The 72089-nt window shown below is 42.1% G+C and overlaps 1 long non-coding RNA gene across 1 annotated transcript; it reads left to right on the top strand.

Moving 5' to 3' along the window:
- Nucleotides 1–28278: 28278 nt before the first annotated feature.
- Nucleotides 28279–70610, top strand: LOC141579398 (uncharacterized). Its single transcript, XR_012510625.1, has 3 exons — nt 28279–34035; nt 65987–67648; nt 68211–70610. It is a non-coding gene; the product is annotated as an uncharacterized LOC141579398 (long non-coding RNA).
- Nucleotides 70611–72089: the final 1479 nt, after the last annotated feature.

The raw sequence follows: 72089 nt of genomic DNA, 5'->3' as shown, positions 1-72089 counted from the left end.
TGACCTACTGCTCTCTTCCTTTTGGGGGCGTGGGAGAGACTGGGCAGGGTTGGGTGTGATCACAATTTTTGCTTTCAATGTTTTCCTGAGGAAATCTGTACAACTGTCTATTTCCGTGGCACATGAGGATGCGGGTGCCCTGGGCCTACACCAGTATTCAGGATTGCCAAGGGAGGACCCGATTTCCCCTTTGCACTCCTTTGTATCCCACCCCTTCAACTGGTCAGACCAGTCTCACCTAAACAATGCTCTGTCTTGCTTTAGTGTCCAACTTCCCTTCCCCATCACTCAAGGCTTGGTCACTGAGCCTCAGGAAAGCCTCCCTCCGCCTTAATCCCTCCCTCCATACCCCTCTTTTTGCAGAAACTGTTTTCTAAGGAGTGTGGTGCAGGACTTTTTAAAACCTGTACTAAAAATCGTTCAAGTTTGTAGTCTTGCCCTACCAGGGAGGCTGAGAGCTCCCTAAGGCAAGTTTGGCACTTGATACACAATTGGGGCAGAAAAAAACCACTTTTTTTTCCTTTTCTTCCACATACATTCCTTAACAACACCAATCAACTCTTCTTTCTTGTATGGAGAGCAACCTCAGTGGTGGGTTAGAGAGGACTTCCTGGAAGTTCCTTTTCATCAGGTTTCAACTGATGAAAATCAAAAGGACAAGTCACTTCTTCATCCAGGTTAGTCCCCTGCATGATCAGAGGTGTACTTACGGTTGTCAAGTCCTACTCTCACAACTAGTTCTTTCCTGTTTGATTTTTTGGTGGTTTGTATTGCAATGCATGCTTAAAAAAATCTGCAAAATTGAGGGTGTGTGTGTGTTTGTGTGTGTTGGGGGACAGGGCTGTAATCTTGTTCTGAATTCTGTAATGACAAGAACGTGAACAAAAAACAAAGAGGGTGAAGTATTGAAACACTGATTTTTCTACTGCCAGTCTGATTCCTGTTTTCAAAGGCCAGTCTGAGGCATATCTGCTAACTATGGTGGCTTCCAACCGAGGCCTGAAGTGCTTGGGTCTTTGCCCTTGGGCTAGAATGCATGGGACACACACAGTACCCTGAGTCAATTTCTGAGAAATTGTACCACCAAGTGCTTGTTGCTCAGAAGTGCTACGATTTTGCTTTATTTCTAAGCTGATGTTTTAGAAGAACAGTGTTTTTCAAACTGTAGAATGGATAGTGGAATGGACCCAGTAATGGATAGTGATGAATTCAGTGGATTACTCCAAGCTTTTTTTTCCCTGCAATTCACCCAGAACAAAATAGAATTTAAAATATCAGTATGCCACATACAGTAAGGCTAAGTACTATTCTGTGAAACTTTAGTTTTGATTACATATAAATGTGTATGTATTCTGAGTTACGATGTAAAATCTATTTCTTACTGTGCGTTGAGATCAAAGAATTTTGAAAGCTACTGAGAATAAATGTAAGATAGAAAAATAACCACGAACATTAGTTGTCAACTCTGGATTTTCAGAAAAGCATTGTCAAGGTAGGTCGGTAGAAGTTTTTAGTGAGGGTTGATAGCTATCTTCTGTAGAATTATTTGACCATCATCACCTGAAATTATCTGTATCTGGGGGCTAGAGTGAGTTAACTTTTCCAACTCGTTGAAAAAGATCATCTTTTGGATGATCCTCCAAATTCTGTTTCTCCAGCATTTCAATTTGCCTGAAGTGGGCTCAAACATTAAATGTGCTTTTCTCTGCCCTTCATCTCCAACAGAGTAGTCTCATTCTTAGGTTGGCTTTCTCTGATCTGGCACTAGCCTACATTTCCACCCTAATCCCCCTTTATTCCCTATGGTAGGCAGCTCCTGAGAGGGTGTCCAGTGAATCTCACCTGATACCCACGCCCATTTGTATAATCCTCTTTCCTTGCACGTGGGTTGGATCTAGTGATGTACTTCTATTCAGCAAAAGTGATGGCATGTTACTTCTAAGACTAGGTTACAGAAGGTCTCTGGCTTCCATCTTGGTCTCTCTTCGTCTCTTTCTCATTTGTTTTGAGGGAAACCAGCTGCCATCTTGTGAACTGTCCTACAGAGAAGCCCCCAGGGCAAGGAACTAATGTCTTTGGCAACAGCCCAGGGAGGACCTGAGGCCTGCCAATAGTCACATGGGTAAATGTGGCAGGTGACCCTGTCCAGTTAACCCTGAGATGTCGGCAGCCCCAGGCAATACATCAGCGAGAGGACCCAGCTAAGACCACACTACAGTCCTGACTCACAGAATGAAGTGACAGTAAATGTTTGTTGTTTTAAACCACAAAGCTTTGGCGTAGTTTATTACTCGGCTGTAGATAAATAATACATTCCTCTTCACATACCCTATGCTTTTGCCAAAATGTATTGTTTACTATTCTCAACACAAACCGTTCTCTGTTCAAACTGTTCCCAGTGCCTGGAATAGTCTTCGTACCTCCTCTTCCCTGCTACTACTGTGTATCTAAACTCTATCTTTCCTTTGAGGCCCAGCTTAAATACCAGAGCTTTTGTTAATTTTTCTCGATTTGATGCTTCCATTTGAAACTGATCTCATTCTACTTTGAACATAATGCTTTTTTAAAAAAAAAAATTTTTTAATGGAGGTACTGGGAATTGAAACCAGGACCTCAAGCATGTTAAACACATGCTTTACCACTGAGCTGTACCCCAGTCATGCTCCTTAAGTATCTTTCTGTGGCACTTCTTTTTGTGTTGTCTGTTTGCTAGATTGTTAGTGTCTTTTTAGGGTAGAACCTGTCTAATCACACCCAGCCACTTAGAAAAAGAAGGCACTTGTTGAGTATATGGTTGAATTAGCTACATTTAAGTACCTACCACTACCTAAATTATATTTATTTGTTTATTATTTGTCTCCCTCTCTAGGATGTAAGCTCCATGAAGGCAAAGGTTTAATCTGCTTTAATCACTATTAGCTCCAGCAGCTAGAACAGTGCCTGGTAATACATTTTTGTTGAATGAATACATGCAGGAGTAAATAGTTCTGAGTTTCTCTAGGACCAGGAGAAAACAGTGTCTAATATGTCTAAATGGCATCTATCTCATTCCTTACTGGCCAAAGCAGAAGTCTTGACTTCCCTAGCAAAACTGTTCCTTTCCTAATTCTTTACAATTTAGAAGAATAATACCATGGTTCATGAGGAAGCTCAGGCCTCAGACCAGGCGGTCATTTTCAGCCTTCTTTTTGCTCAAATAGCCAGTCCATCAGCAAGGCTTGAGGGCTCTGCCTCCAAGTATACTCAGAATCCTGCCCCCTCTCACCATCTCCACTGTTTTGGTACTAGTCCAAGTGACTGTTACCTCTCTCCCAGATGCCTGCAAAGCCATAGCTTAACTCTTTTCTGGGCTCCCATGCTTAGTGCTCACTGTCCAGTTTCCACCCAGCAGCAAGAAGGATCTTCTCAGAACATAAATTAAATCCTTTGCTTAAAGGGATACATTACCAAACCCCTCCAGTGGCTTCTCTTTGCAACCAGAATAAAATCCATATTCCTCACTCACCATGGCCTTACCTGGTTGTGCCCTTGCCTGCCCTCCTCAACCTCATCTCCCACCACTCTTTTCAATGCATACTAGCCACAGGGATTTTCTGTCTGTCCCCAAAGTACTCTAAGTTATCCCCTTTCCACGGCACTGTACTTGTCGTTTCCTCCTCCTGGAAATCTCCTTGCCTGTATGTTTGGGTGGCATCACTTAGGCACTTAGGTCTGTTTAAATGTCACCTCCAAAAAAACAAAAAAGTCATCCTTGATCCTCCCAGCAAAAGTTGTCTCTTGCATGCAATCTCCATTTCTCCATTGTTGTATTTTATTCTTTGCATTTTTTTCATGGTATGAAAACATTATTTGCCTATGATCATTTCCCTATGATCTCTTCCTCCTTCCTGTATCTTCCTTCGCAAACCCCTTCCTGGGATGTGAACTCTACAAGGACAAGACTTTTGGTTTGCGCATCATTGAATTTTCAGTGCCCGGAACAGTGCCTGATAAATACGAGTTCAATACGTGTTCACTGAATGAGCACATTTAACTTTACCCTTCAGTGCCTAGCACATAATGAACGTCTGCTGCAATGACTTGATGGTGGAAAAGGACGGGTTTTTCTTGAGCTCAGTCTTCTGTAAGCCATAAGCATGAGAACTGATTCCAAGACTTACTTTCTAATGGCCTCCTTTTACCTAATTAATCTGATCTTTTGTGATGGACACAGTCTGACATTCTTGTCTAGATAGTGTTATTCAAAATTCAAGTATGGTTACTGGCATTATGAAGAAATAGTGAACCCCCCATCCCCATTTCCCTTCAAACCATACCCTTCCCTTTATTCCAGTGGCTTCCATATTTTCTTAGCATTAATCTTTCCCAGGTTCCTCAACAAATTCCTCTCTCTATTCTTCTTTTTCTCTTGATCATTTTTTATATTTTATTCTTGGGATTATGTTTAGTAGGGGCTCAACAAATGAAGAAGGGTTGTATTTTATTTTTGTTAAGACAGCTCCTAAGCCCAAAGCAATAGTATTAACTCTGAGCACCCTGGTGACTTTGGCATTTTTTTTTTTTTTTTTTTTTTTTGGTGTTGAAGGATATTCTATTAGGTAGCAATTGCTGTGTAACAAATTATTCCAAAAATGTAGTGGCTGAAACTCTCCAGGTTTGTGTGAATGAGAGATTCGAGAGCAATTCAATTGTGTGTTTTGGCTTAGAGTCTCTTCTGAGGTTGTGGTCATCTGACAACTTTGTAGTTATCTCATGGCCTGACTAGGGTTGGAAGATCTGTTTCTAAGGTCACTCACTCACATGCTGGCAAGGTGGTACTGACCAGTTGGTTCTTCTCCAAGAAGGTTTCTGCACAGGCCTGATTGAGTGACCTCATGACATGGCAGCTGCTTATCTCAGAGCAAGTGATCTAAGAGTGATCAAGGCTTATGCTGCAATGCCTTTATACACTAGACTTGGAAGTCACTCTTTATATTTCTCCCATATTCTATTAGTCACAAAAGCAAGCCCAGATTCAGCATAGGAGGGGATTATACAAAGAGGTGAATACCAGGAAGTGAGGACCACTCAGGCCTTCATGGAGGCTGGCTACCAGAGAGAGGTGGTCAGCAGCAGAAAGCCTTTTCTTGCAAGACACACAATATGCAATCAAGAATGACTTACGTAATAAGGACACTTACTATCTTGTAGAGTAGGAAGTCTACAGATAGGGCAGTCCTAGGGTTAATTCTTGGCCTTTTAATCTCCTCAAAGACTGAGAGCTCACCACCTTTTCACTCTATCTTCAGCATGCTGAAGATCTCTCCTCTCCCAGTCACATGTTGGCTGCTATGGTTTCAGGGGTCATATGCATACAGGGTCACATTCACTGAAAAAGAAAGAAGTGTCAATTCTGTGAGTCAATTTTATTATGAGAGATAATATTTCCTGGAAGTACTGCTCTGGATGTCTTAGATCCTGTTGGCTAGAATTAGGTAACAGTCATGCATAAAAAAACACTTTATGAGTCCATATGTTTGCAAGCGGCATTAATGTTTTGTAAGTGCATACCTCATGTCTCATCCAGAAAAAGAAAATTATGGTGCTTGCAGAAATTCAACCTCAAGAACAATTTAGAAATATTTAGATAGTTTTACAGACATTTTGGTATAAACTTATTTAATTATATCAACACTGTAGAATTTCCCAGAGTATCAGTATGCTGTTTATCTCATCTCCTTCCCCAAAAGGAGGAAGGAATAGCTTGCCTAAAGACCTTTTTGTGGTACTTACCCACTGGCCTTTTCATGTGACCCTGGAACAGTCCATTTTGGTAGGTGTGGTGTAATGAATATGAATGCAAACAGTGTCAGAAAGATGAAGGGTTTTTAAATTGTCCATGGTTCTTTCATTGGGTAAAATGACACATGCTAATTAGCAGTAAGTGGCTTGGAAAGTGAAATGTGGGAGCAAAATCACAGATGTGAGTTCTCACATACATGCTTACAAGTGGTTCAGAACATGCCAAGGTTACACTAAGGATCAAGAATTAAGCTAGGAAACAAGACGTGTCCATACTTAGTAGGGAAAAGATTTATAAGCTTTGTGGAAAGTATACTATGCTCCATTCTTTTGAAAAATTAAAAATTTCAGACTCATAATATTTTTCCAGAATAGGGCAGTTTAAAAATACTTTTATTTTTGCGCTTGTTAGCTGTCTGTTTTCTTGTCCAAAGAGAAATGACAGCGACTGAATGATGTGTTTTACTCAAAACATTCTCAGGCCACAGTGGACTTACATTCCTGGCCTTCAGTCAGTTCCCGGATCTTCCCGTGCCCAAGGCTAAGATACTGAATTAGGGATTTGTTAACGTTAACATACCTGCAATTCTGGTTCTTAGATGGAAAACATTTTAATATCTGGGCTTGGTTCTGGGATCTTTACTCAGGTAAAACTCCCACTGTTTGGCCAAAATCTTTGGCACCTTGTGTCTGGTTCAGACGCCTGCCTCCATGTCAAGTAACCTCACTGCGGGACACGTGGCGCTGACGCCACTTCTCAGCCCCCCAACCCATTCGGTGACACCCACCCTACAGGACGGGCGATACCGCCCTCTCGCCCCCACCCCCCCATGTCGAAGAAACTGTTGTATGTTTGCTTTCTTGAGGTGAACCAAGCGCGTAACACACCCACAAGTGAAATAATGTCACCGTGTAGCCATTTGTCACCCCTGGGAGGATGAGGTCAACAAGCTCCCCCAAGTTGCTGTCTCGGGAACACCTTTTATTTCTGGTTGGAAAAACGAAGTGGGTAATGTCATGGGGCAGGGAAAACAACTTAATTTCCTGAGGGGCGGGGGGGAGTGGGGGGAAGTAAAACACAGCAGGCGCGTGCACACGCGGTGTTTGAACGACCACGCAGTGCGGCGTGTTCAGGGACTAGAAGGCAAGACGCCCGGCGGAACCGTCTCCTCCCTTTGTCCTCCATCCCCCCGAGAGGTGTGAAGGGACCCGGGTCACGCGGATCTGAGGTGGCGGGGCCGAGGGGGTGCGGCGCCCCAGAGGCGAAGGCAGAGGCGCCAGGACGCCGCTCCTCGCCTCTCAGGATGCCAGCCGGCCCCAGGCAAGGTCGGGGGCAAGGCCGTTCGGCGGCTCGGAGCTCCAAGGAGGGGCGCGAAGGAAGCGACGGCCGCCGGCCGGAGGGCAAGCGGCGCGCGCGGCGCCAGCCTGGGGGGCGGCGGCGGGCGGGGCGTGCGCAGCGCGGTCTCCGGGGAGAGAGGAACCTCTGCAGGGGCGGGGCAGGCCGCGGCCGGAAGGCGCGGGGGGGGAGGGGGCCGCGCAGAGCCTGGGGGCGGGGCGGGGCCTGGGGCGCGCAGCCCCAGTAGGTCTCCGGAAATTTTCCACTAGGCTCGGAGCGCCCGGGCCGCCCGGGAGCGGCCCATCCCTGAGCCCCCGGGGCCACGTGACGGTGACTCACCAGGCGCCGCCTCCCCGGCCCCGGGCTGGGTAGCGGAGAGGAGGGGAGAGGAAGGCGGGGGGAGGAGGGGAGAGGAAGGCGGGGGGAGGAGGGGAGAGGAAGGCGGGGGGAGGAGGGGAGAGGAAGGCGGGGGGAGGAGGGGAGAGGAAGGCGGGGGGAGGAGGGGAGAGGAAGGCGGGGGGAGGAGGGGAGAGGAAGGCGGGGGGAGGAGGGGAGAGGAAGGCGGGGGGAGGAGGGGAGGCAAGGGAGGCAGGGAGGCAAGGGAGGCAGGGGAGCGAACGAGAGTGCTGAGACTGGAAGTGCCGAGGCGCAGGCCTTTATCTGGGCCCTGCGGCGCGGGCGAGGGAGGCGGGGCCCCCCGATGCCCCCTCGGTCCAGCTCGGCCAGCTGGGAGGCTGCCAAGTGCGCGCCAGCCGGGCTCGCCCCGGGCGCGCCCAGCACTTGCCCATGACGTGGAAACCTAGAGAGTCCTAAGCATCAGGGCTGATCTCGGGGTGCTTTAAGGAAAGCCGCAGGGGCCCTCGAGGCCCCGCGGAGTTTTCGCGGACGCGGCAGGCAGCGTGGGGAGGCACTGCTTAGGAAGACTGCAGTGTGGGAAGCGGTCACACCCTGTTGGCATCGGTCGGTGCTTGTGTACGTGGCTCCTGACGTGGTGAACTGTGGCTGCGACAGCGTGCCCCGGAGGGAGGGACGAAAGGGTGAGGTCCTGACCCATCCTCTGTGGCCGGGGAGTCCCAAAGACCCAGTGGTATTTGCCAGATTAAACCCCCTCGACCCCCGAGGAAATCCTTGAGGTTTCGGTCAATGTGGGATTTGTGCAGCGGGTTCCAGGTGGTTCCCCGTTAAGACTTTTGGAATTCGAGCTCGGCATATCAAAGACTCCTGCAGCTGCACTGAGCAGACATTACACAGACACCCGCCCATATGTCTGCTCTTGTAAGGAAACATTTATTACAGAAGTACTTCAACCGTTTCATCTCTCCTGTCCTTTTAGGTTCTTTCTAGTAATTGTGACCATTTCCTTTTCCTCAAATCATTCCATCAAAGTCTTGGAAACAAATGAAAAAAAAAAAAAAAACTAGCCTTTATTAGAAAGTTAAGACCTTTGTTCCCCACCGCTTTGCCTGGGAAGACAGTTACGGGTTCACTCTTGTTAGGTAACAAGTCCCTTCCAGCTTGTAAGTGAAGGAACTGAAATTTGAACCAGTCTTTAAATCCTATGCTGTGGTGGCTATGCTATAGAAATTCCCTATTAACAAAAGTAATTGTATTGAAATACTAACTTATGGTTTGGTGGGATCCCCCCCCCCTTTTGTTTAGACTTCTGAAACTTATTTTGGAGAAATGTGTAAATTTAGTTTGAATAGAGAACCCATGAAAAATTAAAAAAAAACAACTCATGTATTGCAAGGCAGTATTACATTTTTTATATGGAAGATTATTGAAATATTTGACCTGGAAACTTACTTTCTTTAGAAGAAATGTTTGTCTTCATATACCTTGGGACCCTAATGCATGGTGAACCCTCCAGGAAAGTGACAGTGAAGCTCTTAAGTCATCAGTGTCTGAAAAATACATACTGATTGAAATGTACTCAAGAAGGGAGCACTCTTGAAATGCACGATGACATAATGCCAAATGAAAAGGAAATTTCCGAAAAGAAACATCAATATTAGGTGGATTCAATAGGAAAATACACTGGGTTTTGGTTTTTGTTTTTCTTTCTGGAAACTTTACTGCCCTTGAAATCTTCCCTGACCCTCCAGGACTGGGTTAGAACCCGCTTCTGTGTGCTCCTGTGGTACCCAGAATCTGCCCTTGTGGTGGCAGACTGTATTCTCATAGCTCTTTTCCCCTGACTCTGCTTCCCCGGAGATTCTTAAGTTTCCTGAAGGGCAGAGAGTCTGTCCTTTTAAACAGTGTGTCCCCAGAGGTCAGCACAGTTGTTTGTCCTAGTAGGAGCTCAGCAATATTGGTTAAAAGGATGAATTTATTGTCCGTCCTTGTCTTGTTAGGATGTGCTGAGGTGAGATTTAACAGAAACTGTGAGACCATGAGGAATAGTCTCTGGCCAAACTCCTCCCACTTCCCTTTTTTCTTACATTTCCTTGTATACTCCCTCCCTCCCTCCCTCCCTCCCTCCCTCCCTCCCTTCCTTCCTTCCTTCCTTCCTTCCTTCCTACCTATCTACCTATCTACCTACCTATCTATCTTTACCACTAGATATAAACTTCCTGGTCAGGGATATATGTTTTGTTTGGGTGTGAATGTATATCCCACTGTCCCACTTTTTATTTTGCACATAGTTTTTTTTTTTTGATATTTCTTAAATAGGAACAAAAACAACTTCTGAAAAATTTCGTGTCAGGGTGGCTAACTTTATTTCAGCACCCAATGAGTAAATAACCACAGCTTTAATCCTGACCTCACAATTTGGGATCTTTAGAATGGTAAGAATCATAGGATTTTTTTTTTTAATTGCTGAAGGACACCTGGAAACTGCTCTAAGACAGCCACTAGCTACAAGAGGCTATTTAAATTTAAATTGATTAAAATAAAAATTTAAAATTAATTTACTCAATAGTATTAGCTACATTTAAGGTGCTCAGTAGTCACATGGGACTGGTGGCAGCTCTATTGGAAAACACTGAAATAGACATTTCCATTATTGCAAAAAAGTTCTTTTGGACAGAGCTGATAAGTTACAAAAAGTAGATGAAAAAGCATAGTTTATTAGCTTAAAGGTATCATTATTACTAAAAAATATTTCAGGTTGCACAGGAGTTCTTTTACTTATAAAGCACATCACATTCATATTTCAGATGTCTTATTTCACATTAACATTTTTTCCCTTAACAGTTGTGTCTCAATTAATGCACATTTAAACATAGTCAGAAGAACTGAGAGTTCAAAAGGATTCCTCTTTGTATTCCCTAAACGTGAATATTCATCCCAATTGATCATTTGTGAGGCTTACTGTTTTTTTTTTTTTTCTGTTTAAAAATGCTCTATTCAACTTGAGTCACTGCACAAGTTTGACATTCATTAGATCCGGCTGTGCGCTTTAAGCTCGCATGATTGAGAAAACTAAAATACTCAGTAATGTTGGTAAAGGACAAGTGCCAGATACTTTTGGACTGACCAAATTTATATTTAATGACATCACACATGCCATACAGACAGTTCTTCACTTACAGTCTATTGAGAAGCAGCCCAAATATAAAACGACCTGTTGTACCTTCTTTAAGCGCCCCCTTAGAACAGAATCGCCAAAGTAGCCATTGTACAAAAAATTAGTCAATGAAAACAAATCTTGGAATCCTTAGCAAACGGATCACTTGAGTTGTGGAGGCCATAAAGAAGCTGTGAAAAACCCTGGGGAATTAGGAGAGGTTATTTCCACTGTAGAGCAGATTTGCTTAAGTGGTAACCCCCTGACAAAAATAGTCCGTTTCCACCTTTCTCCAGCACGCCCCGCCCCTCCCCGCCGCCCAGTTTCTCTCCCGCTCCCCCCAGTCTTGTACAATTCTCCAATTTCAGTTGTACCCTAGTTTTGGTTCTGTCAGTCCGAAGTTTTGTGGCTTAGCTTCTCGGAGGCTCAGTTTTCTAAACTGTAAAATCGGAATAATGAGGCTGATTGTCAAGAATGAAAGGAAAATGTATGTGAAAATACTTTCTAGATTAGAAAAGCTAATAAAAACAAGGGACTATGATTATGTATCTTAATAACTCCCCCCTCCCCGGCCCCTCCAGCCAAGGTTAAAGGGCCTTCAGTCACTCCACATGATGGGAATCTGGTTCCTTAGACTAATTCAGCCAGCTGATGGCTTGAAGGTTCCGGAGTGGGTGGGGGGTGTTCTGGGAGGTGGAAGTGAGATTCAAAACAGGAGATGGAAGGCTGTGAAAGAAAATGGTTCAACATTTGTTAAGGGTTTCGGTAAGACCACGTTTTCCTTTAAGGAATGAATGTAATTGCTTGAAATTTTCTCTCTACTTCCTTCTTCTGTTTCATTGATTAGTCCTAAGGCTAAAGTTTCTACTTTACATTCTAATTCATCTGACATAGCATGTTTTAAAAAACTTAGCGCTGCTTACTTTGATTTTCCAGTTGTCTTTTGCTGATGGAGCTTCTGTGAAGGGCAAATTCAAAGTACAGCTGGCTGCCACAGCACAGGGGGAGGAACGTGGTTGTTGCGGGTATGGGGTGGAGGGTCCGGGGCAGCTCGGCCTTTGGCTCTCGGGGAAGCAGTGCCAGTCACAGCTACTTGCTGGCCTAAGGCAGAGGCAGCCGTGGTTAGACCAGAGCAAATCAAACTAAACCAAGCCAAACCAAACAAAAATGGCGAGGGGTGGGAGGAGAAGGTGAGAGAGAGAGAGAGAGAGAGAGAGAGAGAGAAAAGAAGAGAGAGAGGGAGAGAGAAGACGAGAAAGAATGAACAGGGGAGTGGAGGTGGGTGAAGCGGGAGGGAAGGACACCAAAGAGAATGCTGGGTAACATCAACAGTTCTAAGCACAGTACATGTATCAACTCATTTAAGCCTCATGACAGTACAAGGAGGTGAGCACTATTATTATTATCCCCATTTGACAGATGAAGAAGTTGAGGCACGGAGATGTTGAACAACTGTTCCCAATGTCACACAAATCCTAAGTGGGAGAAGTGGGACTTGAACTCAGTCTGGCTCTGAAGTTGGGGATCTTAACAACTACACGCGCACGCACGCACACACACACATATACACTCTTTTAAAAACTATTGAGGACCACAAAGAGTTTTGTTCAGGTGGTTTATTCTGTTGATATTTACCATATTAGAAATGGAAACATTTAATTCATTAAAAAAATAATAAACCCATTAAGTGCTAATATAGATAACATTTTAAAAAGCAAAAATAGCTCTATTTCTCAGAATAAAAAATATTCAGGGAGAAGAGCAGCGTTGTTTCAGAGTTTTGCAAATTTCTGCCCTCTACTATTACATCTTTTGGAATGACGGTGGTTAAGAAGAGGGAAGGAAACAAGAGAGACTGAAGGGTGTAAGTGGTAAGATCGCAAGGCCTGTCTTGGTGAACACCCATGTGGCCCGCATGAGGAGGGAATGATAACCAAAGACTTGGCCCCAAGCTGTATAGAGCAGCACCTGGATTTTAATGCCTACTTTAGTTCTCAATAGGTCGTTTGGATTCTTCCCTGGCTCCGTCACCACTCTCTCTCTATCTACACACACACACACACACACACACACACACACACACACACACACACACACACGCATACACATATATGCATATATACAAACATACATTTGTATACATAGATATTTACACAATATACACCCATGTATTTGAGGTTCAGTAGAAGACTTTGAGTCTAGGATATATTCTAAATTGGAAAGAATTTTAGAGATTATCTGATTCATTTTATTTTGTGGAGGGAAGCACCCGAGGCCGGGCAGGACTTACTGCTGGTTGAACTGCTGGTTGGTGGCAAGACTGGTGGCAGAACCCAGGTCTCCTGTGTCCTCATTCTACTTCAGAGTGTCAGGTCATGGGAATTAATAAATCTTACTATTCAGCCATTAGATAAATCTACTTCTACCAGAAGACTTGTGAATTGACAACTATAAAATCTCTGGTAAATTCACAGGCTTCATCATTGCCGTTGTGAAAAAGCACCCTTCTTCTCCCAAAATTGCCTCTCCCAAATATCTGGGTCTGGCTGATATTTTGTTAGGACTCGTTACAACTTCCTGCTTATTGTCTTTTGTTTCACAAGTAGTGCTGAAGAGAACACGGGCTTGATCTTAGAAAGAGGGTAAGACTGTGAGAACCAGCAGTTCTGGGACATCTGAGAACACTGACTTGTATCTGCCGGATCTGCTTTTCTTGAGGATGAGCATATTTTGGTCTACAGGTTTCCAAGACAAGCACATTCCTGCCAACATGATCCCTGGACAAGCTGTTCTGGAATTTGAACTTGCTACTGAAAAGGGGTTAAGTCCAGGACACACACACTGGTTTCTGTGGGGGGTGAGCGTGGTTGGCTATGTTAACACCTCATTATACAAGAGTTCTGGACCAAGTCATTCCAGATGTGCTCTCAGCGAGTACCTAGCAGTTACATTTCTTAACCCATTAGGCTAAAATCCACTTTCTGAAATTTGGAGAACCAGAAGTTGGCTAATTAACTAGTCATTTGTAGTTTGTAAAGTTGATTCTAAATTGGCTTCGTTTTGCAGGATGCTTCAAGTTAGCTGATTATAACTGTATAAGACATACATATATTTACACATATATACATGTATTCGTGCATGGAATGTCTTTGACCATGATTGGAAGTTCCTTTTGAGGACTGGTTTATGATCACAAAGTTCCTTTGTCCCAGAAATTCATTTAGAAAAGTTAAGAGAAAACAAAGTTATGGCTGCCAAGGGGGAAAGGGGGGTGGGGAAGGATAATTAGGAGTTTGGGATTAACAGATACAAACTACTATATATAAACTAGATAAACAACAAGGTCCTACTGTGTAGCACAGGGAATTACATTCAATATCTTGTAATAAACCATAATAAAAAGAATATATATGTACAACTGAATCACTATGCTGTACACCAGGAACACAATGTTGTAAATCATCTATACTCCAATTAAAAAAAAAAATCTGAGAAGTATTATTCCAGTTTCCTGAGCTGCTTTTGATTCTGAAAGAATAAACTTCATGAGAAGCCTGGGTTAAAGAACCCCCCCGCCCCCACCACACACACCTCTTACTTTTTTTTTAACAATTTGAAATTTTTCTCTTCATAAACTTTGTAACCTGAATTTACAAAGAGTTGAAGAGAAAAGGTGCTGAATACCTTCTCTGACAAGTCAGGTGATTTTTAAGAATATGGGTTTTTTGCATCCCTGGGTGCTGGAAAGAGGGGAGCTGAGGGTGAACATTTCATCTTACTTGAAAATATTTCAGATTTGTCTGCAGAAATTATGTTTTCTGTTAAATACAGAGAAAATCTTCTTAGCTGGTCTTTGCTTACTTTAGTTGAGAACATTGCATCCTAATATGCACTTTTGATAGGATGTTTAAAATATTTTTTAACAAGTGAGGTACTATATCTGTCTTCAAGGAACCACAGCATCTATTTGCCAAAGACTTTAACCTAGGGCATGGCTCATGGCATGGGAGGAGTGGAGAATATATTCTTCAGAGGCATCTGTTGTGCTGCAATTGGAGTACCAGCTACAGCAAGGCGATCGGGTTAGCACACACTCTGGGTCCAGATGGCCTCGCTGGAGTCCTAGTTCTGCTTTTTACTAGCTGTGTGCTTCAGTTCTCACGGACATCAAGGACGAATAATAACCGGTGAGGATTTAACGTATAGTGAGTCCATGTTTGTAAAATAAATCACTTAGAACCATGCCTAGCCCATATGAAGCATTATGCAAGCATTACACAAATAAAAAAATCTCGAATGTTGCCTTTGCCATGTCAGAGATGCTAGTATCAAGTGGCAGTTTAAGCAACACATTATGAGTTAAAGGAAAATTGATCCTTGGTATTTATCCCCTCTCGTGAAACACCTTCTAGGTGCTTCCATCCAACTGGGGCTGAAGTTGGAGGACGAGAAGGTGAGGGAAGTACAGCAGAGTGTGAACGCTGTTGCTTAAAGCCTCAGGCAGGGGACTTGCTGGATGATGATTTGTTTATATTATTTCCAATTGGAGATAAATACCCTGGGTGTTATCCTTCAGGGGGAGGTGGGCTATAGCCAGCGCGTGATGGTCCGGCATTTGTAGTTGGATAATGTGAAAGGTGGTAGGAACTCTGGAGGAAATGGAAAAGTCGTGGTTTGTCCTAAGCCATGCAGGGACTCGCTACTGAGTCAGCCATGTAGGGTCCACTAGTCTATGTGACAGTTTTGTGAGAACCAGCCTTGCAGCCCTTCAGACTCATGGGATTTTTTCTTTGGTGAAGGCTCCTCGTCTTCCTAGCTGATGCAGCCCTGTCCCAGCCTTCAGGGCTGGGATTTCAGTCCCCCCTCCCCCCACCTCCTCCACCCAGGATGTGGTGCAGTACACAGACTGCACGTTGGATGTGGTGGCCCGGGAGGCAGGCGTTTGAATATCACTTCCTACACTTCAGCTCAGGAGATGTGCTGTTCATTTTGTTCAGTCTCTGTCTACTTAAACAGTTGGAGTTGGGGAAGAGAGGGTTTAGTGGTTTTTGTCGTCGAATCCAATGGGCCGTTGTTAATTGCTACTTAAGATAATCCACCAGCATCTTGCTGACAGTTCAAGATGGTTTTCTATCAGAGGTTTTATTAAAGCACTTAATTTAGGGTTAAGGTCTTGCTAAACCTTTTGTGAGTCTAAAAATGAGGAGAAAGGCACTAGAATATTGGACCCTTCCAGCCATCAGTCGTATTTCTGCAATGCCATTGGTCCTTTTTACATACATGCCCTTCCAGTTTGAGACGATGCATTTAATTCTTTTTCCAGTGATTTACAAGCTGAAAGACAGTGCTTGGAAAAGGCCCTGGCTAAAAACCAGGCAGTCTATTGACATAAAATCATGTCAGGATGGGCCTCACAAGATTTGTGGGTTTTGGCTTCTCTTGTCTCTCATCCAAGATTTCTTTTCAGTTTTATCCTCAGTTAAATTCCTCATTGGACATGCAATAGATTAAAAACACATTAAAGTTTGGACTTCAACCAGACACAGCAGCAAGCCTTGACTCTTTGACCTTACCTCCACAGATTCTTCTGTGACAGTTTCAGTGGTCCTGAACTTTGGAAGTTGTGGATCAGGTAAAATCTTCACCGTCTTCCACAGAGAGACCGCCACCTGTAAAAAGGCACTTCAAAGTTTTATTGTTTCGAATATATGTATTCTCATTCTTAAGGAAACTTGAAATAACTTTTATTGGTTCTATTTGTATCCTCTTTTCATTTAGAAACCTTTCATTTCCATTCCCATCTCCAGCCCTAGGTTTTTTCCATTCTGAAATGAGTAGGAACTCTGCTTTTTAGCTCACTTGTGGTGTAAGCAGAGCTCTAGAAGCAGTTGTTTCTATTATCAAAGTTCTAATAATAAGTAACATGTGCTCAACACATAACAGTTTCTAAAGTACTTTTCAATGCGTTATCGCATTTAATCAACCCGAGCTTTCGAGGTGGTAATTATGATTTTCTCCATTTTTACAACCTGGAAAACGGAAGCACTGTGTTCTGTGCTACCCAAAGAATATAGGAAGGGAACCAGGTTCTTTTACCTTTTAATGATTAAAAAAGAGAGATTTGTCCCCATATTTTCCATGGGATTAACCAGTCCTACAATTTAAATGCATCTTTGGCTTGCTTAATTACATGTAGCATAGTTCATGTGGGAGGAAATATCTACCTTGGTAGCTAGCCTGTGGATTTATCCCAATTTATTTAGAGAATCTTTTGGAATGATTAAAAATTCTTGGGGTTTTCAACTCAGACTAGACAAAAGGACAATAAACAACTCTTGGGCAAAATTTACAGCCGTTAGCATATCTGTAGCTTTTCAAAGAAATCAGTCAGAGAACCTTGAATTTCTGTTTTGTTTGGCTTGTCCCAGCTTATTTGACATCTGCACTTTTTCTAACTTTTTTCAGGGTGTGTTGACACTTAGGTTAATTCTGAGCTGCTTTTAAGGATATCCAGTGCCTAGCATACTACAGGCATATAATTCATTTCAAGTAAGTGATTGAATTGTTCATCGTATGTATGGGCAAGTGACAATTTGTAAGTAAGTAGCCCTAAATGCAAATAGTCACGTTATGTTTGTTGTTTTAAACTTGACATAGTATGAACTGGTGGAGGAAGGAGCAAGGAGCAAGGGCTTTGGAATCTGAGAAGATCTGGATTTGAATCTTCTCCCTGGCACTGACTGCTAGTTACTACACTTTCCTTAGGCAGTAACTTTTCTTATCTTCAGCCTCCTCACCTCCAAGTTTGGGTTCATATTCCCTCCTTTGCAAGATTGCTGCAAGGATCATCTGAAACAATGTATTCAGAGTATCCAGAGCTGCATGATGCATAATAGGTGATCAAAGTTCACGGCCAGCATCTGATGAAGACAGAGGTAGCTACTACGGCTCTAAGCTATTGCAATTAAAAAAAGGTATTTCTGACAGCCATTAGGTATTGAACAAGTGAGAGGAAGATGCATATAGCATTATCCTAGCCCTGCAAGATTCTTACATTTGCTATTGAAGCGGTGATAAGCCTGAAGTTTCTGAAGATGTACAAAAGCTAATTTAAACCCTATCCTAGAAGTGTGATTAATGTTGAGGACCCTGAAGGGGCACGCAGCTTGGTGGTGCTGGGGAGCAGTGTAGATGAGGTGGGACATTTTTCAACCTCACCTCATGCACCGGCCAGTGAGCTAGTGGTGGGATGTCCTCCTGTGTCATCAGGAGCTGTGAAAGCTGCCACCAGCCACTGACGCTGATCAGGAGGAGAAAGAGTAATTAGCCACGGATGGTGGCATTATACCAAGCAGAGTGAGATGGCCAAATCTTTTACCCATGAAAGACCCAACATCTGTCAATATTCATAATCAACCGAAGTTGCAGAGCAATCATTTTTTGAAATGATCTGGGGATATGGCACGTTTAGAATTTGTGTATATGACTTACTTCGTAGTCAAGCTCCCAGTAATCAGATTGTATATATCTGATTAACCTTTCTATGTAAAAATCAGCCACATAAAATACTCACAATGAGAGTAGCAGTTCAACAGAGTATTCTAAATTTTACACAGGAAAGCAAAGCACCCGAAATAGTTAAGATAATTTTGGAGCAGAACAGAATTTTGCTTTAAAAGAAGTACAGAGTTTTACTTTATTAGATGTGGAGACTTATCAAGGCAGAATAGTAATGGCAAAAGCTTAGATATACACGCTGACGGCACAGAATGGAAGTTTAGAGAATGATCTACACATACATGACAACTTGATACACGTGAGAGGTTTCATGGCTCAGTAGTGGATTTTGCTACAACAGGAAAAAAAAAGTAATACTAGATTCCTAGATCATAAAAATCAATTATAGATAGACTAAAGGCATAAATGGGAGAATCACAATTTTTAAACACCTAAAAGAATATTTTATGAACTTGGGATAAGTAGGGATTTTTCAGTGTACACAAAACAGAAAGCAAAACATGGATAAATAAATTTGACTATTAAAATTAGAAAGTTCTGTAATTAAAAGAGAAACAGATGAAAGACGAGTGAGCAGGTAAGAAAGAGATTTAAACGTATAAACAATTCATGCACAGAATTTATAAATAATCCCTCTAAATCTGTAAGGAAAAGACAACTCAATAGAAAAATGGGGAAATGATACAACCAGGCAGGGCACAGAAAAGAAACCTCACAGGCCCAGGAGAACACAGTGACCGGAGCGATGCCAGGTGAAAACTGGCAGGAGGCAGGATTTTACATCCACCAAGGGTTGGCGAGGATGTAGAACGAAGAGGAACCTTTTGCGTTGCTCATGGGAGAATTTTACTGTCAGTCCTACTTCGGAAAATGGTTTGACAAAATCTAGTACAGTTGAAGATGAGGCTATTGTACTACCTGTACCTCCATTTCTGAGTTTACGCCCTAAAGAAAGTCTCATGGCACCTGCCACAGTCCTAGTGTGAGGTAGGAGCTCCGGAAATAGAACTTAGGAAGGAAGGAAGGAAAGAAGGAAGGAAGGATGGACTGAGGATATTTGTATTATTGGCTTTTTTTTTTTTTTTTTTTTTTTTTTTTTTTTTACTTTGTTCTGGGTGTTGTGGAACTTGCCAGGGTGGTCCCAAACCACCCTACAAGTCTGTAAACTCCAGTGCAACTTTGGGGAATCTCAGAAGATTAGCCTCTACGTCTCCAAGATTCTACTGGGAATAAAAATAATGATTTCATGACTGACAATGTGAATACATTCTGTAAATGTATTTTCTTATAGAATCCACAGTGGTATAAATATTAAGCTCTAATTGCATATTTAAAATGAATCTATCTAATGTATAAAATAAGATGTACCAGTACCTATGGGTAACATAAAATGTGAGTTATTACTGGATCCTTACAATTCTATTGGTAAGGCAAGATGATACCTAATACCCTGAAAAGATAAAATGTTTTTTTCAAGCATATGAATAACCAAAAAAGATTCCGCTGATTTATAAAGAAATGGGTGTTCTTTTAAAATACTAAATGTTCATCTACAGTAAGCCAATCCTTTTATAACGTATATTCCTAAGAGCATAGAAAACATGGCAGCTCTTCCCATAGCTGGAAGAATATGTGGTTACCCTGGCAACGGCATCTTAGTTTCTGCTTCCAGGTACCACCTGGTGATTTCAAGTCTAACAGCTGTGCAGCATCTACATTTCCACTGAGGAAATAAAAGGCATTCATGCATCATCTCATGGAGCATTGAAGAAGAAACGAGCTTGCAAATTTGGGGAATGGGTCGGGTGGGGAGGAAATAGCACTACATACTAGCAGAGCCAGTTGAGGTTTTAAAGCCCTCACTGCAGTCTTGGAAGCATGCCCAGAGCAGTCAAGGCCACCACGTCGGGGCTGTCGGATAACAAGGCAGATTTTCCATCAGAACTCTAACATTCACATGGGCCCAGCAGCCCAAGCACATTTTTTTGTCCCTTGCCCAAAATGTGTACTTTTAAGTGGAATTGGCACTCTTTATCCTAACAGGCGTTTAGACAGAATGGTTGTGTGTACCCATCACTGTGACGGGTAGAGGAATATTAAATAAACAGTGTTCTCGGTTTCTTGCTTATTTCTCAGTGCTCCTAATCTTACCCAAAATATTGGGAGCTTCCTGAGATCTAGTCATACTAAAAAAGCCAAATCCTACAGTAACTACCAATGGCATGAATTTCATGGGCACGTTCTCGCCTTTGAGATGCATTTCAGCAGAGCTACTCGAGTCATCCACCCGCGCTACAGTTGATGTTCTGCAGGACCAATTATAATCATTATTGCTCCAAAGGAATACTTTAATTCTGCTGTGGCATTTTGAATTTCCTTATTCCAGTGGCTTCATTCTCTTTTCTTCTTTCATCTTAGCCTATTCACTCTTGGATTCCCTTCCTCTTATCTCGTGGAGATGGTGTTCTCATGCACCCCTGTTTAGGACACCAAACAGGACATCAGTGTTTTCCCTGGAACCATAGAATCTTTTCAAAGGGGCAGGTTGCTTTTGTCCTGCCTCGCCCTTGGACAAGGAGAGCTCTGTCCAGCCCAATGTAAATAGGGTGTGCGGAACGTCCCTAGCACTTGTGTTCTGACACCTTTCCCTCTCTGACTAAACACTCAAGGCTGGCTACGTGCACAGCCTCTGTCCGGTTTCCAGGGCTGAGAATTCCTTTACTCAAATCATTTTATAAATACCTGAATTCCTATTATGGGCAGTGCAAGGTAGGACAGTGGACAAAACCAGCTTTTATTAAATAGGTAAACCTGTACTTGTGTAATTTACATGACAAATATTACAAAGGTAATTGTAAGATTAGTCTTCTGGTCAGGGAATCGGGAGTCAGGGAGGCAGTTATTCTACCAAGGTGCCAGAAAAGACGCCCAGACTGATGAGGTAGGAACGGATGGAACTGAGGGAAGGAGTTCTAGATGAAGAAAGGTCAGAGAAGAGGAATCCAAGAGGGCCTTTTAAGCCATTCGAAGACTGTTGGCTTTTATTCTGAGTGGACTGGAATCCCATTCTAGGGTTCTGAGCAGAAGGATGTCCCAGAAGCTGAATGAATCAGTGTTTTGGGAAAGTAGGAGTGACAGGTGTGTCAGGAGGTAATGATGGGGTGAGTGAGAGGAGGGCTGGGGACAGCATGGAGGTCCTCGGTGACTTCGGCAGGAACTATTTTGATGAAGTCATGAGGCTGAGAGCTGCTTGGAATGGATTCCAGAAGGACTGGGAGGAGCTGGACAGGAGGCAGTCTCCTGACTACTCTCTAGAGGAGTTTTACTCTTAAAAGAAAGAGAAATGGGGTGGTATCTGGAGAAGGATGTGGGATCAGGAAAGTTTTGAAATTTTCTTGGAATGGGAGAAATTAGTGCAGCACATTTGGGTGCTGGGAGTGGCCCGGTAGCAGATAACGACTCAGAGAGGCACGAGCGAGCGGACAGTTGCTGGAGCCACATCCTGGAGTCAGAGAGAGGGGCTGGGCTCCAGCGCACCAGGGGCAGGAGTGGGACCGTGCTGTCATGGCTGCAGGAGGGCGGCTGGGGTGTGGGCACAGCGGTGCCCTTCCCAGGTGGCGGCACCGACAACCATGTGTGGCCCAGCTAGACCCTGGCCAGCAGCTGACCCAGGTGACAGACTGAAGTGCCGTTTGCTGTTCTTTGTCCCGTGTGCACTAGCGCCATCCCCTCACAGGCACAGGAGGGCAGGAGCTGTTCCCAGGCCTGAGCTCGTCCTTACCAGTTTGTTTTGGTAAAGTAAATACTACACTCATGTCCGTTTCGCAGTTAAAAAAACGGGCTCAGACCAGTTTGGTCACTGACATCAGGTCATATGCCAATAAATGACAGAGCCAAGAACTGGCCCAGACATTTGGACTGTCTGGCTTCTTCCACACCATTCTCAGCTTGGATGGAGGAGACAGGAAATGAAGGTTTTACTTCCGAAGACTCAGATTCCATGTGTTTCTCCTGCTTTTGTCTACATCGAAGGCTGCCCCAGGGATGACTGTATGAAGGCACAGTCCATTCGGGTACGAGGGGGTGCTGACAGCAGGTGGAGGGAGCCCCGGGTGTGCACAGGGTATGGATGGCCCCCCTGCCCCATCCACTGGGTCAAGGCTCAGAGTACCCGGGAGCGCCCACTCTCCCCACAGCCTTGAGGGACTGCGCCTCCCTGCCTGTTCCTCCTCCCACCACATTTCAGTTGACACCCCCCTCCCCTTTTTCCTTTTGCTCCTTAGATGGGGGAAGAAGTAGGTTTTTGTGCTCATTCAGTCAGCCCTAATCAGAGGAGAGGAGAGTTTTGAACTTGGGAGGAGCCATTCCAGGACCTCTGGTTTAACCCTCTCCTGATGTATCCTGCTTTCTTTATTCAGCTGCTACTTTGGCATCTCAGACACCACCTCACACCTACTTCTAGAACTTTCTACCTCCCCTCAGGAAAACACACACACACCCACAGGTCTGCTTTGTTCCATTTTAGAAGAAGCTCTAAGAGGAAAGGTGTGAGGGTGTAGCCTGGAACAACTCTCCTGCTGTTCCAAGGGCCATCGCTGGAATCAGGCGGGCCCCCCCAAGCTAGGGCCCTAGCAGGTTGCTGGCAGTTACCCTGTTTGTGCTGGGTTCTCCTCGAAATCTGCTTCGTTGTACTGGGTGAACCGTACATTCCAGGAGGCGGGTGTTTCTGTGACACGTATTAATACGCCCATGTGTTAAGTCGCCATAAACTACTGTGTCAGGTCATGGCTCATCCGTTCAAACTCCTAATTAGCACGAGGTGTTATTAGAGAGGTTCAGAGGCCCAGAGGAAGGAAAAGGGTGTTTCCAGTACTAGACTAGGACACAGGTAACTAAGGGGTATATCTAGCTGATACTTGAACATTCCTTAAAAATTAAAGTTTAGGTTAAAAAGTACTTAGGAAAAAATGGTAAAGTTCAGAGTGCTTGTATAAATGTGTGTAAATACATACGCATATATATATACATATACGGATGTATACTTATGTATGTAAAGAAAATATTTTCAGAGCCACACAGCAGTGCTCCCATGACTCAGAAGTTCTGGAAACTGTCTTGGAATGAACGATGTTTAATCCTCCCTTCACGGAAGGGTTTTGGGGTGCTCGCTGCAATCTGCAGCCCTTTGCAGGCTCTTGGCCCGCAGGCGCCCTTCCTTTGTGGAAAAGCTCAGGCCTGGGTTTGAGGAGAACCAGTCAAATTCCGAGGGAGGGGAGATGGTGGCTTTGCTAAGATATCCATAATGTTAATCGGGCGGGGGTGGTGGTGGGGGATTAGGCCAAAGCTAGAATTAGTCATATGAATTATGCTCTTGTTTGGATACTCGGCCGCTCCTGCCCCCATCAGCGCCAGCAAACCGCGCAGACAGCTCCCACACCGCCACTCTGCTTCTGTCCCGCTCGTATAAAATTCCATGCCAAGGTACAAACCACAATCCTCCCTTTCTTGGTTTTTTCATGCAAAAACTATTTTAGAATAAATTTAAATGTCAGACCTTCAAGAACTTTGAACAGAGGGGACTTCAGCTCACTCACTTCACAACATGGCTAAAAAAAAAATTTTTTTTTAAAAATTCTGATGAAAGAACTAACATTTTAGAGGCATATATATATATGTGTGTGTGTATATATATAATATATATATGTGTATGTGTATATGTGTGTGTGTGTGTGTGTGTGTATATATATTTTTTACTGAATTTAAGTTCCAGAGAGAAACAACATTGCTATGTTGGAGGAACAGGATAAAAGAAGAAATAGCGAGGAAAGTATAAATGTCAAGAACAGCACTTTCTGGCCCAGGAGAGGCCCCGAGGCCCCGGGAGGGAATGACACCGCCGTCCACGCTGCTTCGCGCAGTGTGTCGATAAACATGGTCCCCACACCATTTAAAATATTCACCATTGATCTAAGCAGGCACAGACGGAAAATGCCCATCCAGGCAGACGTTGCTGAACAGACACACAGAACACACTGCAGGAAGAACTCGATGCTTTTTTCCCCCAAACGTTTTATTACGCACACATTTCAGATGAAATACACATTCAGTGTTCATCGTCTAAGCAACAGAAAACACGTTTTTAAATCAGTCTGAGGCAGCAGGGCAGACTTCCCGCGGGAGTCTGGGAAGGTTTGTTCTTCATTTAACAGATGTTTATTGATCACGGAAGGCGGGAAGTTATATGACCCGTCTCTAGCTTCAAAGAGCTTACATTGTGGGAGAGATCTTGCGGGGAGCCTGGCCCTCAGAGAATTTAAGAGAACTTTTGTAGAACTATGTGAGAAAGGTATAAAACCATGGGGAGGAAGGAGAGGGTCCGGGTTTTGATTTCAGAATACAGACTTAAAATGAGCGTTCAGGCGATCTGAAAAAGTCTTGAGGTAGAAACCATTGAACCAAGCCCATGACTGTGTGTTATCTAATCCAGTGTTTCCTAAATTATGGCAAGTGTTCCACTGGGCTCCTTTGAGAAGCTGTTGAAAGTCACGGGCCTGAAAATAGCCCTCCACCCTCCAACCTTTACACCAAACGTCAGGGATTTGGAGTTTACGTCCAGGGGCTTTCCAGTTTAAATCGAATCCAGTTACACTGACCACAGTTAACGTGTTGTAACTGTTTATTTATGTACCTGTCTTCTCTGCTAGAATATAAGCATTTCTAGGACAGGATTGCTTTAGGTTTTATGTTTTATTCAAATCCCTCTCTGCTTAGCAATGTGTTGTTGTGTAGAAGGTGTTAAAAATGTGGACTGTCTGCTGCCTAGCTCAGTGTTTAAGTTTTAGGTTAATACTGTGTCTTCCAAATGTCAGTCATTGGAGTAACTTCCTCACAAAATAAACGTACTGTAGATGTTTCCTACCTGCATTATTATTTCTCATCTATAGCAGCGTCATAATGGTTTTTGGTGACCGAGCATTAAATATGATCATATTTCAGAATGAGCATGTTATTTGCACTATATTTTCTTTCACTCTAGCTTACACCAAGGAGAGAGTCCCAGTCCACCTCTCATGTATCTTTAATACCCCTCTGACACTTGGAGATCTTCCTTTGGAACTAATATAGAGGCTCTGTAGGCAGCAGTATCTGGATAGAAGTGAATAAGATTGCTTTGGTCTTCTTCCATTGTGTTTAGTCTTACAGAAAGTGAAACTAATTTCCTGTTTATAGGAGTGACAAAATTTTCCTTTGAGTGTATATTTAAGTTAAAACAAAAAAGGACTGATTTAAAGAAAAGCAGTGTATCAGTTATCCATTGCTGCGTTAACAAGCTGCGTCCACACATAGTGGCTTCACAAAATAACAACTTATTAGGATTCGAAGAGTTGGCTGAGCTCAGCTGGGCAATTCTCCTTTTCCACATGACGTTTGCTGGGATCATTCCTGTGACTGGAGAGCGTGGCCGGGGCTGGAAGGTCCAAGATGGCCTCACTCGGATGTCTGGTAGCCTGGCTGAGCTGCTCTCTTTCTGTGTGGCCTCTCATCATTCAGTCGTCTGCTCTGGGCTTTTCTTTATTGGGCACGGATCCCAGGAAAGTGAAAAAGAAAGCTGCAAAGTCTTTTAAGACCTAGACCTGGAAGTCCCAAAGCACCCCTCCTGCCCCATTTTATTGGTCAAAGCAAGAGACAGGAGAAGTCTAGATTCAAGAGGAGGAGAAACAGACTTTGCATCTTTTGGGGGAGGGTAGTGGCACTTGTGTTCAGAGGTGGAAGGAACCTTTGGCAATAATTTTGCAAACAATCTACTGCAAATGGTAAGTAAGTAAACAATAGGACAAGATTGTGGCAAAATTTGTGAGGGTGTTAACTCACATGACGGCTATTTGGAAGACGTATTAACCTAACACCTAAATACCACACTAGACAGTCAGTGTGGTAACATTCTTAATACCTAGTATATACTGAGCACAGTGCCACACACAAGGGAATGAAAGGAAAAAGATAAAACATACAACTTGCCCTAGAACTGCTTACGTTCTAGTGAGGGAGACAGCTGTGTCCCCTGCAAATAAATAGTGATAAAATAATCACGAGGCATGTTGCAGTACGAGGTTTAAAAATATAGAGTCCTGGTGTTTTATGTCAAGGTTTGAGTGCATACGGGTTTTCTTGGGCCCATGCCTTTGATCAGATTCTTGAGAAAGAGTGTGACCTTAAAAGGACCTAAAAAGCCCTGAGTGAATCAAGGGACACCACGGCATGATGCCCAGAGATGGCTGTAGTGGTGAGGAAGAGGCTCACGGCAGTGGTCCCACTCCCCCGTGGGAAGGAGGGGTGGTGGGAGAGGGAGAACCGGCTCAAGTTGGGAGCCAGTTGGATGTAGTGATGGGGGTGGAGGGACGAGATGGGTGTAAGGGAAGAAGGAGGAAGATGGTGCAGGAGGCTAGGAATGTGGCAGGTGGAGAAAGGAGGAGAAGGAGCAGTTGATTCCGGGATAACTGAACTCTCCAGGCGGGGAGAGTGGGAGAAAGGAGCAAGGGGATGTTTTCTGGGAAGATCTTTCCCAAATGCAGTTTTTCCCAAGTTGTCCATTGAGATGTCCATGTGATAAAACTAATCAACAATGGGAAATGCAGATCTGGAACTTACTACCTCGTGCCAGGTACCTGGGTAGGAATTGAGTATAAAACAGGGAGGATCCTGAGAGAGGTGATACCCACAGTCCTATGCAGCTGACATTCCAGTGGGGTTGGGAGCAGGGAACAATGGGGAGAGAGACAATTCAGATGTAAAAAAATTCCCAATAAGTTGTACCTAATATTAAGTGTCAAAAATAAAATAAATCTAATTAGTGGGATAGAGAGGGTTGGGGGAGATGCTTTATCTGGGGTAGTGTGTTGGTGGAAGGCAGCTTTATGAAATATAACTCAAAGCGAGGAAGGAGGACTATGCTCTTGTAGCTTAATCAGGTAGGAAAATTATGCTAGCAGGAGACTGATTAACTTTTGCGATGTGAAGTAGTCTCACCCAGAGACCAGATCATTGTTAGGGACTCTTCCCCCACCGTCTCCTTCCACAGACATCTGAATCTCCCCTGTCTCACAGCTGAACCATGGAGATAATGAGCGTAACTGAAAACTCACTGTGATGGCCAGGACTCCAGAGGAGTGGAACCTCCAGAGAGAAGGGAATTACAGGAGAAAGGGGGAGCATGTATGGAAGACTGGCCAGGGGGAGTTACTCACCAGCCACTGATGGGGACCATATGGGGCCCCCCAAACAAGAGATTGAGGCTGGCTGCCGTGTTAGTACCTAGGAAGGAATTGGCTAGTCCATGGATGCCACTCTTAATGCCTCACCACACTTTGAATCTTTTGTGGGATGGATTACAGGACTGTGTGAGATGCATTACATTACCGGGACTTGAGTGAAGACCTGATTGCATAGTCCTGTGGGTTTGGGGAGTGCTGATCTGAGGCAGTGTGGGACACCATCCTCCCTCACCATCCACAGCAAGTGGTCTGGACCACTCCAGAGGGGATGATGGGTTGTGAGCAGAGTTGCCTCTGGATCAATCCACCACCAGGGAGACTGTCTTCTGACCATTGTACTCCATCCACACCAACGTCAGGATATATTTAATTTTGGAGAAAATTATGTTTTAGTCACTCATTTCTGAACGCATCTTCCTGGGTCCCATCAAGAATGCGTGCAATGTTAAGTAAACCAGTCTATGTCAGTGATTGTGACCACATCTACTTTTGGCTAGTGCCAGGATGTCCCCGTAGATTTAAGATGAACGAGGATAAATTAGTTCATGACATGTGTTGAAATGATAGGATCCCATAAAATAAAACCTTTGGTGATTGGAAATATCATTTTAGAGATTTCAGATATTGGATTGGCAAAAAAATAATTTAAATGATTTGATCTATTATATATACTATATATATTTTTATATATTAAATTTATATATTTATATATTTTAAATATAACATAATATATAATATAAATATAAATTATATATAAGTATATTTAATATTTTTATATGTTTATATATTAAATATATTTTCTATATTATATATATATATATTTTCAAATCTTTGTTAAAATATAATGTAAAACTCATAGTCTTTGAGTGTTACCAGATACCATGGGCAGAAGAAACAGCAATGAGCCAGTCTACTGGCCACAGCTCTAGACCTCATTCAGAGAGAACAGGTTTGCGTTTGGGAATAATTTTAGACTGTTATTTTTCTGCCATTTGCTGTTATCACCCTGATTCAATCCATCAACTGGGGTGTTACTCAAAATACCAGATCTCCTTAGGGAAGAATTACTCCATCAAACACAGGCACTATGGAGGACTTGAAAATGCTGAAAAGCACACATTACAGAAAAGTGGGAGAAAATGTGGGCTTGGTGTCCTGGAGCTGCGTCTTCCTTTATCCCATTGTTTGTGACCTTGACTCTTTGAAGCATGACGTCAACCCATGGATTCAAGTCACTGACATGTTTATGATTCTCTAGTCCCATTTGGTAGTTATTAATACTGTGGAGGTGGCAAGGACACTTTCAATATGCAGTGTCTCCTGTCAAGAGAAAGAGAAAACCTTCCGGTCGGGTCCCCAGGCACTGGCAGTAGGCTTTGTCCTAAGTCTACAGGCTCTTTAAGGGGGATCTGAGCTATTCACCCTCAACTTAGTAGGCGTGAGGGGAAGATGACAGTGCTGCAATCCCCTGTGGTGGGGACAGAGGACACTCCTCTTAATTAGTAGTCTTACCACCACTCCTCCCCCTATTACCAGTAATAATAGTACAAACCAGAGCAATTACCTCGCACTTACTATGTTCTGGAGGCTCTTCTAAGCACCTTCCCTACGTTAACCAGTTTAATCCTCACAATAGCAATAGGTACCACTACACCCTCCTTTTATAGATGAGGAAACCGAGGCTCAGAGAGGCCCACACCTGAGCAGTGGAGGAGCTGGGCCAGGTGTGGGCGCTGGCAGGTGGATGAGACTGATAATAAACATGAAGAGGGTACGGTTTCTCTATGAGGTGAAGACAGTCGCTTGGGAGAAAGCTCCTTCATCTTTGAAGCCACTGCTCACCCAGAGGGGAGGGGGTGGTGCTCACCTCCCAGCCCCAGGCCTGTGCAGCTGCCCACGCCCCACCCCACCTGACGGGAGGGGCCCAGGACCGGGAGAGAGGCTGCTGGGCTGCTGCCAGTGCTCTTCTCAGGCACAGCCATGCCTCCCAGAGCCACACAGTGTCGGAGCCAGAAGGAGGGCTGGGGATACAGTAAACTCCTCCGCTTTACAGACAGGGCCCCGAGGTGCCGCACAGACTTAATGCTGGGTTACAGAGACATCTGTTCTATGGTCCTAGGAAAGTCAGCTTTTCCAGGGAACAGTTAACTGAGCAGGTGTCTGGAGCCCAGGTGATTTGCGTCTGTCTTTACCTCCTGTTCCTGACAGATGGGAATGACAAGGAGAAAGGTTAGGAGAAAGGGGAGGCGATCCTATCAGATTTTATGGAGAAGCATGCGAACAAGAAGGAGAGCTTCAGACGGGACTCATTTATAGCTCTGTAGGGGATATGGATTTGTGTTTATGGGGATGAGCGTTCAGGAACTGTGAAGCTTAAATTCCTTTGATGTTCTTAGTAGGCGCCCTGGAGGATTCATTACTTTAGCTTCCATATTGATGCTATTAGGAAAAGCCACACTTCCTCCCAGGAACTCCTGCAGGCATCTCTTCAGGAGTGCTACTACCTGGGCACTCTTTGGTGCTCTACATTTTGGACCGAAGTCCAAAGACATCCCTGTTACCTGGACCCTTTGATGTGGACTGACGGATGCCAGTCAGGCACAATGGAGAGAAGACACTTCGCACTGCTGCCGCGTTTTACCCCAGCTTCTCACTGCCGTGCCTACAACACCATTCCCTTTTCTGCCTCCTAATTGTGCCTCTGGGTCCTTTATGGGAAGGGTGACTTTTTCCTCTTGACAGACAGTATTATAGCATAGACCTGTCCTTGTCACTCTTTATTGCTTTTAATAACTCCAAAATCTCTTACAAGATGTCTAGAGCGTCATAAACATATGTTGATGGCCCTATGTTATCAGCCTGGAAATGGACAAGATCACAGACAATGTGCCAGAGGAAGGAAGACAGAGAACATGCTGTTATAAATAGATGTGTAGCTTGAAGATGACCCTTTCAGACGTGGGGACGTTACTTGGCAATAGGAAGGAAGTGAGGAAAAGCAATAATAATTTTCTTGTACTTAGGGAGTTCTCCAGGGGGATGCTAAACGCTTGCGGTGTTCAATCCAATGGGCATCTTGGCTTATCAGAGGTTTAAACATTTATCATAGTTATTTCATGACAATGGAGAGTGAATTAAAAGTTTAGAATGGAGCAAAAGTAGTTTGGATAGTTGAAAGTCGGCAAATACGATCCATAATTTTAACTTAGGAAATCAAAATGAAAGACGTGAGAACAACAGACCTTACATTTCGTCATCCTGAACTTATTAAAAATGCAAGCCTTGGGGGACCCTTTCAGGTAGTAAGTTGAAATGCTAGTACTGAACCTCATTTCCTGGCCTCTTGATCTAGCATTCATACTCAGCAGGTAAATTTTAATCAGGAAGCACCTAAAAGGTATATTGGTTTTGTTATTTGGTGCTCAAAGATGTTCCCAAGGCCTTGGTTTAGATTTGTGCCTAATAGACCTCAGAACTCCCAGCATCTGGGGGGAGAGACAAGCTACAAAAACAGCATCGCCGCCAACAGCCTCAAAGTCATGACAGTGGCCGTCCTCGGCGTGCGGACACCTTGGTGTTAACCCTTTCAGTACCCTGTTTAGACAGGTACTATAACCACAGGATAAGGGGAAGTGTGCAGGAATGGAGGTGAGGCCTTGGGTAAGTTCATTAACTCCTCTCAGAACTGTAATTTCTTCATCTGTAAAGGAGGAATTTATCATCACTTATAATAATAATTAATATTGCTCTGACATTGTTTTCTAAAGATTAAATGAATAACATCTGCAAAGCACGTAGCCCGGGGCCTATTTTAAGGTTGCTAGTTACGATCATCATCATCATCCCATTTTTCAGATGAAGAAACAAGGCTCAGAGATTCGAGAAGCAGGGAAGTGGAAGGCAGGAACTGAGTCGGGGGCTCCCGTCTCCTGAACCCCTGCTGGTCGTCGGCCCACAAACCTGTCGCGCGTTAGGAGATGTCGCTTTGGGGGAACAGAGGGCGTGGAACGGAGGTTTCGCCTTTGGCCAGGAATCTAACTCTCACTTTGGGGAGAGGTGGCAGGGATGTGGGAAAAAGCAGTTATTTGTGGTTGAGGCCTCAGGGACCGCAGGTCGCTGCCTCTAATTAGCACTCTTTTCTCTGTTGCGTGTCTGCCTTCTCTCAATGCTGTTGCCCTTTCCGTGCATCGTGGTTGCCTGGCTCTAGAAAAATGTTTCCTTAGGTCACCCACCCAGGTCTGCCTTCTCTGAACTCACTGAATGCCATGGGTACTAAAAGAAGGGAAAGAGGATAATCTGCCAGTTAGAGATTTCCCCCCTTTTGTGTTGGACAGATTTGGCTGCACAACCCTAGACAATTTACACAGCTTTATCTGTAGCATCTTGTGGGTGAGGCAAAGTAAGTGCTCTTCTTGAATAAGAGTCACCGCAGGTGGGAACATGACGTTGTAAACATTCACTCTGGCCTTCTATCTATTTAGTTCCTTTTCTGTTAAAGAATAAAAACCTGTACTGTGCAATAGCCCACCCTTTGCAAAAATCTGGGAGGAGAGATGGTTTTTTAATTTTTTTTTGAGCCTTTGAGTTTTTTTTAAAAATTTTTTATTGAAATGTAGTTGACTTACAATGTTAGTTTCAGGTGTACAGCAAAGTGATTCAGTTATAGATATACATACATATATTTTCTTTTCAGATTCTTTTCTAATATATGTTATTACAAGAAATTTAATATAGTTCCCTGTGCTATATTGTGTTGTAGGTCCTTGTTGTTTATGTATTTTATATATAGTAACGTGTGTCTGTTAATCCCCAGCCCCTAATTTATCCCTCCCTGCCCTTTAAAACAAACTATGATTACCAAAGGGTAAAGGGCTTCTGTTCTGTAGTATAATCTCCTGGTAGGGATTGGTGAACTCACCATTCATTGGTCTTTAGTGGCTTCTCCCTCTGTGAGTCTCCCCTGCGTTAGATGCTGTTGTTTGCATTTCTTGGTTGGAGCGGAGGCCTCCTGCAGGCAAGGACCAGGCTTCCTGCTCTTCCCTTGCACCTGGGACAGAGCCCCGCCCAGCCAGCATCAGAACACGCAGAGCTAGGGGATCTCTTTGGACCAATCTGGGCTCAGCCTTCTTGCTGGCCACTAACCTGAAAAATGAGTGAAAAGAAGGAAACTCAGTCTTGATTCCAGAAGACAGAAATGCTTTTAGCAAGTTGGATGCCTTTGAAGTCAGTCATTATGGACACCAGCTGAGGATGTGGAAGGTGTGGAAAGGGAGAGAAAAAAAGGGGGAGGGCAGAAAGATGCAGAAGGATCTGAAGATAGAAAAGAGGCTAGGAGAGGGGACATGTTTTACACACCCAATTATTTTTCCCAGTTCCCAACCCCTGGCTTGGGCCAGTGTGCTCTGCCATGACCCCAGCTCCAAATCTCTTCATTTATTCATTTATTTTTAAAGCTTAATCAAGAGAATGGATTTCAAGTCAGAGAGAGGTGGGGGCTGAAACAACTGAGGCAGTAAAATGTGTGTCACTCTTTTCTTCCTTCGGCCAAGTCAGGGGTTCCGTCATTAGCAGGGAGCTGGAGATGGTAAATCTGACTCTGATCTCGAAGGTCCCTGGTGGAGGGCCGTGTGTTTTCTTTCTAGAGATATCCCTGAAGAGAGAGCAAAGAGGAAAGATAAAGGGAACCGAGTCAAGTGAAGAGGAAACATTTTTTAAAAAGTGTAACACTGATTGGAGTGGATAGATTTGATTTTTGTTGTAAAGGCAATTACGAGAGCTTCTTCTTCTTCGCAAGGATGAGAACGATTCAGCAGGCTTGTTCGTGTACACACAGTGATCGTCAGCTGGGGTCCACTGCCAGCTTTTCAGAGTCGACTCCGTACCGGACCCTGGGGACGCTGAGCAATGCAGCCTTCGCATCCTGTTCCCGGTGTCTTCCATCTGTGGCACTTTCTGTCACTTAGTTTCCAATTTGCTTGAAATAGTTTTATTTACTCTAAAGCAGGATGTGGCTTATGGTGCCAGTGATGGGCTCTGCAGCTCCCACATCACAGAAAATGCTGTCGGCACAGTATCAGAGACTACAAAGCTAACAGGTGGAAGTTGGGAAAGCCAGCAGCAGGCACAGATGGCGGTGCAAAAACCTTAACTTCATTCCCCCGCAGCCATGCTTTGTAGTTCCATACTCCTGCTAATGTGGCACACAGCGACCATCAGCAAGGCTCTTTTGATCTATCCTCCTGGGAGAGGCAACCCTAGAATTTCATTTTAGTGATTTGGTGTCAGCATTTTTCCCGTCCTCCCATGAAATCTGTTCCCGACCCTGCTGAGGAGTAACACAATAGGTACTAAAGATCAGTGAACTGGTCCAAAGGCGCAGTTCAGTTCATGTTTATTGCCTCCCCCATTGAGTTTCGACACTGGGGCTATAAAGATGATAACAGCCTATTTCCTCATATGGGAGCCAAGAGAGACAAAGGCAAAGGAAGTCTGGGCGCAGGTTGAGACACTGTCTACGCTTCATGGTATTTTTGGAAGAAATGAGCCAAGTGCTAGATTTCTTGAACAATACCAACAATCCTCTTTGGCAAGAAAGGTGGAGATGGAAAACCGAACAGGTAAGTAGGGAGAAGGAGGGAATTTGGTGGTGGTGTTGCGTTACAATTATAATTGATTGAAGGGAACTTTTTTTGTTTTAAATTGAAGTACAGTCAGTTACAATGTGTCAATTTCTGGTGTACAGCACAGTGTCCCAGTCATGCATAGACATACATGTATTCCTTGTCATATTTTTTTTTCATTAAAGGTTATTACAAGATATTGAACATAGTTCCCTGTGCTATACAGAAGGAAACTTTTTATATTGAAAAATTTCAGTTTTGTAGAAAAGTGAGAAAAACAGTATGACGCGTTCCCATATACCCTTTACATGGATTTACAAGTGGTTAACTTTTGGCCTCATTCATGTGCGCCGTATGCAATTTTTTTGAACTATAAAGTAAGTTGTTTAATTGGCATGATCACACCCTTAAAAGAAGTAATAATTCCATATTGTCATCTAATAAAGAATCCATATTCAAATTTCCCTGGTTGTCCCAAATATGTCTTTTATAGATTTTTTTCCTTCCCAGTTCATGATTCGACCAAGGTTCACACATTGCGTTTAGTTGTTGTATCTCTTAGTCTCTTTGGATTTATATTCCTGTTTTGCTTTGTTCCATGACATTGAAATTTTGAAGAGCTTAGACTGGTTCTATTGAAGAATATTTCCTATGTTGGATTTCTCTGATTGTATCTTCGTGAATAGATTCAGGTGAAATGTTTTTGGCAAGAGTCTCACGGATAGGTGTTGATGTGGTGTGCCAGCTTTAAGCTGAGGATTCAAGTCCTTCATGGCCTTGTGTGTATGTACCTATCGGTACTCCACTGCGGGGAGGGTTTTAGTTTTATTAAACTTTTAAATGTCCTATTAGCCCCCAGGAGTTAAGAATTGGGGTAGAGAAGGAGTAAGTCATTATTAGCAGGTTAATAGGTATTCAGTTTACAATTACATCTTCTTAAACCATTAGACATTTTGAGCATTTTTATACAGTACTTTCCTTATATTTTCTCAAAGTAATGCTATACATGGTAAAACATTCAAATAATAAGGACGTATTACAAAGTGAAAAGCATCCTGACTCCAGTTCTCCAAGTCCTTTGTCCTTCTTGGCAGAGGTAACCTGCCTTGCCTGTTTCTTCAGTGTCCCTCCATGTTATCTAAGTGTAGGTGGATATGTGTACTTTTACTTTATTATTTTACACGAGTGGAAGAATTTTGCAGAGGAGGTGTGTCATCAGTGAATTTGGCTTAAATCTACTGCTTATATCTGAAGTGAAAAAAAGAGGGGAGGATATAGCATAGTGGCAGAGCCTGTGCTTAGCATGCATGAAGGTTCTGGGTTCAATCCCCAGTCCCTCCATGAAAAATAAATAAATAAATAAGCCTAAGTTTCCTGCCCCCCCCCAAAATAATTAAAAAAAGAAAAAAAGTCAATTACATATATTCACAAAATAATAATAATAATATAAAAAACCCAAAGCAGGAGGAATCAGTTCTGGTGAGCTCACCTGCCACCCCACTCAATAAGTGAGCAAGAGAGGGACACATCAAGCCCCTGTTCCTTCAACTGAACTCATTCTCACCATGCGCAGAGCCCTGTGCCCAGGGTGAGGCTAGTTTTTTATTTTTATTTTACTGTGATAAGAACACTTAACATGAGATCGACCGTCTTAACAGATGTTAAAGAGGGCAATACAATATTGTTAACTACAGGTACAATGTTGTCCAGCAGGTATCTAGAACTTAGTCACGGTGCATTACTGGAACTTTATATCCAGTGATTAGCACCTCCTCCTTTCCCCTTCCCCCAGGCCCCGGAACTTCCATTCTGTTCTATGAATTTGACTATTTTAGATACCTCACATCAACAGAATCATGTTGTTATATGTCCTTCTGTGATTGGCTTATTTCACTTAGTGTAATGCCCTTAGGTTTCATCCATGTGGTCACATGTTGCAAGATTTCCTTCTCTCTTCTGGGTGAAGAGAGGTTGGCTTTTAATAAAGACTGTATCTATCACACAACATGGCCCCTATGTGGAAGCCACCTTCAACCGATGTGCAACTGAAGAACCAGACATGCCTTTCAATATGAAAGGGAACACCGGCCCCACGCGGGATTTACCAAGAGAGGGTTTGTGAGCCTCCAAACCGGCATTGCTCCAAGGAGTCTTCGAGGGACCTTTGGACTGTGAAATTCCAGCCTTTCTCACTGACTGAGACTTCAGCTCTGTGCTTTTTAAAAAATTAATAGGGTATCTTGGTTGTTCTACACCAGCATGCAGAGACCTACTTTATTATTTTTTTTAAATAGCTACATGGTGTTCCATTACATAAATGTATCAGGATTTGTTCAAACTCAGTCCTCTATTGATGGATACTTAAATTGTTCTCAGACTTTTGCTATTACTATTATAATGCGGCAAGGAATGTTGTATCTTTTTATAATAATACATTTCGGGGAGCTCGCATGACCAAGTGACCATAGGAGAACAATTAGAATACTTTTGCTATATTTATTGAAAATAAGGACTTTGTTTTCATTTCTGGTTACTTTTGTATTGAAACTGTTCTGGTCCTAATTCCTATGATGTTGACTTTTCAAAACTGAGTTTAAAAGATATCAATTACCCTTTAAAAAAACCCCATTTACCATAGTTTTAAAGTCCACTTAATGGCATTAGGATTCCAAAAGACAGTTTATATTTTTGGTGATTAGTGTTTATTCAACAAATATTTCTTGAGTCCCTGTATGTACCAAGGGTAATATTAAGGGTTTGAAACTTTATCCTCCCAGTATCTTTAAAATTCTGCTGAAATTGAAGACTAAGAACTATTTATTTGATAATTGCTCATTTATGCCATAAAATTTATAAGACATTTGTGTACCAAGGAAGTGGAAAGGAGGGGAAAGGTAATTTATTGATATTAAAAATTATATTTTAATCTATTTTCAAGGTAGCAGTTATAGAAACTGGTTCCTTTCTTTCTTTTAATTTCTTTATTTCCTTTAAAAAAATGGCTATACTGAATATTATGGCTTAATAGTAAATGGTTTTGGAAGCTCTGAGCGTCCTAGATTCTAGGATAAAGTTTTCAAAATATACCACATTAGAAACTGGTTTCTGTTACAGGGGTATAACTAATCCCTGATTAAGGTTGTAAATCTAATACACATAAAGGATACAAGATATTTAAATGCAGTTGATATATGCTTCCCTTAACTTTATACAGCAGATTGTTACAATCTTCATTTGTTCAATTGATATCTATATATTAAAGTTAGTTTATTTTAAGATTTTTGAATGAGGTATATATGCATGTGATATAAAATTTAAATCTGATACAAAAGGCATCTAATTCTGTTCTACAGAGCCAACTAAATATAGCCAAATTCTTCTGAGATGTTCGAGGCAGACACAGGCAATGATACAGGTTTACATATCTCCCTCCCTTCATCGCTTCCTTCCTCCCACCAGTTTTAATAACTGTTATGGTCAGTCCTTCCTCATTCTCCTTTTTGTTTTTCCCTAGATGCTTTTTCCTGGCTCTTATTGCTTATTTAGTTTTATATAGGAACTTTAAAATCAACTTGCTTTGTTTGAAAAAAAATTCCTACTAACAGTTTTGGGAGTGGAATGTCCAGTGTTAATAAATTAACTTTTAAAGAACTGACATCATAAGATGCTGAGTCTTTAAACCAAAAACATGCTATGCCTTTCCATTTGTTTCAGTCTTTTTTAAAAAAAAATAACTATTAGGTTTATCTTGAAGAATTTTAATCTTTCTTTCTTTCTTTCTTTTTTTTTTTTTTGTGGGAAATAGAGTGATCCCTTCTGTTATATCTTCTGGTTGTTGTTTGTATGTTTGAAGACTATTGATTTTTCCAAATTATGATACATATATATTTTTACCATACTGGAGTCTTTCATTGTTGGTAATAGTTTGCCGGCTGACTCTCTTGAGTTCTCCAGCTAAACAATCATTTTATCTACACATACCCTCAGAACAATATTAAATTATGGTGATGTTACATTGTATGGCCAGGGTAACTTATTTCTGTGCACATTTTTGAACAAAGTCTCTCTGGCTAACTGCTTAACTGAAAAGCAATATAAGCTGTTAAATATGAACACAAAACAAAACATCCAGACCTACAGTTACCACAAAAAAACAAAACTAAACAACCAGCCAACAAAACCTGTTCTCATTTGCAACTGCTTGTGAACCAGACTTAATACAAAACAAAAATGAAATGTTTGGATACTGAGGTGAAGATTTGTATCACTATCATGCACAGCCTCCAATGTCAAATTTTTTTGTGTGTTCCTTAAAACTCACTATTCTCATTTATTAATCTTATAATAAACACATTTCACAAATTTGAACTAAGAACATTGTAGTATAATATTGCTTTTATTTTATTTTTTTATGTTGTAGATTCACGTGGGAGTCCATTTGAAAACTGAGTTTAGTTGACAAAAAAAATGGAAAATGCTGGAATTAGTCCTCTCGCCTCTCCCTTTACTGGCACAGAACTTGACATTGTGGACCCAGTGTCAGTGGCTCAGTGACCCTACATTTCCCGTCTTTTGTGCTGGACATAGCTGCAGAGAGGGAATCTTAAGACTCTAGTGAGTGAAATTCTCAGTACTGTTGATTGTTTGCTTACCTGTGATGTATGGATTGTGAAGATAAAGCAGGGTGGGACCCCGACCTACCCAGGCATATCTTTCATCTGAATATGAAGGAAATGATTCATTGACGCTCAACCAGAAAGCCCTTGCCTGGAAACCACAGTTCAGTATTGCGTAATCAAGCCTTTGAAAACAAAATATCCGAGAAAATAATTTGGAGGTCAATTCCCATCACTTTCTCTTATTAGTTTAACTCTTTGTTTGTGTTCATCATAGTAACCGCCAATGTGTTCTGTTTTGCACTTCCCTGAGTGTATTCGCGGTAAACGTGTGAGGTGGTGAGGTCTGTGTCAACACTCTCACTTTACAAGCGAGGAAAGTAAAGCTCACACTAGGCTCAGGTTTGCGGAGGCAGAAAGTGGTAGAACCAGGAATGACTAAATTCAGGTCTGCCTAGGCAGTGGGAGGGAGGGCATGGATTATATAACTTCATCTTCTAGAAACTCAGTTTTCTGGTCTGTGGAATGAACGTAATAGTCATTTTGCAGTGTTGCTATAAAAATGAAATTCGATAATGTAAGTTAAACATCTAGGTTTGTATGTAACAGATGCCTGGACTTCAATACACATTTATTTCATTCACTTTTTAGCTCTTTAATCTCCATGCTGTGTTTATAGTTCTATAGCTGTGGCCTTAATCAGTATATTAAAATTTCCACTCCACTACCTAATTCCTCTATACGGCAGTAGTAAATTATATTGTCTCCTGAATATAATACTTTTTCTAGAACTAACTTACAGCAAGTTTCTCAGGGTATTTTAGTTACTAACCCCTTCCCCCACTTTTGGGCAAAGGGCCAAGAGTATTTTGAGGGGATTAAGATGAACCTACAATGTATTGAATCACACCATTTCATAGAGTTAGAGTGAAGTTACGATATGGTTACAAGGTGACAGATCTAAAGGGGCAATAAGCAGTTGGCGTAAGCAAAAATCATAGAACTCCATTTATCTGCCAACACATTTGTATAAGAGATTACACTCCTGGTTAGGAATTTCCTGCTGTATGTCTTTTTTTTTCCTATGGAACTTTTCAATAGCTTGTAAGGGGCTCTTGTGCTTCCCCTTCAGGCTTGGCTGTTATCAGTTCCACTCAGATATTCCTTCCTATTCAGTTTGGAGTGTTTTGTGACACTTATGAATGAGTGCCTCTATTTTTTTTCATGACTAGAATGCTGATTTATATCACAGGAGACCCATCACTTCTGCTTCCTCCCCTCCCCGCCACAGGACTGTTGTAAGAATTTACCCTTCAAGCCAGGCATTAATTACTTGAATCTCCAGGAAAAGGATACCATAAAAATCAAAAGCCACATGTGAACTTTATAAGAAATCACTTCCTACTAAAATAATACACAAAGGTAACAATTAAGAAAATTTCTTAGGTAAATGAGGAAACACATTGGAGTGTTTTTAATTATGTAGGTCATGCCAAGTGAAAGGGCGAGGGCTCTGGAGAGAATATTTGATGTGAAGCAGAAAACCAGAGTCTGAGCCGGGGCTCTGCAGTCTATTACATGATCATGGGCAAGACCCCTAGGGCTGCCCAGTCAGGTTTTCTTCGGCTGTAGAAACGAGTACCGCATCATCGCTCTTCATCTCTGTTTTATTTCATTAGGACAACCGTGACAGCTCAGAAAATCTTAGTGTACAGATGTGAGATAAAACTTGACTCAGGCAGCCTTATTTCAATGTGGTTGGATCCACAAATGTTTAGCTCGTTCAGTGTTCATCCAAGTAATTGGTGAAGAAAGGAACATAAAAGAAATAAGTAGATTTTATGTTTTTAACTTTCGGTGGAGAAACATGGTTTTATGGTTTATTAAAAGATTCAGCAGTAACTGGCTAGTGGATTACTTAACCTCCTAAATGGAAACCAACTTCAATCTTCTTTTCTTTTTATTAATTTTATGTGAACAAACTGCCAGCAAAGAGAAGAAATTAATTTCCCAAGATGACTTTTGCATCAATTGCATAGAACTGATGTCAATTGTATCATATCAGATATTTTGATCGTATCAGATAATTTGATACCTAAATTAAAATGTCTGGTCCATTATACAGGCCTAAGGGTAAAAAGAATTTTTTTTATGACTTTTCTTCTTGACTATAAAAATGGTATTAATTTCCAGAAATTCAAGTGTGGGTAAATAGAGGGACTCTTGGAAAACTCCATTGTGCTAACAGATAAAAACGGAAAATGAACTGGAGACGTGTACATTTGGGAAAAGGATGGCAAAATATTGTCTCTCTGCAGGTGATATGGTTTTCCCAAGTGGGCCTATTTGGTAAAACTAGAAAATCAATTGCAATATTTTTAGAAGTAGTAAGAGAATTTAGTAAGAAGATAGGTTAGAGGTAAAGACACACAACTGAATAGCTTTCTTATGTATCAAAAATTGCCAGTTAAAAAATAGAAGGGAGAAAACAGTTCCAGTCTTACTAGACCATAAAGACCATGAGAATGATTTTTGTTCACTGCTGCGTTCCCGGCTCCTAGAACGGTGCCTGGCACGTGGTAGACAACAGGAAACATTGATTGAGTAAGTGAGGGAGTAGTAACTAAAGTGTCACACATTGATTAGGAACAATTTGAAGATGAAATTCATGGGGGCTTGACAAGGAAAATCATTCAGCTGCGCTGAGAGTCATAAAAGAAGAATCGAAAACATAGAGAAAGAACTGGCTCATACTTGGAAGTGTTCAGTGCTGTAAAGTTGTAAGTTCTTCCTAAGATAATCTGTTGATTCAACATTAGTCCAGTCAAAATCCCATGGATTTTCTTTTTGAACTGATCAACTTGATAAAATATTTCATGGAAGAACAGTAATGTAAAAAGAGCTGATGAATTCTCAAAAAAAAAAAAAAAGGGTAGTGATTGTATGTGGGATGTTTTTCTCTGCCAGATAGTCATTCATTCATTCAACAAATATTTTGGAGAATCTATTCTGTGCTCGGCAGTGTTCCAGGCACTGGGGATACAGAAGAGACTAAAAATCCCCATTCTCGTGGAACTTAGGTTAGAGATACAGACAGTATGCAGAGGAATAAGTAAAATATATAGGATGTCAGGTGGTGACATGCGTTAAGGAGAATAAAGCAAAGAGGACAGTAAGTAGCGGCAGGGTGCAGGGCAGGGGTGGGGATGGGAGAACGTGTCGTCGATGGGCTGCTTGGGAAAAATCTCACAGGAAAAGTGGTGCTGGAGTGAAGACCTACAGGAGGTGAGTCATAAGGTTATCTGGAATGTTAAAAGTTACAGTAATTTAAACAGTGTGGCCTTAGCTCCAAAGTGCCAACAGAAAAAGTGGAACAAAATATTGAGTCCAGGCTCAAATATATGTGAAGATTTAGCATGTGATTAAGTGGCCCCAAAGATCAACTGTTTATAAATGGTGCTGGAACAACTTCCTAGACATTTGGAAAAAAATAAGTTGGGATCTTCCCTTATAGAGACAAAAGTTACGAACGAATAAAAGACTTAAATGTTGAAAAACATACCTTAAACTGCTAGGTGAATATTTAAGTAATTATTTTAAAAACATTTTTATCTGTTAAAACATGATTTAAAAAAAGCCAGAAAACAAAATAGAAGATCCAGAGAGCTGACCATACAGAAGCTTAATGTGTCAAAACAAAACAAACAAAAAATCAAAATCCCCACCCAGAAAAGTGACTTTTTTTTTTTTTTTGCAAAACAACACACATCACAGAAACACGGAACTTCCTCATTCTATTTTTTTCACCCTTCCTGAAGTTAGTGTAAATATTTAATGTGATATGTTTTTTCCCCTTACTCTTAAGAGCTGTTAAATTGATAATTCATATTCTAATAAACTGCCTATTAGAAAGCAGATATAAGGTATATAAAGTGTTTTAGAAAGCAAATACATTTTTGCACACTCCAACAACAAAAGTAAAAAGAATATAAACACTATTCACAAAGAAAGAGAAACATTAAAAAAAAAAGTGAAAAGGTATTTAACCTCTTGAGTGATCAAAGAAAGCTAAGCTGAAACATGCCGAGATGCAATTTATTACCTGTTGGATTGGTAAGCTTGAGGAGGAGAAATTATGAGAGACAAAGGGGAAACAGCATTCTCATTTACTGCTAATGCGACAGTAAATTTGTTTAGTCTTTCATCAGAACTAAATATGTTCATGCCTTATAAATTTTCTCAGATTTTCCACCCAGATGTAACTGAACAAGTGATCAAAGATATCTGTATGAGAATGTTTATCGTGGCATCATTTGCAATCATAAAACACTGGAAATGACCATGGATGCTTATTAATAGGCAAATGGTTAAATAAGCTACAGTACATACAGAGTATGGAATACTACGCAGTTATTATTTATATGGAAAGATATCTATAATCAATTGTTAATTAAAAAGACCATAACAGTCATTTGGGAAGGCAGTTTAGCAGTCTTAGAAAGCCAAACATGGTCTTGCCATATGACCCGGCAATCACACTTCTAGGTATCTATCCAAAGGGGTTGAAACTTATGTCCATATGAAAACCTACGCATGCCTATTTATAGCTGCTTTATTCCTAGTTGCCAAAAGAATGGAAGCAGCCAAGATGTCCTTCAGTAGATGAATAGATACATTAACTGTACTACATCTAGACAATGGAATACTATTCAGCAACTTAAAAAAAAAAGAGCTATCACATCATAAAAAGACAGAAAAAACACAGAAGAAACTTTAACGTGTATAGCTAAGTGAAAGAAGCTAATCTGAAAGGCTACATGCTGTATGATTCCAACTATATGATGTTCTGAAAATGGCAAAACCACGCAGACAGTAAAAACATCAGTGGTCGCTTGCAGGGGGTGGGTGGGGGGAGGAATGAATAGGTGGAGAATGAGGGACCCTTAGGACTGGGAAGCTATTCTGTATGATACTCTGATGGTGGTTACATGACATTATGCATTTGGTAAAAACCATAGAAGAGTGAATCCTAATGTAAACTTTAGTTACTAATAATATATCAATACTGTTTCATCAGTCATAACAAATATACAACATCAATGCAAGATGTTAATTGCAGGCGGGATGGGTGTGCGTGGCAAGGAGGAATGAGGGTAATGAACGCTCCGTACTTTCCATTCATTGTTTCCATAAGCCTAAAGTTGCTCGAAGGAATAGTCTATTAGTTTAAAAGAAAACAGACTATGAAGAACATGTATGCTTGATTCTCTTTGTGTGGTGTGGTGTGTGTGTCTGTGTATTTGTGCATGACTGTGTGTGTAGAGGGATGTGTGTAGAAATAAATTCAGAGGATTTATATCAGATTTATTACAGTGGTGTCTGCCAGTGGTGAATCTGTGAGTGATTTTTGCTTTTTGATTGGTGTCTTTCTATACTATCTAAATATGTTATTCAAATAAATGACAAACAAGGTGACTAAGTTTTTAAGATGGGAAGGGATATAAAGAAACCACTTCATCTCATCTCTGTTTGGGCCAAGTTTTAGGGCCAAGTTTTCCTTCTAACCTTAAGTTTTTCCAAACATGCACGATGCCTTTATGAAAAAAGCCCCCCAAAGTGGAAATCTGAACTTATAAACATATACATTAGACGTGGATATTTGATTAACAAAAAATGTGATCACAGTTCAATCAAGATGCCAAATTATTTTATAATGATGATATTTAACTTTTTAAGAGGGTGTGGAAGAAGAGAGGAACCAAAGATCCTTTGGAGAATCTCCTGAAAACTATGGCCCCTCCACTCAAAAAATTTTTCATGTGCAGATATAGTCATAGTCTTGCATACTGCATACAGTGTTGGCTGTGCTGACAGTCCTTCAGTAAATCTCAGGTTAAGACCCTCACTGTGTTAGTGCAGCCAGTATGAGAACACTATAGAAGTTCCTTAAAAAACTAAAAATAATTACCATATGATCCAGCAATACCACTCTTGGGCATGTATCCAGAAAAGACAAAAACTCTAATTCGAAAAGATACATGCACACAATATTCATAGCAGCACTACTCACAATAGCCAAGACATGGAAGCAACCTAAATGTCTATCAAAAGATGAAACGATAAAGAAATTGTGAGACACACACACACACAAAAACACACACGGAATACTACTCAGCCATGAAAAAGAAATGAAACGATGCCATTTGCAGCAACATGGATGGAGCAGAGATTATCATGTTAAGTGAAGTAAGTCAGACAGAGAAGACAGATATCATATGATATCACTTACATGTGGAATCTAAACAAATAATACAAATGAACTTATTTACAAAATAGAAATAGACTCACAGACATAGCAAACAAACTTATGGTTACCAAAGGAGAAAAGAAGGGGAGGGATAAATTAGGAATTTGGGATTAACATATACATAGTACTATATATAAAATAGATAAACAACAAGGACCTACTGTATAGCACAGGGAATTATATTCAATATCTTGTAATAACCTATAATGAAAAAAATCTGAAAAAAATACATATATGTGCATAACTGAATCACTTTGCAGTACACCTGAAACATTGTAAACAACTATACTGAAAAAATAAGACCCTGTTCTGTAGCATTTGAACATGATTCGGGACTTCAGTTCACTCAAGCGTTTCAAACAAAATCACTTGTGTTTTATATAATATTTTACAAAATCCTCTCCCATTTGAGGTTTCATTCAAGCATCTCAACTGTCTGAAATAAATAAGGAATATAATGTTTATTCTAATGTTGATAGCTGAGAAGGTTAAGGGCTCAGTGTGAGGATAAAGATTTGTTGGAGTCTTTCCAGTAACAGAGGGTTTGCACCAGGACTCAGTTCTGTTCTTTTGACGTTAAATCTGATTCTCTTTTTACCCCATTCCAATGGAGCACTCTACTCTACAGGCTTGGGACTCTCTTGAGTTTAGTAAAATAGTATTTAGTTGGGTCGTGGTAGTCTTCGATTTGCTATCTCTGTAGCACAATATTTTCATCTGCACAGAATAGGTACTTGGTCACTATTTGTTGATAATATTTAAATTTCATTTAGCAGCAAATTCTGGTACTGCTGAATACTGTCATTATTTACCTACCCAACTCTATGCAGAGTCAAGATTTTGGTAACAGTCCAGTTCTTTTGATCAAGACCTGGTAATTCCTAATTGATGCTTTCAGTCATCAGTTTTTCTCCCTGAATTGTTCAGCAGTGAAATCGTGGGAAATTTAACAACAGCAAACATAGATGTATATATTTGAAGATAGTTAGAGTTTTAAAAATAGTTTTACCTTTGAGGTTTTTTTTTTTCCCTTGTCAAATATTATTTATGAAGAACCGTGAGGGTAACTGGAGAGAAAAATGTCACAGAGAACAATTCCCTTGGGGTGAGTCTAGGAGGTTCATGGTGTATATATAAGGTACCTCTTATCAGAAGGCCATCAGTGACGCCATTTCTTCTTTCAGTAAAGCAAAGCAAGATTTCTTTTTATACATTTTCCCTATTTGAGTTACTTAGTCATTGATATCAGAGAAGGCATCCCTCATGTATGTTTGTACATGCCTTTTCAAAGTACACAATACAAAGTTCAAAGTACAGCGTTCTTTTGTTGCTGAAGGAATTGTCCAAGGCTTGAGGGTAGTTCTCTCTAAAGATGTTTTGTTGACCATGGTGGATTGGGGGATTAACTGAGTCCATGCCTGGAGACTAACTTGGAGGGGAGGACCAAGGGAACAGAGTGTAGTGTGAATGGGGCAGAGGTGGAGGAGGGAGCGTTGGGCTGGGGGAATCAGGGCATGAGTGCCTCTGGCAGGTGTGACCACTGCTCCGGGGGTTTCCCGTGCTCTCTGGCTCTCTGCTAAATGCTCTGCAGGGATCTTCTCTGCTCTGCAGAAACTAGGAGGGGGCAGATATTATCATCTGTGCCTAAAAAATGAGGAAACTAGCTCAGAGAGATTCAAGTAAATAACCCAAGTTGTCACAGCAGGTCACCAGCCGAGTGGGGATTCCAGCTCAGGAATGTTTGGACGCCAAGCCCACGTGCCTTACCATGATGCATATGCCCATCTAAGCAACGCTGACATTACAATAATTTCTCCCAGTTTGGTTAACTGCCCAGGATTTTTTTTTTCAACACAAGTAGCACATGCTCCAGTTTATTTTTAGTCAGAGATGAGTCTATAAGAGATGTAGGTCTTTTGTGGCTTGTTGAAATGTATTGTCATTAGTCCTTCTTGTGCATCAGAATGAACTTGTTAGTTGAAAACAGACTCCTTCACTCCTTTGTAGGACTGGGATAATGTACTCTGTAAATCTGGAATTTCTCTTTCTCCTGGAGTGTGGAAATTCGCATTTGTCTCTATCCCTGTGTTTTTGGCAGTAGCCAGAGACTTCAAGTATTAAACATCAGTGAACTACATACGGCGTATGGTTTTCTGTATTGTATGGGAGGAAAAAAGTGATCTGGGGGAACGATTCCAGCTGGAGTCTCGTGTCCCTCTGGGGAAAGTTGCAGCCGTCTGAAGGTGTGTAAGACGGAACTCTGCTGTACCAGTTTACTTGGCAAACACTATAGCAGGAGTGAGTGATTTCTTTCTGTGGGAGGAAAATTTTTCATAAAGTTAGAAACTTTATGAGAATAACCCATGTCTGATATTCATTTATATATCAAATATTTGTTGAGTAGTAGATGCTGGAAGTACCATGAGGAACTAATCATTGTTCCTGCTTTCAAGGAACCCACAGGCCAGAAGAGGTAGACAATATATTATTAAATTCCAGGAGAAGGTATCAAGGGTCCTAACCACAGGGCCTTAGGGAAGCACCCGGGAAAGGCGCTGGCCTTACTGGGGGGCGAGGTCGCAGACATTGTGCCAGGGGAGGGAACATCGATTCTGAGCAGGACTGGCTACATAATCTGTGGAGTTTAGTGCAAAATGAGAACACTGACCACTTATTCAAAACTATTAAGAATTTTAACATGGCGACGATGGAGCGTTAAATCAGGCACAGGCACTTCTAATCCAATTTCCTTCCACTTAGACTGTAACACCCACAGCGGGAAAATTCCAAGCCATTATTTAACAAAAGGAACCCAGTCTGGGCACTTATGCCATTTGTTTGTTTTGAAATATTATTTTACAACTAACATCTGTGGACCTAAGAGAATATATTTAAATCAATTTGGTGTGGGTCTTAACAGTTTTTGGAAGAACCAGAGGATTTTAGAATGGGTCATGAATATTTATTATTTAATGTATTCCCACCTTCCCGAAAGGGCAGGGAAGTGGCTGGGAACTTCAGGGACTATTTAAGTACATTTACCAACAGCCTAAAAGCCTCTGAAAGAAATAATTTGGGTAAATGTTAAAAAGCAAGTGTTATTATGTTTGTTGGAAACCAGTATAGAAACCCTACCTGTTGATTACAAAAAGCAGAAAACTGTATTATTGGTCTCGACCATTTTCTGCGCCCTTTAATAGTTTGATACCTGCCTATTGGTCTGCCTGTCAGTGGCCAGATGATTTACCGTGCCTCTCGGTGGGAGGAGTCAGCCTCCTGGTCCCACTGGGATCAGGCTCGGCCACGTGATTTGCTTTGGCCAACCCAGTGAGAGGAAGCAATGTGTGCACGTCTGAACAGAAGTGTCAGGCAAACACTAAGGGCCGTTGCAGTTGCCGCTTCCCTGACTCGCAGCCCACATGGCCACTAGAGAAGCTGTCCCTTCAGCTTGGATCCTGAATGGAGGAACCACATGGAGCAGAGCCACAGACCGCCTCTGAAATGTGAATGCGAAATAAACCTTTGTTGTTGGAAAATTGCTGACATTTGGGAGGTAATTAATGACCATAATCTAGTGAAAGCTAACACAGCATCTTATTTATAATAGGGCAATAAGTCACACATGTGGTGTTTGTCTGAAGGCCATTCGGTGATACCACTCCTCTGGGGAGTGACATTGCTCTGATAACGATGATCATATAGGTTCATCCAGGAGCAGGTACACTGGGATTTCTGCTGATGGTGATCTGATCCACTGGAAAATCAAGCTGCATCCATGTGGAGGACAGGGAGGAGGGGGAGGAGGGGGAGGAGGAGGATAAATTCTAATAAATTCTGGCCTCACTGCCTCACCTGGCCCGGCTGCTTGCTGCAAGCTTGTCCTTGAATAAACTGCTGAGCCTCAGTTCCCCATCTGTAAACTTGAAATAGAACTGTTCACGTCACAAGGTTGTTAGGGCAGAGTCAGTTTCTGCCTGTTTCTTTCATGTCAGTGTCTCTTTCTCATGCAGTTTTACCCTCTATGATACAATCAGCTTTTGACTTTGTCTATCATTTTAATTTTTGAACTTCTTGAATTTTGAGTTTTTGTTTTTTTTAGATGTACAACAAAGTGATTCAGTTACACATACATATATACGTTTATACCCTTTTTCAGATTCTTGTCCATTACAGGTTATTACAAGATGTTGAATGTAGTTCCCTGTGCTATCCAGCAGGTCCTTGTTGTTTGCCAGTTTTATATATAGTAGTGTGTATCTGTTAATCCCCAACTCCTAATTTATCTGTCCCCCTCTTTTCCCCTTTGGTAACCGTAAATTTGTTTTCTATGTCAGCGGGTCTACTTTGTTTTGTAAGTAAGTTCATTTGTATCATTTGTTTAGATTCCACATCTAAGTGATATCAAATGGTATTTGTCTTTCTCTGTCTGACTTACTTTACTTAGCGTGATACTCTCTAGGTCCATCCATGTCACTGCAAATGGCATCATTTCATTCTTTTTTATGGCTGAATAGTGTCCCATTGTATATCTACCCCACATCTTTATCCATCCATTTGTCAATGGACACTTAGGTTGCTTCCATGCCTTGTCTGTTGTAAGCAGCGCTATGAACATTGAATTGCATGTACGTCTATCATTTTTAATAAAAAAGAAATAAGACATTTGCAGATTAATGTTGAACTTCTCTTTGTTTCTCTCCAAGTGCCTATTCCTTTACCTCACCCTCCAAAGGCAACCATCATTTTATATTTGGCATATCCTTTATTCTGATATCTAAATATAGTTTATTACATATATAACATGTCTACATGAGTATTATATTACTATATAATATATAATAATTACACCCTTATGATATATAACTTAGTATACTATATTATAGCTATATTAGTCTACACTGTATTGGATATATATGTGTACATAATTAAAATATACATATAATGATATTCTTAACATAGGACAAAATTAGGATAAAAGAGTTAGTAAAAATATTACCTTTTCTTTAAAAAAATGGTGAGGAAAAGCAGTTTCACTTCCCCCTATGACATTTTTAATTCTTTTCTGTCACTTGCCAATTCTTTCTAACTGTTACAATGAGTCAGGCGCCTGTACCAGGAACTTGGAACAAAAGGGGGAACAGACAGAGGTGGACTTGTCCTCTTTGAGCTGACCTCCTAGGGGGAGGAGGCAAAAACTAAATAGTTAAGCAAATAAATAAACATAATAACAGGCCAAAAACCCATTACGTAAAGGTCCTTGGGAGGCTCTTTTTTTCACCTTCTCCCCAAGAAGGGCTTTTTAATGAATGGGTAAGAATGATGGTCAACTTCTATCTGTTTCAAGAAAGGGAAGTAACATTTATTGAGCACCTAAGTTTCAGCTAGTTTATCTGCATTATTTCATTTAAGTCTTATAATAACCCGGGGAGTGGGTTCATTTTATAGATGAAAAAATCTGAAGCTCATGGCAGTCAACTAACTTTCCCAAGATTATCCAGCTGGTAAATTGAAGAGTGGACTTTTAATTCTACAGCAGGTTTCTATAATTCCTATTTCTTCTTCATTCCTAATGATCTCTTTTTAAGTGGAAAAAAAGTGTATCTTTCTGTCTACCCTTATCTCTACATATCTTCTGTTACGTAATTTTTTAGATGATAAATTATTTTATCTTAGAATAAAGTTAAGTTTCAGCTTTTCCTTCCCCTTAAAGGCAGTACTTTTTAAATAAACAGAACACTGAACTTAAGTTCTGGAGAACGAGCTTCAAACCACAGTTCTGCTGCTTGATGGCTGTGTCATTTCTGGCAAGTCTCTTAACCTTGCTGAGCCTCTATTTCCTCATCTGTCAATGGAGAGCATGACGTTGTATAAGCTTAAATTTTGAATAAGTCGGGTCTGGCTGAATGAACTTCGCCACACTTTGCACACTGATATTGCACACTGATACAGATTCTCTTCCTGGTGGTGTGCACAAGAGTTTGTATAACTCGGTCACTCCCTCGGGGTGGTGGCTCAGAGCCCTTGGAGAACTAAAGACTTGAATCCCTGGGTCTGTGGAAGGATCTCCCTATTCTCTGATTCTTACCCTCGATAAATTTTCCAGGCTGGGGAAAAGTTTGCCTGTGGTTCACTCTGCCCTTGAAGGTAAAGGGGGCTCAAAGAGACTTCAAAGGCTTCTCAGTGAAGATGCAGGCACCAGGAGTGACCATTTTCCTTTCCTTTAGCTGCCTGGATGAGTGTAGCTGTAAGAGAGTAGAGTTCAGGAGGGCACGCACTTTGGAAGAAGCCGGGAAAGTGATTTAACTTCAAGTCACAAGATCAATTACTCAACGTTCTAGAACGATACTGAGAGTTGCAGCAGATTCATGGCACAGGCACAGAAGGCGATTCAGGATGTCTCTTTCCTTGGACATTAAAGCTCATTACCTGAAAATTACTCAGCCTTGGCCCTTAGGGAGATCTTAAGTGCCCAGCCCAAATGGCATGATCCTATTTGAAATGCCAAGATCTCACGATAATAAACAATGTTGAAAGGGAAAGGGCACCTCTCTAGGTTAGAGCTCGGCAGTTCGATCTTTTCCAGCTGAGAGCCCCCATCTCCAGATAACTATGTGTCTGTCGTGTAAGGGAATCTGCGGACTTTTAGTTCTGTGCTTGGAGTAAATTATCTCAGGAAAACTAGGCAGCAGTTTTAAAAAAAGGGAGTAAATTCTCACTTCTTAATGTTCTTGCCTATAAATAGCCTCTGACAGAATGGACTCCATTTAATGATGATTTCTCTTCTTGCCTGCAAATTGGGAATCTTAAATCCTACCTGACAGAGGGGTGAGACAGGTAGTGTGAGATAATATAATGACCTCACATGGGCACAGAGCAGGTGTGGAGCGGGTGTCACGTCTCACCTCATGCTCTGTTCATCACACATTTATCTGTAAGGCTCCAGGCTCTGTGCCTTAAAAACCCCACGGGAGATGTGCCAGGTCGCCCTCAACAAGCATGTGGTCTAGGAAGGAAGGTAAGATGCATAGACAACGACTTGTGGGGTTTAAGGAAACCCAAGAAATGGCACCCCTTTTCCAGGCCGTGTTGGGAACTAGCAGACTGAGAGAGTGACCCAGGTGGGTCCTGGAGAATGTGGTATGGATCTATTAGCCCAGGGTATCTGCTGGTCCTTCAGTCTGCCTCTGGGCAACCCAAAGAACCACAGCCTCCTGTGGGAGAGAGGGGTGTACAGGAGGCTGTTTCACAGAGGATGGGCAGAGGGGCTGCATGAAGCTGGTGCAGAGAGAGGGGTGTATATTCCTGCCATGGAGCCTTCTTCACATGGAACCATGAAGGGAAAAGGTTTAAGAAAAACCCCCGAATGAAGTTTGTTCTCAATTTACATGTAAGGGTGAAGAGTAACTGGCACTAATATTAATACTTCCTTACTGGCTGATTTATTTGGTTTCCAAACCCTGGCTCTGTGTTAGACTCACCTAGAGAGATCTAAAAAGTTACAGATACTGGGCTCCATCTATGGGGATTCTAAATGGGAGGACTGGGGGTGGGACCCAGACATCTGCATTTATAAAACCTTCCACAGGTCATTCTGACAAGCATCCAGGGGTCTGACTCACAACGTTGAGCAATGGTCAGCTTGGTTAATCTCTTAAAAAAAAAATACTCTTAGAAAAGGACCAACCTTAATGGGGGTTACACTTCTGTGAGAATAACCCCTTCAGATTTATTTGATTTTTGGCCACAACAGATCAGAGAAGCTTAAGGGAGTCAGCAAGTAAAAAAAGGTAAGTCCTCCTTCTCCTGTATAGTTTTGTGTAGAAAGGACCCCACGGATATATTTTTGCTTATCTTTGTTCTACATTTTGTTCTGTACTTGGTGTGATCAAAGCCCACATTTCAAAAGGTGGTTTTCCCTAGAAACATACATGGGAACACGGCAGATTCCACTGCAGACTGCCTTACCTTCTGGAGCCTATTCCATGTTACGTACTGTGCTAGGTAATCTCTTAGGTGTTTCCACTGGCAAGAGTCAGGCTATAAATGTAGTAGGATTAATGAAGACATTGTGAACTGATGAGAATGTTCAGGCACCATGACTTAATGGAATTTTTTCTGCCCATGAAACTCAGCAACACATGGCGATGCTGTGGCGTGTGTACCCTGCTGGAGACACTGAAAATTGTTTCGGCTTTTTGAATATACATCTGGTTATGTATCTTCAGAACTAGATCTGTGTAAATTTTCTTACCATTTTCATTCATTAACCCAATTTCTGGGAATTATCTTAAGTCCTTTTTTTTTTTTTAAAGTGAATACGCTATAAGTAAGAAGAGAATAATGACTGTATTTTCAAATTACAGCAACAGCTGGAAATTTCAGAAATATTAGTCATCAAGGAAATTATTGCATCATCATGAATGATTTCATTAAATGTTCTATAGACCCTTAAAGCTGATCATTATAAAGTCTATGTAGCACCAGGTAAAATGCTTATGACAAAACATCAAATGAAAAAATAGATGCCAGGATACTAGGTCAAAGTTACCCACGAGCACTGCCAGGGAGTGTGAAGATGGTGAGTGGCTGGTGTGCTGGACCGGTAGAATCTGGAGTGGCTTTTCCTTTGTGGATGTGGTGGCTGGATATTGTTCGAGTTACTCAGCATCCCTTCCCTCCCTACACGGACCCAAGAGGAAAAAGGAACTTCCCACCTCTGGCTAATGAACTGGGGTGATGTATGCCTGGAACTGTTGGTGGCTTTGCCCAGTTTTTCTCTGCTAAATGAAGAAAACTTGCCTGCCGTAAGAGATGATCTAGCTAGAAGGCTAGATCAGGAGTCAGAGAGTTGGACGTATGGATGTACAGACAAAGGAGTAAACAGACTGATGGACGCACGCAATGACAGTTTCTACGTCCCCGAGACAAACCTCTACACTTGTCCTTTATGCGAAACCACAGAATCCCTTTCTTATACCAGTTAACCTTGTGTTAGTCACTTGCAACTGAAAGAATGCTGACAGAAGATTTGGTTTAACTTTGAGAAGTTTTTATTCTGTGTTAGAATTTGTCAGTGCTATTGTATGTTTTTAAATAAACCATTTTTGCTTTCTGAAGTCTCTGGAACATTTTGTACTTGCATGTACATACTGCATGTGTGAATCATTTCCCAGTACATTACCCATAGTCTATTGGACCCTATTGAACTATAATTTCCTCCCATGTCTCTTCCTCAGCCTTTCCTGCAACATCAACGCCATTAACTGTTTCCTCACATCCTGCTTCTGACAATAGCCACCCCGAGAAGGCTTTGGAAAGGGTGGTCTGAATGCCAGTGTGAATGTAAATCTGTCCAAGGCAGGAATGTGGGGGGGGGGGGTTTGAAATAAATCAACAAGCATTAATTGAGCACCTACGATATGCCAGGGGCTGGGGTTACAATGATAGAAATAAAAGTAGAGCCAGCTCTGCCCTTAAGATGCTTCTCTCTGTGGGTGCACGTGGGTGTTCACAGGAAGTCCTGGGGAAGGCCATTCTGGGAGTTTATTTAGCAGTTATTACTGATTTGCTTAATGTCTCTGCACAAGGGCAACAGGCTAATAATTAACACTTATTAAACTTTTATTCTGTGACGCACACCTATGTGTTACCATTTTCTCCTCTTACCAGAGGAAGAAACTGAGGTGCACTGAGGATATTTAAGGTGCCCAAGTGCAGAAGTGGATTTAACCACAGACAGTCTGGCAAACAATGCTGCTTGCACAGTATTATGAGTAATCTGCTCAAAAATGCTGCATCTGGTCCTTAAATCAACTTTTTTTTGGAAAAAAAATTTATTTAAAATATTTATGAAATTAATATCTTGGGTTGAGGTGTCCAGATATCTGACCAGGAAGAGATGAAGGGAGAGTCTCTTTCTCAGCCAGTTATTCTTTGAGCCATGGAGAAAAATGAGCTGAAGAAATGAATTCATCTGTCCATTCATCATTGCAGCAGATGTTTACTGACCATCTGCTTCTGAGTACGTTTCATAGGGAAGCCCTCAGTGTGGCAAGGGCGGATGAAAAATCAACACATCCTTAAGATGCGCCACAGTGTGGTAAATCCTATGATGGAGGAATCATAAAGGTACTGGGAGAGCGTTGGGAGGAGGAGAGAGAGGCGGGAGTGGAAGAAATGCCATGAAATGGGTGACAAGTAAGCTGAGCATTGAAATAGGTGCAGGAATTCTTCAGTGTGGACACGGCAGCCGGGTCGGGGTGGTGCTGGAGGCAAGGCCAGAGGAGGAGAGAGGAGCTGCTTCTAAGCTCACTCAAGAGGGTCTTGAGAGTTTGCAAGTGGCTCTAAGTGCAGGACTAGAAAGATAGGTGGGAGCTATGCAAACTCAGGGAAAACATCTGGACTTATCTTTGAGGTCAGGGGTCTAAAAACTGTTCAGTTGCATCATTTTACTACTCAGTAGTAAAAATAACTTGAACATGTACTCTTCAAATAGGTAGCTATTGAATAATTCATATGGTGATGTAGTTACTTATGTACATGTACTGTCATACTAGTATGTGATATCTTTTACAAAATACACACAGATAAGATTATACAGACAATATTTAACAGTTTTGCTCCCACAACAATATTATTAAGTATCAGCATGAGCAATGTACTTGAAAATGTTAGGTGTTTTTGAAAACTTTGGTGAAATACTTCATGATAGCGTAATTTAAAGGACTGGTTTTGAGTTCAGTTTACTTTGATTTCTAGTTTTAATCAAAACAAGATCCTTCACAAAGAGATGGAGTTTCAGTTGAAGAGTTTGTTGGCAGGATTAACCAAATCATAATGCCGTGTTTCTTTTTTTCCAATCTCAAGCACAATGCTCAGGTTTTTCTTGAAATTTAATGAATAACTTTCCATCTTCCCTGATGTCAATCATTCTTGCAAGCTCTTTGGAAGGTGTTGCATTTTTGGATTTTTAGCAATTAGTTCAAACTCATTGATAACCTTTATCTGGGATATTTAAAAATAGGCTAGGAAATTCTGTTTCTAATTTTTTTTGATGTTCAGATGAGAGTCTTTTTTTTTTAATGGAGGTGCTGGGGATTGAACCCAGGACCTCATGCATGCTAAGCATGTGCTCTACCACTGAGCTATATACTTCCCCTCTCCTATATATTTCTTTGTATTATTATTATTTTTCCTGGAGAACCAAGCTGGGAGAGAGGGACAGATTCAGAAAGATGAGTTATTTATATGAAAAAATTCTGGTAATAAAGTAATAGAAGGGCATTTGGAAAGAATGACTGTAGAATGATATTGGAGTTCCAGATACACTTGCACTGGGACAGACATTCTCTGCATTGGAAAATAGAACTGATCTGAATTTCACAGCTATGCCTTCTTTAAGAAGGGCGAGGTGTTTTAAAAATTTTCCCCCCTTTTCTTCTAGATTTCTAATTCCTTTCTATTGTGATCAGCATTACTTTGGCTTTGCCTAGGTTGAGCTGTATCTTATCGGTGGCATGTAATAGCCACATAAATAAACATGCAGGGTTTCAAGTTTCCTCCAGCCCCTTCACGGACACTTAAGCAGTGTGGCGTTGCTGGGAGTGTCCATTTGGGCTGCAAATGCCATCTCCAGGGCATTGTGGTCACCATGGATTCCCAAGGTGGTGGCTGTCGTCTCCCTGGGTTCAAGTAAGAGGATGAGGTGGCGCAGGAGCAGTGGGCAGCACCCTGGAAGCCGCGTGTGTGACTCTTCCAGAACCAGGAGAGGCAGCCCCATTTCTTGTTCACCCATCCAGAAACAACAACTTGAACACACAGGCCTTTCCCCGCTGCTGCCTCTGCAGAGGCCGATGCTGTTCCTGCGGGCGGGCCAGGCACCCTCCCCAGGAACAAGGATACGGAGCCAGCGGCCCTGGGGAGGCCAGGCCAGGCCGGCGCGGCATCGAGACTGGCGGCTCCTCTCCACCCACAGGCAATTCCCCAGTCAGCCGAGCCCGGCCAGGGTGGGCGGGGAGGTGGCTGGACCAGGATGCATCTTTCTGACTGGCAAGTGTATGCAGGGCATGGTAGATTGGTCCCCAGGAGATTGTCTTGACTAGTGAGATTGATTTTGGCTGCCAGTGGCAATGAAGTGAGACCTCCAACTGCATTATTTTCCACCTCTGGTTTCAGACCTGGACAGCAGAGCTCCCGGCAGGCGGCTGGGGCTGGAGGTGTTTGGGGAAATCTGACCTCCTTTACTGAGGGGGTTGGAGCAAGGCTCTTCATTGCCTTAAGAATCTGGTTCCAGTCTTGTGTGATGACAGTTGGGACTTATTTATTGGGTATTCAATTTAATTTTCTATTTGAAAAACTATTTAGAGGTCCACAAAGACAGTTGTTCTCCACTTTTGGGTTTTATTTTTTGTTTTGTATGGTTTTTTTTTCCCCTCCATTTTTTAAGGTGTAGTTTTAAGAGATTTCTTCATGCAATATGTCTGATTCTTTTTTTAATTCTTATTTTTTTTATTGAAGTGTAGTCAATTTATAATGTTAGGTTCATGTGTACAGCAAAGCGATTCAGTTATAAATATACATACACATATATATATATTTCAGATTCTTTTTCATTACATCTCATTACAAGAAATTGAATATAGTTCCCTGTGCTATAGAGCAGATCCTTGTTTATCTATTTTATAACAATCTGTCTGATTCTTGGTAAGACCCCCTCCCTCCCCGACTTCTGTGTGGAATTAGGCAGAGCTGGACTGTAGTCTCCTTTCAGTGGCTTATTCATTCTGTAACTTGGGATCATTGCTTCTCTTCTCTTAGCCCCTGCTTCCTCATCTGGGAGGCCATCTGCTTTATTGCAGGATGGGAGTCCTTAATTATCAAGGATTGGAAATGATGAATAAGGCACTAGAATAGTGCTTGGGTCACATTGAATGCGCTCATTAAAGGAGATACTATTTTACTATATAAATTGTCACCCATGTGGCCCACGGGGCTTTCGTGGAGGATCAAATCAAGGTTTCTGGAAAGGGATATATGTGCGTGAGCCTTCTGACCTGAGTAAAGAGCATGACCAGCTCAGTCAATGAGTATTTATACAAGTCTTCACTGACAACACGGTGCTGCTGGATTAGACATCATGATTCAAAAAGCAGAGGTACAAACTTTCTAGCCATTAAAAACGTGCAATCACAAGGGGCGAGACAAATCAACAAAATCATTTTAGAAAAAATTTTAAAAAAATTATAGATAGTTCTGTAGTAAAAAAGGAAAAAAAAATGTTCTGCCATTCCTCGTAGCTGTTTCTACTTGGTGATCTCTGTGAGGCTAAGGTTCACTTTTGAAGTTATTTGTTTGACTTTGGGTTTGGGGCATTCACATGCCCACTTGTGATAAATGTAAGTAGAAAGCTGATTCATTACTTGATTAATGCAGATGAACATGTAAGGAGGAAGTGTGCAATGTAACCACATCTGCTTCTCGTCGGATTTATTCAGCTCTCTGATTCTCTCGGACGAGGTGGGTACCAAGGTGTTCTTGGAGAAGTGCACAGATTCCCTCACTTTTACGCTCTGCTCCCCGGGGGTCACTTTTCCAGTTACCTCCTGCCATCTCCACTTGGCTCCCTCCTGTCAACTCTGAAGGTCTCCTGTCACCCACTGCCCTTCAGAACTCTCTTCCTTGAAGCCTTTCCAAACAGATGCTGTCTTGCTTCTCTCTTGACCGTCATCCTGCTAAGCCCTGGGTCTCGTCCACCTCCTCCATCCTGAGCTCTGACGCGCCGGACTTTATATAGCCCTGACTGCCTGCGCCTTTCTGTGCCCGGCACTCTGTGTTACCAGCACTGACCCTGACTCCTCCGGGAGGGAGGCTCGGGTTGCTTTCCGTGAAGTGCTTTGCATTGCTAGGGATTAAAGGAATTCTAGAGGCAAGGAATAAAGGCTGTGTTGGGGGACGGTCTCAGTATACTTCTTTGTGCTTTTCAGCACAGCCATTCTCATCTTCACCTGGTATCTGACTACTAACTAAAAACTCATTAGGCAAGGTTCTGATTTTTTTTTTTGGGGGCAGGAATGTGTACAAGTTTGGACTGGTGGATGAGTCACAGACTCTAAGGAATTTAAAAGACATGGTTTAGTGAGAAAGCCTTAGAGAGAGAGAGAGAGAGAGGGAGGGAGTTAGGGAGTCCTACAGACAGAACCCACTATGTCAGGCCTTGCAATGGCCCTGGTAACTCATAAGTAGCTCTCCTCAAGGCTCCTGGTAACACACCAGGAACGCTCCGCACTGATGCGGTGCAGATGGCAGGGGGTGAGCACGCTGAGGCCATCTGATGGGAGAATGAAGAAAAAGGGACAGAAGTCCTTCTCCCAGCCCGATTCGGTCAGAAGTAGTCGTAACTGCTACCACTTATTCAACCCCTTGTTGAGTAAGAGTCCAGATACTATGTCACTTTCTTTTCTCTCTCTTTTTTTAATTGAAGTTTAGTCAGTTTTCAATATTGTGTGAGTTTCTGCTGTACAGCATAATGTTTCAGTCTTACATAGACATGCATATATGCGTTTTAATATTCTTTTTCAGTATAGGTCACTGCAAGATATTGAATACAGTTCCTGTTCTTGTTCTATAAAATAAATTCTTCTAGTGAGAGACTAGATCTCAAAGAGAGATGAATATTATTCACATCACTTGTCAAGGACTGGCTTTGCCCACCTCGTAGTCTTTTTCTGGGATTCCAATGATGGAATATACACATTCTAGAAAACTTTAGTGTGAATGACCAGATACAGGAGGAAGAAAGACTGTCTGTTGAGTGCTGGGTTCCTTGTTATTTAGAATGCATCAGGAGAAGATACCAATAGGTTTTATGAGGAAGAAAGCAGGCAGAGAGCAGTTGAGTTACTGACCCAAGGCCACACAGAAAGCCAGTGGCGAAAGCAGAAGAAAACCCCAGATCTTCTGAGCTTCTCTTGAAGGGCTTGTTGACTCTGCCACACTCTGACCTTGTTTCCCGTTTCTACGGGAGCTGACTACCATTTCTTGGATTTGCAAGATTAAGATGGAGGAGATAGAGATAGTCAATTTCTCCCCATTGCTTAGATCATTATTAATCAGTCACTTCACCCCCTCAGGACAGGTGGTTGGGAAGGGGTGCTTTTGAGAAGCTGAGTGTGGTGGAACACTGTGCTGGGGGAAATCTGTTCCTGGCATTATACTCGGGAATAAAGCAATTAATGTACAAAACGGGCAATGGTGGGGTTGATGTGGAGGGCAAGGATGAGGGGCTTCGGGGAAGAGGGTTTCAAGATGGCAGAGAAGGATTTTGTGTCTCTTCTCTCAATGCTGCCTCGTTTGGCAGATGCCTGTTTCCTTGAAGAGAATCCTAGTATTGGGAAGACTCGCGATGGAGCCGGCTTTCAGGCGTCTACTTCAGAGAGCTATATCATCTGTGCTTTCTCTTCCAGTGTTGGCTCTGCTGTGTTGGGAAGTTCCTTACTATATCTCACCTGCGTTCTTTCTGCTGTAACGTAAGCTCACCCCATCTCCTGCTACTGTTTAAACTGACCCGTCGCCCAACACTGGGTAACCCCAAGAGAGAGCCTTAGACGAAGGAACCGATTGGAGCACCCTCTTTTGGCCTTGACTTCGTAATCACTTGTATAGGGAACAGGTTATCTTGGTTTCTCCCACAATTGGTTTGGAAGCCTGCTCAGCTGCCCGTGTCGCTCAGCCCTCAAGGGTCACTTTTGTCATCCACCAAATATTGAAACAGGTGGGACCTGCCACCCGTAATGTGAGCCACAGTGGAAAGAAAGTGACTCAGTGCTGGCAGCTCAAGTCAGGGTTGAGAGAGGTGACCACGGGAATCCAAGGCCACCTTGTGACTTTTGCAGCACAGAGACGTTGAATGGCTTCCTTCTTGAAGAACGTGCTGTTCCAGTGTCACAAATGTGACCAGGTCGGTGCAACTGGACATTCCCCTCTGCCGCCTCCTCGCACTAAGCCACCCGCCCAGAGTCGGCTGCTGGAGAAACTGGTCGTCCAGCTCATGTGATAGTAGCTCCAAAAACATACAGGAGAGCTCAGGGTGGGCTGGCAGGAGGCACAAAACTCAGGGACTGAGCAGGGGTTTCAGGTGCAACCAAAGAGGAAAGAAGTTTGTTCAAAAACATTCCAGTTTCTCACCTTTTCTTATACAACTTCGTCTGCTGATCTGTCAACAGGAGTTACATGTTCCTGTACATCACAAAACATGCATGGTTTTCCGAGTCTCACTTCTCTTTCTTCCCGGTCTCAGGGCCACTGCTGGGTCACGTTAACTCCAAAAATCTTCTGGGAATTGACTCAGGTAGCCAGTCTCTCCTGCCCTGCTGTCCAGCCTAACTGCTTATGTATGGAAAGGAGGAATAATTGAATAGGAAAACACCCTACTGTATTAAGGAAGATGTGAGTTCTCAGCCAAGTTCCATAATAATAATTATGCCACCTGGTCATTTTGGGGCAAGTCCTTTATCTCCTGGACCCTTCAATTTTAGTTTTGTAGGATAAAGATAAGTTGCTAGTCCCATGCCTACATCCCAGGGATGTTCTGAAAATAAACAGACCAATGCATGTCAATCCAATAACTACTTTGAAGTAAATGTAAAGTTAGAAAATGGAAGCTAAGATTTCAGGGTTTTGGGGGCACAGGCCACCCATTCTCCTTTCTTGGCTCTGCAATAAACCTGTCTCTGCTCCAAAAAAAGAAATAAAAAAAAAAAAAAAAAAAAAAAAAGAAAGAAAGAAAGAAGAAAGAAGAAAGAAAATGGAGCTACTATTGCAATGATGTAAGTGGATGTAAATACTAAGCAAGTCTTAACTACATGAACATAAGGAAATGGAAAAAATGTGTTTTTGTGTCAAGGAGAATAAATGGCCAACGCCTCCATCATCCTTTTTTTCTTATTTCCAGGGTGGGTGCGCATTAACATTTAATTGCCCAATTCCTTCTTGGGAAGCTTTTGCTAAAACCAGTAAGTTTAGACTATCTGGTGAAAACCCATATCCTCTTGTTGGTGTTTTGAAACATTTAACTATTTTGACCTAAATGCTAAAGAACAAAGTCAATTGTTTAACTAAAAGGGCAGAATGTAAACATTTAGCTTAGGTATTTGGAGTACCTATTTTCTCAGTCACAACACTTCCTTGCAAATGTTTGAGAGAGTTAGAATATGGCTCTCTGAAAGGCGTGGGAAATTGAAGATGAAATAAAAACCTGACCATAGACTTCCTTCCTCAATTTTGAGTGAGATCTCAATAAGATTCTCTTATAATTGGATGTGGACTTGATTAGCTTTTTATGTGACTGCATACTACTTATTTTTGGAAAATATGAATTACATTTTAATAGAGACATGGCTTACAGTGAAGTAAGTAAAATGCATTTCTTGGAAAGTAAAAAAAAAATGTGGTTTCCATTGTATTCTTCTTTGGAATCATTTATTTCCAGGTTTTGCAGATCAATTTAACCTTCATAATTTTGTTTCTTAGTCGTTCACTTTCTTGTTTGAGCTTTTGATCATTTATTCCTTTATCTGGCCACCCATTCATTAATTTATATGTTTAACGTCGGATATTCAAGGACCTGATAATATGTGCCAATCACCATTCTAGGTGCGTTTATATTTTATAAAGAAATGGGTTTTTGCTTAGGCATATTTCTTTTATATTTGGCAAACCAGTTTGTTTCAAAGAACAGCCTGAATACATATAAATATGCCTCAGTATGGTAATAAAGGAACTCCATTTCTTGGCCATGTTGGGGAAGGTAGGCCATGAGCAAGAGAATAGCGATAATAATTTGCACCTACAGAACCCTGCCATGGGCGCCTGGTGCTAACTACAACTGTTTTCCATGAATAAACTAGTTTAATGTTTACAATAACTGTTCATGTTCTCATTTTAGATGGGAGGAAACTAAGGCAGAGGGCCTCAGCCTCAGTCATGTTTTAAAAGCTACAGAGCTTCCCCAGAAGAACAACATTACACATCTCAAAGTGTTTTTGTGAAAATTAGAGCAGAAAAATCATGTAAATGGATTATATCTCAACAAACATTGAAAAAGACTACAGAGTAATTGTTTTTATAATTGCACCAAATGCCAATTTAAAATGTGGCTTCTAAACTTTAATTCGAAAAGATATATGCATTGCAGTGTTCACAGCAGCACTATATATAATAGCCAAGACATGGAAGCAACCTGAATGTCCACTGACAGATGACTAGATAAAGAAGTTGTGCTATATTTATACAAAGGAATACTACTCAGCCATAAAAAAGAATAAAATAATGCCATTCAGCAATATGGATGGACCTAGAGATCATCATTCTAAGGGAAGTAAGCCAGAAAGAGAAAGAAAAATACCATATGACATCACTCATATGTGGAATCTGAAAAAAAAAAAAGAAAACAAAGAACACCATGAACTCATCTACAAAACAGAAACAGACTCGCAGACGTAGTAAACAATCTTGTTTACCGGGGAAAGAGGGTGGGAAGGGATAAATTTGGGAGTTTGAGATTTGCAAATGTTAGCCACTATACATAAAAATAGACTAAAAAAGGTTTCTTCTGTATAGCACAGGAAACTACGTTCAATATCTTATAATAACCTTTAATGAAAAAGAATTTGAAAACAAATATATGCATGTATATGCATGACTGGGACATTGTGCTGTACACCAGAAATTGACACTTTGTAATTGACTGTACTTCAATAAAAAAAAAATTCAAAAAAGAAAAAGCACAAATGCCCAGCTACCTTCCTGAGAATATGAAGAAAAACTGTAAGTAGAAAAAAACATGAATTGACACCTCAATAGATTAATACTTTATATGTTAAAAAAAATTTGGCCTCTAGTAGTGATTTGACTCAACCTACAAGCTGTGCGAACTTGGGCAAGTTGTTTCACTTCCCTGTGCCTCAGTTTCCACATCTGTAAATTGAGTAGTGATTAAGAGGATTAAATGAAATAGTTAATATAACATAATAGTTAATATAAATACCTTAGCATGTGTCTGGCCCATGGGAAACACTTAATAAACATTAGCTATTATTAACATCATTGTTTTACTATCACTGTATTTCCACTTCTCCCCAGGAGGGAAAGGAAAGCTGGTAAACTAACAAATTTAATTAAGATAAAATCTTTGATTAAAGCAAAGTCAGCAACTTGAACCTCATGCAACTGAAACATCATAATTTATGAAATTGATAAAGTTCCCACATCATATCTTACAGAGTATTGTAGTGCCCAAATTATAGATGGCAAGAAACATTTTATCAAGGAAGAATAAAACTGGTTAGGGAATGACTGATTCTTTGCTATCCAGTTTGTGTTCAGTGAGCATCTTCTGCACGTCGAGCACAGTATCTGGCATTTTGGTGGGTAAGGCAGGTGGCTTACAAAGGGGGACCCACGTGTGCTTCTTCCAACCCAAAGCGTACAGTCTGATGGGTAAGGCAAGTCATATTGAGAAAAAAGATTAAATACAAAACCTGATAGGAAGCAGAAAGTGATGTAATCATCACTTTAGCCGGAAAGGGAGAGACAATGTGTACAGAGTCCTCACGAAAGCTCCCTGCAGCTGATGGGACCGCCTTCCGCTGCAGAGAAGTGAGAATGCATCAGAGGAGGTGAATAAAGCAACGGTGACTGAGAGCTGAGGCAATTCGGGAGCTAGGTTTGATGGAGCAGGTCAAGGATATTGAAATCATTTCAATTCTTTAACATCTCCAAGCTCAGACTTTTTTTTTGGGGGGGGGGGGAAAGCATGATTCAGACAGGGTTCAAACCTCAGTCCTGCACTATTGGCTGTGTGACCAGGTCAATATATCTAACCTTCTTGAGACTCAGTTTCCTCATCTATAAAATGAGCATAATTTTTGCTTTACTTAAGTAGGTAATTATGAGGCTCCATTGAAGCAAGGATGGGGCAGTGCCTCAAAGCCTTAAGAATTCTGTGGGTAGAGGGGTTCTGCAGCAGTGTCTGTTTTCAAAGGTCCTACCCTTTGCTAGGACCCCTACTTGAAAAACACGTGTAACCTAAGTGGTATACAGAGCAGGTTTTTCCTCGCACGGTAATTTTTTTCCCTTAAACACTTCTGGGTTCTGGCTGACTCTTTTGTAAACCACTTCCTTTTGTTGAAATCTTGAACCAGCCTCTACGTAGAAAGTGGCTGTTGGGGCCATGGTGAATGAGCCAGTTTATGAAAATTTTTTGCCTGGTCTTCAGAGAATGGTGGTCTCTTCTGACTCTGTCACAGATTGCATCTCTCTCCCAATCATAGACACTCATCCTTAAATACTTTGAATTGACTGCATCTTGCTGTCCTGTAATTCTAGCTTGCAAAATAAGCACTCCTAAATATATCTGCTGATGGCTACTCCAGCTTGCTATGCTTTCAATTTCTCACTTCTTGAGTCATTTGGAGAGTTTTATATTTACCTAATCCCCCAAGCAGCCCCCAGGGAAAGCAGGCTGTCCCCGGGCTCCACGCACGCTGTCTGCATGCCTTGGCCAGAAGGGACAAGTTTCACTTCCCTTTGTTTTTCTCACAGGTCACTATGGTTTTGACTCAGCCACACAGCTCTTCCTTTGTTATATACTCTTGTTTGAATCATTGCTAATACTGATACCCAAATAACTGGGTTACTTTTGTCTTTATGTTCTTTCTTTTTTCCCCTACTTATTGGAAAGTCTAATGCCTTGCCTCTTTTTGGTCCCCACAAAGCGTGAAACCTAATATAAACTGAACTTTGGGTTCTCTGACTGTGGATTAAATGAGTATAATTGGCATTCTTTCACAGGGCTAGGGGCTTGCAGGAGGGAGGTTATTATAAACCTGGAGTCACTGTTTAAAAACCAAGTTATCCTTTTCCTTTTTTTCTCCTGTTTTTTGAAGCAGTGTATCTTGCACTTCAGGGCTAAAATGTACCTTCCCTCTCCTGAAATCTTGGCTACAAATAGCTCTTTTTTCTTTTCTAGGAAGACACTCTGCTGCCAAAGCCCAGGTTGGATTGACGAGCAGAGGCTAGGCAACGTTTACTGCTGAAGGGAGATCTGATGAAACGATCAAAGCTTTGATTGTGCTGTTGTTTCTGATCCATAACCGTTCCCATTCCCTCCCCTCCCCCCCTCACTTCTTCCTCTTTTCCCCCTTTCTGATTTGCAATGTTCTTCAAACACCTTCTTCCCTGGCCAAGTGGGATCTAGAACTCCAACATGGCGCCCTTCTACCTCACGGCGCCCTCAGAGAGCCCTGGTCCGGCTCAGATGGAGCCTCTGGAGCTAGGGGGCTCTCTAAGCAATCAGGCTGCCGTGAGCACCACGTTTCGGTCTTGTTTGCACCAGCTTCCTGTTGCAGAGTTTAGGAAGTGACTCTGGTAACTGCCTGAACTTAAAACATTTCCGCTTACTCTCTGCATCAAAGAAAAGTTACCTGAGATGGATGCCAAATTTTAGGAGTGGGGACAAAGCACTGTGTTTAAGGAGGCCACGATGAATAGGGAAAGAGCCTTGGCTTCACCAGCTGGACCTGGTTACATAGCTTATCTTAGCCTCAGTTTCCTCTTACATCAGATGAGGAGATGCTGTGACCCTTGCGTAGTGGTTATGACAAGGCAGTGAGATACTTTACATGAAGTAGTCATTTCTCTTAAGCAGAATACATTCTGTTTTGTCTGCATGCTGTGGACTATGCCTCTTCGAAGTTTGTGTTTTGAGTTGCAGTCATGTGATTCATATTTGTAGTAAAGCCCTCGTGCTCTGGGTAAGTGTTTATGTCCACCTGCCCCAGCTCCCGGAGGGACTCGAGGCTTGGTGTGCTCAACATTGTGCCAGAACGGAGGGCCATGGGGGGCAGGGCGTAAGAGCTCAGGCTGGAGTTGGGCCATCTGGGTTCCAACGCTTCTGTTCAATAATTAGCTGTGTGACCTTGGGCCAATTCCTCAGCCTCTCTGTTCTTCAATTTCCTCATCTGTATAATAGCTGTAATGGTGTATCCCATAGTGTGGAAAAAAACTACAGGGAAAAAACAAATAGGCAGGCTCACTGAAATTGTAAGAATTAAAAGAAAAAATTCCCAAATGTATGTAAGACTTAGAACAGCGGCTGGTTCCGGGTGTGCGGCTCCTGTTCACAACACCCACCAGCCTGCCTGCCTTGTGGTCAGGGCTGCCCCGATGCAAGCTTGCCAGCCAGAGGCAGTGGAGCCTTCCTCTCCCTCTGCCCCGTTCTCAGCAGGGACCCCCAATAAATGTGCAAACCGCTTAGGTTGATAAGAGATCAAGAGTATTGAGTAGAATTCCGGTTCCTGTTTCTGGGGGAGCGGGGACAGCGGCCTGGAGCTGCACGCAGGGTCTAGCTCAGCACGTGAGTCCCAGACCACTTCCTATCAGCGTCGTCAGTGGCACAGCAAGGCTGTCACCAGCAGATGGTCACCGCCTGCCTCAGATGCGCATTCGGGGCTGAGGCTCAGGCTGGGCCTCTGTGGTCTCCTCTCCCGGAGATGTCCCGTTTCCCCTCATCTTCTCCCTCCCCGCGTGCCGATCCCCATCCCCACCCTCCTCCTTCACTTGGAGACTCCTACTCGCCCTTCAAGTCCCAGCCTGGCTGGAGCATCTTCCAGAAAGCCCTCGCTGGCCTCTGGTGAGTCTCCGTAGGTCCCTCTATTTCCCTTCAATGGGGTGGCCCGGGATTCCTGGCCACATCCATTTTAGCAGTTGGTTCCACGGGGACAGGACTGTGTCCAACTTGCTATATCTGTCACTCCTGGCCTCTGGCAGGGGAGATTCTAAAAATATGTTTCATAACCGATACGTGGAACACTAAAAAGTGCTACAGGACATCAGCAGTATCCAAGAGACGCCACCCGGGCACTCAGCGGGGTCACCGTGGGGCGAGGGGTGGGGCGGGGGGGGAGGGGGGGAGATACCCAGGAACACAGCTTTATTGGCAACACCCTGGGGCATTTACCACTACAGAGGCAAACAAACAGGCAGGCTCCTAATGCTTGATTTAGAAAAAGTCCTATTATACGTAGTGTTAACCCCAAACCTCAGTGTTCAGTTTCGGGTAGAATTTGGAGCTGAAAACTGAGTGGAGATTCAGCACTGAAAAACCACCCATTAGGGATTGATTAAACATTGTACATTCTTTCTCAAAACTATCTTATAATAAGCTGTTTCTTGTCTGTTAATTGATGGTCTAGCGTCTAAAGGAAATGAACCCTGGAAGGCTCTCCCATCGTATTTTTAGAAGGACTGAAGTGAACTTTAACAACTTGAGAGCTGTGGCCGTGGCCGGGACGTTTTGTGTCTTCACCGGGCATGTGATGTATTACTGCCTGCTGGGCCCGGTATCTTTTAAGGAATTCTGCAGATCAAGGGCCAAGGCCTTGACAGGAGACTTGTTCTAAAACAATCATCAGCTGCGCTGAAACCACATTAAAAATATTTCTGAGTTTGCTAGGAGCCTTGTTCACGGAGAGGCACGCCAGCGTTCTTATTCTCTGACCCTTGGAGCTGTTTTCATAAAGGCCACTTCCTCGTATCCACATGACGCCTGACAGAGGCATGGTGGCTGGCTGAGTGGTCAACTGTAAGCTTTTCTGCTTTGGCAGGAAAATTGAAAAAAAAAGAAAAGGAAAGGAAAGAAAATCCTTGTTCGTCTTTGACTCTGGGCTGGTAAAGTCTTTCATACCCCAAAGACCTTACCCTGCAGATAAAACGTGAGCTTCAGCACAATGCACATGTGCCAAGTATGAAAGCATGCTGGGGCTCTGCAGCCATTGTGAGGCCTTAGACAACTGTGTACAGTTTTACCATTTTAACAAACGACATGAAATTTTATTCTTACTAATGAAACTCCCAATTCTTGTTTTCCTTTCTCCACTGGAGGAAACGAGAGAAAGAGAGTCTATTTTTGCTTTGGGATGGGATTGATTTTTGGCTCATTTGTTGATTTGGAAGCCTGTTACAATCCCCTGCAGGGAGAGGAGGGACCCAAGTCTGTGGACCGGCCTTTTCATCCTGCCTCTGGGGCTGGCCAGGGCACACGTGGCGGGCACGTCACTTAACCATGTGACAGGACAGTTCCCTCCTCTGAAAAGCAAGGATGACCTGCCTTCCTTGCGTGGTTGACGTCTATTCCAGCAAGTACTGGGCAACGAGAATTTTTTTTCTTAAATGAAAGTACAATCAGTTTACAATGTTGTGTCAATTTCTGGTGTACAGCATAGTGTTTCAATCATACATATACATACATGTATTCCTTGTCATAGTCTTTTTCATTATAGGTTACTACAAGATATTGAATACACTTCCCGTGCTATACAGTAGAAACTTGTTGTTTATTTTATGTATAATAGTATCTTAAGTCTGAATCTAGGCTACTTCTTTAGATACATATTTGCAGGAAGAACACTGGGATTGAGCCATAAAACCAGAGTCTGAAGTTCTGCTACTTCTTAGCTTTGAACGTGTTAACTCAAAAACAGAACCTTTGGGATCTAAGCCCCCTCGTCTTACAAATGATGAATCTGATGTCCAGAAAAATGAAGGACTTTGCCTAAAGCAGTTCAGCAAGCCAGTGATGGGGCATTGACCATAAACTGTGACCAGGCGAGCCTGGTCCCAGAATTTTCCAGTCATACCATCCTGCCTTTGGCAAAGAGCTGTGTAGACTTGTTACAGTATGGTCCTTTTTTTTCCCCCCAGCTTCTGCCTATTTGGAGATTCTGAATGCCCAAGAAGCTGCTTTGGATTGAAAGAGGAAAATGGCTATCATAAGTGACCAGGAAGGAATTAAGGAACAGAGAGCCTTAGAGCTGAGGTGTAGCTCAGAAGACAGATGCTCAGAGAGGTGATTATTAGCTTGCACTTACACAGGGACACACAGGCCAGGGCTCCTGACTCCCCGTCTTTCCCCTCACATCCCAGCTGCCTCATTTTGATGGGAAATGGAAAGATGGCACGTGTACTATGTTGTTGGAAACCTTCACAGTGGCTGGCATGATGCTTAGCACCCCATATGTCTCCCTAGTTGCCTTCTAAATTAATTAGAGAAACTGCTATCAGAATTTTAAATAGAGTGTCGAGGGGACATACAAACTGAAGGCACCTGTGTAATCATCACCCTGATCCAGAAAAAGAGCATGATGAGCATTCCAGAAGCATCCTGCAGGTCCCCCTTCCAGGGGGCATCCTATCCTCACATCTAAAAGCATAGATTAGTTTTCCCTTGTTTTTTTTTTTCTTTTTTTGTACTTTAGATATAAATGGAATAAAATAGTATGTACTCATTTGTGTCTGGCTTCTTTTGGGGAATATTTTGATGTTGACTTAGATCCAAAAGAAGTGATTCCAAATTGGGGTGCCCTCAGTGGAGGAAAGAAAATCTTCTGCATTTTGCAGTTTCATATTCATGATGAAAGCTGGTATCAATATAGCAGTTGATTAGAAAGAGTGTGTAGGTGTAATTGAGCTGAAACTCATCCTTATTACCAAGATTTTTGTACCTTAAGTGATTCATTTTACACTAAATTATAATTTTTAATTAGGCCAATTGATGTAATACAAAATCAGGGAAGGAAAATGGAAAAATAAAAAAAAACTCTTCCACTTGGGTGTTTGTCCTGAATTTATTCTTCTTAAACAAATTTTTGGTTTTATGACATGCTCAGAAGAAAATGATGAATTTTCTAAGTACATATTCCGAATCAAAAGAAATCCTTGAGTAAAGGTTCCCGATGATTCTGTCTTAGTTATCTTTGTGTTCCTACTATCCAACTAAATGCCTGGCACATAGTAGGTATTCAATTAAGTAATAGCTGCTAGAATAAAAATAATAAGTAAGTTAAAACAAGATGGCAAACAAAGCGTCACAACTTTCTTATTCTGGAGAATATGTACCATCAGAGCAATGAGGAAGAACAAGAGCCTTAATGTTCTTTTTAGATGTTGGAAGTCGGTTTGGGAAGTAGTTTTGCCTCTGGGATCTGGAGTCAGGCAGCTGTCATCCTCTGGTGCTCATGGTGGCAGAGACTGCTAATTATCTCCCACGGTCCCTTTTCCTCTGCTTCCTCTAATGATGGGATTCCTGCGTATTAGCCAGGCACACGGCTGCTCAGCTAGAGACAATTTTTCACAGCATCCTTTGTAGCTACCAGACTAAGTTCTTGCCAGTGGGAAGTCACCAGAAGTGATGTGGCACCTTCCGGATATTACTTTTAAAAGACAATTTCTGCTGGCTGGGAAATGATACCATTCGAAGAGCTACACTTAAGGGATGAAAGTCACATTTTGGTAGCAGAGATTCCCTGCTCACCTGTGCACTGTCAGGTGAAAGAAAAACACGCTTCTGTGTTATGAAGCCAGTATATTTTGGTGTTTCTTTTTCTTTTCTTTTTTTTTTTTTTAGCATGTATCCTAATTAATACAGAAATTGGTACCAGAAGTGGGTGTGACCATGACAAAAACCTAAATTTTGTGGCACTGGACAGCAACAGGCAGAGGGTGACATGGGCACAATATTTCATCTGAGAACATTGGTGACACTTGTTATTCCATGACATCATTTGCTAAGACAGTCACCTTTTCTAACTGGGAGGATGGGTCATGGGCCCACTGACCTTTAGCTTAAGGAGGACAAGTCAGAATATCGGTATAAGCTGGCTAGTCCTCACCATTGTTAATAATGTATTGTAAGAGGAAAGGGGAAGTCATATAATTATTATTCAGGAAGCAGAGAGAGAAAGGAATATAGCTTTGATAAAGAAGGTTTTCTCACTTATGGTTGCCATCGAATATGGCTCAGAGCTTCAAACCTGGGGCCATGCAGAGCCATTTGTGTCCCCAAACAGCAGCAGGTAAGTTTGATAGTGGAGGTCTTCCTCATGAGCCTTCTGTTAAGTAGTCTCCTTGGCCAGACAGCGGAAATCAGCCCAAAGCAAAGACTGGATAAAAGACATTGGCTTCCCAACTGCTTTCAAATGGCTGCCACTAAAGGCAGCCAATGTTAAGTTGAAGAAGAGAGGGAAAGGCTGAGCACAGAGGTCAGTAAATAAAAGAGGCTTGGCTCAAGAGCTGTG

Source organism: Camelus bactrianus, chromosome 12 (genome assembly GCF_048773025.1).
Source record: "Camelus bactrianus isolate YW-2024 breed Bactrian camel chromosome 12, ASM4877302v1, whole genome shotgun sequence".
In the NCBI taxonomy this organism is placed as follows: domain Eukaryota; kingdom Metazoa; phylum Chordata; class Mammalia; order Artiodactyla; family Camelidae; genus Camelus; species Camelus bactrianus.
Note: the sequence above shows the minus strand (reverse complement) of the source record. Positions and strands in the feature narration are given on the sequence as shown.